Genomic DNA, 71805 nt, shown 5'->3' on the forward strand with positions numbered 1-71805 from the left:
GGCCAAGAAGAAGAAGAAGAAGAACAGGACATGCCCCAATTCCTCCATCTTATTTCTTTAGACCCCCCTGCACAGAAATCCTAAACCCTGTGTTCTACACCCTAATTAACTTATCCCTTCACCATTCACCCCAGTCAAATCCTCCCAGTCCTCATACAGGTGTCATCTCCTGTGTAGGATCAAAGTCCTGCCACCAGACACTTCTGGCAACATTCCAGGACTCCCGAGCCCCCCAAGGGTGGTCTCGGCCACTCTGCACCTCCATCCTGAGGTGCTGAGATCCCACATCTAGGGCTAGACAAGTCTGGCACTGGGATGAGAATAAATACAGAACTGTGAGTGTGTCTAAACATCGAGTGAGATTGAGACCAGGATCAGGGTCAGGTTTGGGACTGAGCTCACCCAGGGCAGGACAGGGGGTATGTCACTCCAGGATGTCCCTGGCATCATCCCAGCCCTCCTCAGGCACCTCCAAACATGGGGGGCAGCTGGGTGCCCCAAGATCCAGGTGCTCCCATGCTGCCCCTCAATACCAGGCGAGCATTCCCTGAGTGCAGCCCTGACTGTGACCCTTGGGGCTCTGGGATCAGCCCTCACATCCCTGTGGAGCAGCAGCAGACAGGATGAGAGATTTCCCCGCCCAGTTTTTCCTGTGGAAGGGTGAAGTCCAGCTGCCCTTTTCTTCTCGTGTCTCCTCCTCTCCTCAGCTGAGGATGTCAAACTCCCCAGGAGCAGGAAAATCCCCATTCCCTCTTTCCTTGTGGCTGCAGCCTGGAACATCCAGAATGAAGGACTTTCTGACAGCCCTGGTGAATGACATTGGCAAGAGGTTTGTGAGAAGGGGAAGAAATTGTATTTTGATAGTAAAAAAAAGGTGCAAAATTATTCCTTTCTGTTATATTCCTTTTCAGTCAGTTCTGGTCTGTTTTCAGAGTGCCACCTTCTCAACTGACTGTGTTTGTGCCCTCTTTTCTCTCCTGCCTCTCTTTCCCTGCTCTGTTTCTCTCTCAGTGTCTCCCTTGACCCAGAGCAGCCCACACCAAAGACCGTGCCGGGATTTAATTCCCAATTCAGGAGCTACAACAACCATGGGGGAAGTTATGAATGCTCGCAGTGAAATGCCACTGTAAGATCCTGCTCCACTTTTGGCTCCTTCTTGACAGCTTTGCCCTCAAGGGCAGGAACATCTTTTCCTGGCTGGGAACTGGAATTCCAGACCCTGGCAGTGTGTGCCGTGGATCCCAGAGGGGCATTCCCGAGGCTCCCAGGGTGCTGCTCCTGCCGTGCCTCCCAAGGAGCTTCTCTCCCAAGGGGAGTAGATCCAGCAGCTCTGTGGGCTCCCAGAGCACACAGCAAAGGTGGCTTTGATGGACATTTTCCAGCACCTTCCCCTCTGGAAGCAGAGGGAGGGAGGAAATAGAAGCGAGTCCTGGAAGGACTGGGGTGGGAAGGGACCCTGTCCATGGATTACGACCCCGCGAGGGAGAGACGCCTCTACCCCAGTGAAGGAGCGAATGAGAGCGTGGGAAAGCAACCGGCGATTATTGAGCGTGGACTGAACGGAACAAGAAATGGGGAGGAGAAAGGGAGAGAAAGAAAGCGGGAAGAGGTCTCAAAGAGAGAAAGAAAAAGGAAAGAGGTCTCAGAGAACAGAAAGAAATGGGAAAAGGCTCCCGCCAGGAATCCGCAGCTCCCAGGAACACCCGCAGGGCGTAGCGTCTTTTACATATCCAGCCAATCAGAGGACGCAATAAACAATTTCCAGCCAACCAGAGCTTTTCTCTCCGATGACTCATCGGTTGCCAGGCGGGCCCGCAGAGCCCGGCGGCCCCGGAGCGGAATTTGGGGCTCGGGCCGGGGGACGGATCCGCCCCGGGGGGGTCCCCGAGCCCCTGCCCAGCCCTGGGACCGATCGGGGGCTCCCCCACCCAGCAGCCGGTGCTGCGGGGCCGCGGGGCACAGCGGTGGGAAAGGGGGGTCCGGGCTGGCAGCGGAGGAAATGCGGGAGGAAGAGGAGGGAGAGGAGGAGCGGGAGCGGGAGAATCGCGGCGCTCGCAGCACCCGCACGCCGAGCCTGCAACACCCTCTGCCCCGGGAGCATCGCCCCCAGCCCCGAGCCGCAGGGGAGGGCGGAGGCCGAGCTCGCCCCGGCTCCAGCCAGGGGTCTCCGGGAGGATTTTTTGGAGAGTGTTCGGAGCCGGCAGATCCCGGACTCGAGTCCCGGATATCCCCGGGCTCCCCAAGAGGAGCTTTTTCGCGGGGAGAGGAGCCGCGATCGCCCCTCGGGAGGGTCCCAGGGGTCCACGTGGGGATGGCCCGGTACCGACAGGGCGGGACATTGGTTTTGGGGATCCCCGTGAGAGCCGGGGCTGTGGAACGGGGGACCCCCGGGGCGGGGAGAGGGGAAGGGGCGATACCGGAGCTGGGGGACCCCCGGCAGCCCGGAGATGAGGCGGGGACGGGACCCCCTGACCCTGACAGGGGCGTGTCCTGGGGCGACTTCGTGATGCTCGTACCCCCATCGGTCTGTTTAGCCCAGAAATGAGTTCTGCACCTTTAAGGCTGGTTCTGAGAGCGAAGGGGAGGAGGAAGAAGCTGCAGTTTGTTTTCATACACTGCACTCACTCCTCCACATTCCAGCTGCTGGATGGACAGACAGCAGGACAGAGTTCTCCTTTGCTTTTAGTTAGTTTTAGCTCGCTGAGGCAGAGAAGTTCCCTGGACTGTGGTTTTTCTTTTTCTTTGGAGCTGTTTAAATCTGCTCTGCACTGAACAGCCAGAACACCACGGGCAGCTTGCACCTGTGGCCCACCTGGCTGAGCCTGGGCCACAGCATTTCCAGTGCTGGAGGGACTGAAAAGAGACTGATAAGAGACTGATAAGACACTTGAGTGCACAGAGCTAAAACCCAAGGAGGGACTTTCGGAGTTTATCATCTATTTTGGAGCAGCAGGAGGTTTTATTGCTTACTATTGTTCAATTTTAGTGCTGGTGAATGCTTTGCCTGTAGAATAAAGTTTTTTTTCACTTTTCTCCCCGGAAATATTTTCCCGGACTGGCTGAGGGTGGGGCTGCTGAATCTGCATTCTAGAGGAAACTCCTTTTGGAGGGTTTCAACCGATTTTGCCCTAAACCAGGACAGGGTGGCAGAAGGAAGGGGAACCCCAAGTGGCTGGATTGAGAGGAGGCTGGAGAGGGGGACCTTGGGACCCCAGAACCTCCCAAAATCCAAAAGCAGGAGGGGGGGGGATCCCCAGGCCCCATGGGAACCCCACCAGCCCTGAGATGGGGGACCAACCATAACCCAAGAGGGATGAGACTGGAAATGGGAAACTCCTGGTGGGTTTTTTGATTCACTCTTGATTTTTGGACATCAGGTGACTTCTAGAAATGGACATGGGTGGGAAGAATCCCCAACCCAAGGCATTCACAGCTTGTTTTTCCCCAAACAAGGATTTTCCCCAAACCTTCCCACCGTAACATTCTCCCTGTCCCACTCTGGGTGAGCTCAGTCCCAAACCTGACCCTGATCCTGGTCTCAATCTCACTCCATGTTTAGACACACTCATAGTTCTGTATTTAATCTCATCCCAGTGCCAGTCTCTCTAGCCCCAGACCCAATCCCAACCCTAGCCCAAAGCCAATCCCATGTCTAGCCTTAACCCCAATCCCAGCTCTAATCCAAATCTCAGCCCCAACTCCAATCCCAGCCCTAATTCCAGCCCCTTCCTAAACCCTCAGCCCCAAACCAAATCCCAGGTTCAGCCCTTCTGGGGGTTTGGGGGTGTCTCTGTCCCTCTGAGCCCGATGATGTTTGGGTGGGGTCACAGCAGGGCTGAGAGGGACAGAGACCCCCCCGGCCTCCCCAGGTGTGAGAAGGTCGGAGAGCCCCCCCAGCCCTGAGCACCCTCAGCGGTGAGAGGGACACAGAGCCCCTGGTCCCCAGCCCTGCACAGGCATTGCCTGAGGCCAGAGGGATGGAGACCCCCCGAGCATCCCCCAGGGTGAGGGGACAGAGACCCCCGAGCATCCCCTGGGCTGAGAGGGACAGAGACTGCCCCGAGCACCCCCTGGAACAGGGTATGAGAGGGAGTTAGACCCCCAAGACATTCCCTGGGGTGAGAATGATGGAGATCCCCTGGGGACTGGCCTTGGGCTACAGGGACAGGGACAATCCCCTGGTGAATGGCCTTGGGTGACAGAGACAGGGACAACCCCCCCAAACCCCTCCCAAGAATCCCCCAGGGCAAGAGGCACAGAGACCCTTTGAGCATCCTCTGGGCACTGGACAAAATAACTTGGCAGAAATCAAACTTGACTCTGCATAAATCACTTGAATGAATATTTGATTTTCCCACAAAACGCAAACAAATCCCAAACATTACTAAACTGACTGTACAAGCAATTTTGTGGCAATTCCAAGTTCCACTGGTTCCCGCACAGCTCCAGTGCAGCTGCTAGCACATTCCGATAAAAGAAAAGTGTATATTTTGCCCAATACGGATATTATTAAAAGGAAAGGAAACTCTTTGTAGCTGTGACAAAGGCAACAGTGATGAAGAGAATAATGATTCTTACGTTTCGCAAAGAACCCAAGCCTGGGAATTCACGAGTTATTTGGGAATTTTGCTACTTCAGCTGGGCTTCTTGTAGGACTTTCAGCAGCCTTGTGTTCCTCACTGTGGGGTGAATGAACCTTGTCAGTCTCGCTTGTAACATTTGCTCTCTTTCCTCCAGTGAATTTAAAAAACATTTCAAGGAAGGGCAAAAAAATATTTTCTTACACTCCGGACCCACAATGGCCATTTTCTTCCTCAATTCTCCCATAAGTCACTCAGAGGAAGCTGCAGCCCAGTTTCCAAGAGTTCTTCCAGAGAGAACCACAACAGCCTTGATAGTGGAACCCTGGAAAAAGTTAAAGATAGAATCTAAAATGTTAGGCTTTGTGCTTTCCCAGATCAACTACACCTGTGTAAGCAGTATGATAAATTATATAATTGTTAGATGTGATGATTGTTTAGTAATTAAATGTAATTATTATATAACCATAAGAAGAATAGTGAGAAACTATGTTGGAAATTCAGAGAGGGGCTAAATTTATGTATACAATAGAACAAAATAAGTTTAATAATTAACATGAAAGTTATGTAACGATAGAATATAAAACATGATCATTTCGGATGCATGGTCGGAGTCAGATTTGGGTTGAATATACCCCAATTCCCAGAGCTCTTTAATAAAAAGCACCGCATATAATCCCCTGTGATTATGTGTTTTTAAATGCTAACATTTTGGCGACCTGAAGATGGAACCCTTGTGAGTGCTGCTGAGCGAGTTCGCGACTCGATCACGCTCCAGCCGGCACTGAGGGATTCTTGGGGAGCCCATCGGCCACGACTGCTTCCGCCGCTCACAAACGTCCCTGGGAGAAAGGTAAGGTGCTTTTTACTTTGGTTTGGGTGCCTGCCAATAAGACGCAGCGAAAGCTACGCTTGGTTGGGCTAAAGGAATTCCTGTTGGTGTAAGCCTAGGCGCCGTTCCGTAAGACAATCGCAAAAGTGTTGCAGGTTCGGCATTTGTGGTATTTTTGAAATGGAGAAACTTAAAGGGATTTTGGGCAGTAACACCCCTATCCCGCAAAATTCTCCTTTGGGGTGCTTTTTAGCACATTGGAAACAAGGTAACTTTGGGGAACGATTACATAAAACTAAGTTGATTGATTATTGTAATTCATGGTGGCCAGAATATGCCTTGGAGAACGGTGAAAAATGGCCAAAATACGGTACTCTGCAATATAACACTATTTCGCAGCTAATGTTGTTTTGTAAACAAGAAGGAAAATGGGATTAAGTCCCATATGTTGATCTGTTTTTCTACTTATGGGGAAAGCCAGAATGGCAGGATGAATGTGGATTATTAATGGTTAAAACATCTGCAAAATGTGGGGTTTGTGAGGAACGTTGTTTAGAACACTTGGCGTTAAGAGAAAGCTTGAGTGGGGAAAATTATACAGATATTGATTTACAAGTAGCTCCAATAGGAACAAGAGAACCTAACCCTATCCCACCTGTTTCATCTGTCCCTATCCCACTACCTGCTCCTCACCCACCTACCCCTGAACCTGTCTCATCTAGTACACATTTCCCTCTTTATCCTCTTCTCCCATCATCACCCGATCCCTCTGCCTCGGAAGATGAACAAAACCTAACTGTGATAGAAAGGGGAAAGAGGTATGCGAGTGAAAAAGATAGCAATGGTAATGAATCAGTGACCCCAATAGCCCATAGAATCCGGAGTCGGTCAAATCTTGCTCCAGTTGTGCATAGAAAAGGCATAAGGAAACAAAAACGGACTGTGATTGCCCCCTTCCAGAGTGGAAGGGCCAGTATTTGTAAAAGTGCCTTTTTCCCTGGCAGACTTAGTTATTTTGAAACAGTCAGCCGGAAGTTATAGAGAAAATCCTGATAAAGTGGCACGCGTAGTAAAAATGGTTATGAAAACTCAAAATCCTGACTGGGATGACATACAAGTAATATTAGATACTCTGATGGATTCTACTGAAAAAGAAATGGTACTTAAGGCAGCCAAAGAGAGGGCAAGAGAAGATATTAGAAATGGGCTGGTAACAGGGAATTTAGATGTGAATTTCCCAATTGAGGATCCAAATTGGGACCCTAATTTATTGTGCGATATGAGGAGATTACAGAAATATCAAGAGTGGATCCAAATAGGAGTTCAGAATGCTTTGCCCAAAACTATAAATTGGTCCAAACTATATGAGGTTCAACAGGAAAAGAAGTAATCTCCCACTGCGTTTTTGGAGAGGCTTAAGGGGGTAGCAAGGAAATTTACAGACCTCCAAATGGATACAGAGCAAGCAAAGGTTCAGCTCGCTCTCATATTCTTGGGTCAATCACAGGATGACATTCGTGGAAAATTGCAAAAATTAGAAGGGGAAGAATTAAGGAATTTGGATAAGTTACTCGAGGTCACCTGGACGGTATATAACAATCGGGAAAAAGAAGCTAGTAAAAGGCAGCAGCAGAATCTTTTGGCAGTAACACAGGGGAGAGGGAACCCAAATTTCAGGGGGCGTAACAGGAATGGTCGGGGTAGGAGACCAGTTACCCAGGGGTTGAGCCTGAATCAATGTGCATATTGCAAGGGGGTGGGACATTGGAAGCGAAATTGCCCAAGTTTGAATAACCAGTTTGACCAGGGCAATCAGTTCCAGCAGGCTACCAAGGAGATGGTCCTGGGGGAGTATACCAGCTGACTAGACGTAGAACCGGTAGAACGAGTCAAGGAACCTGTTGTAAATATACAGTTAGGGCATAAAGAGGTCAGATTTCTAATAGATACGGGAGCTACTTTTTCTGTATTGAATGATTTGCAAGGACAAATTGGGGACAAGGAAACGACAATAGTCGGCACTACAGGGAAAGAGGAAAATCGGCCTTTCCTGCAACCCCTAGATTTGTGTTTTGGAAACAAGGTTATAACACATGAATTTTTATATGTACCTGAGTGTCCAATTCTGCTTTTAGGGAGAGATTTGCTAGCTAAACTTGATGCAGTAATAACCTTTGAAAATGGAGAGCTTATAATGAAAATACCTGAATCAACGACGGGACAGATATTAATGATCAAAGAAAAACCTGTCCCCTCTATCCCTGGGGAGGTAGAAGATGCAGTGATTCCCTCTGTATGGGAGACAGATATACCAGGGAAATCTAAATTGGCACAACCAGTGCATGTAGAGTTAAAAGAAGGGCAAGGGCTGTACAAGTCAAACAATATCCCATAAAACCAGAAGCACGGCAAGGAATAGTAAAGATTATTGAGAAATTCTTGAAATACTGAATTTTAGAAGAATGTGAATCAGAATTTAATACACCAATATTTCCAGTAAAGAAGCCAAATGGTGAATATAGATTAGTGCAGGATTTGAGAGCAATAAATAAAATAACAAAGGACATTTATCCAGTGGTAACAAATCCTTATACATTGCTAACATCCGTAAAGGAGATATATATACGGCTTACAGTAATTGATTTAAAAGATGCCTTTTTCTGCATCCCCCTGGACAAAGAAAGTAGGAAACTGTTTGCCTTTGAGTGGGAAAACCCAGGGAATGAAAGAAAGACCCAGCTCACCTGGACACGATTACCACAAGGCTACAAGAACGGTCCCACCCTATTCAGAAACCAACTGGCAAAGGAACTGGAAATTTGGACTGAAAATGGACAAGTACCAAGAGACCAATACTTATTGTTGCAGTAGATTGATGATATACTAATAGCTACAGAAGAAAGAGGAACCTGTATAAAGATAACCATTGAGATTTTAAATTCACTGGGAATGGGAGGCTACAAAATATCCAGAGGAAAGGCACAAATCGCACAACAGACTGTGATTTACCTGGGATGTGAAATTTCACAAGGGCAACGAAAACTAGGTACTAACCACATCCAAGCTATTTGTGCTATTCCAGAGCCCCAGAATTTACATGAGCTGCGAGTCTTCCTTGGGATGGCAGGATGGTGTCGCTTGTGGATCATGGACTATGGACTGATTGCGAAAACCCCTGTATGAAGCTCAGAATAGGCAGCCATTCACCTGGGGCAAACCACAGAAAGAAGCCTTCCTAAAATTAAAGGAAGCACTGACAACTGCTCCAGCACTAGGGTTACCTGATCTGTCTAAAGATTTTCAGCTGTTTGTACATGAAAGGCTGCGCCTAGCACTGGGAGTCCTGACACAACGTCTGGGAAGCTGGAAAAGGCCGGTGCGCTACTTTTCCAAACAACTCGACAACATAAGTGCCGGGTGGCCCCCATGTCTGCAGGCAGTCGCAGCTACTGTGATCCTGATACAAGAAGCCAGGAAACTTACTATGGGAAGGCACAGAGATGTCTATGTACCACACATGGTAACCACTGTCTTAGAACAAAAGGGGGGCCATTGGCTATCTCTCAGCAGGATGATGAAATTCCAGGTAGTCCTGACTGAGCAGGATGATGTCACATTAAAAACAACTAACCTTTTGAATCCAGCTTTGTTCCTAGGTACCCCAACTGAAGAAGGCCCATTAGAACACAACTGTGCAGAAGTAATAGAGTACACCTATTCAGCAAGAGAAGACCTGAAAGACGTCCCACTAGAGCAGCCGGAGTGGGAGCTGTTTACAGATGGGAGCAGCTTCGTGGAAAATGGAATCAGATACGCTGGATATGCGGTAACAACAGTCAATACAGTAGTGGAGTCAAAGGCATTAACACCAAACACATCTGCCCAGAAGGCAGAGCTGGTTGCTTTAACCAGGGCACTAGAATTAGGTGAAGGGAAAAAGGTAAATATCTGGACTGACTCAAAATATGCTTTTGGAGTGGTGCATGTACACGGAGCACTATGGAAAGAAAGAGGACTGTTTTCTTCTCGGGGTACGCACATTAAACATCAGGATGCAGTCCTGCAATTGATAAAGGCAGTACAAAAACCTGAACAAGTGGCAATCATACACTGCAAAGCACACCAATCAGGAAACTCCAAAATCTGCGAGGGAAATCGAAAGGCAGACTGGGCAGCCCGACAGGTTGCTCGAGAGGTACAAACAACAATGGCATTGATACCTTTGAAGCTTAATGTATCCCAATTCAATTTGCCTCCAAAACCAAAATATTCAGTAGAAGATGAGAGACTGGCACGTTTGCTAAATGCACAAAAGAATTCAGAAGGATGGTATGTAACCGCACAAGGACAAATAGTGGTACCCCCCTTGATAATGAGAGAAGTTCTACAAATTAAACATAATGAATGTCACTGGGGAGCAGAGGCATTGATAAAATTACTAAAGCAGAGTTTAATTTCAGTACGGATGTTAACAATGGCAAAATCAGTAATGTCAAAATGTGATATCTGCTTGAAAACAACCGAGTGGCCTGGCAACAGGCACAGCTGGGAAGAATTCGGATAGGAATAGAGCCAGGAGACTATTGGCAGGTAGATTTTGTAGAGCTACAAAGAACTCAAGGATACAAATACCTGTTAGTGGGGGTTGACACATTCTCTGGGTGGCCAGAAGCCCTTCCCTGTCACACGAACCAAACAAAGGAAACAGTTAAGTGGTTACTACAGGAGATTATTCCCAGGTTTGGGGTACCCCTAGTGGTATCATCAGATAGGGGACCCCATTTCATAGCTACAGTAGTAAGAGAGGTAAGTAGCCTGCTGGGGATAAATTGGGACCTCCACACACCGTGGAGACCCCAGTCAAGTGGACAGGTAGAGAGGATGAATCAGACACTAAAAAGGCAAATCAGTAAAATATGCCAAGAAGCCAAATTGCAGTGGCCCCAGGCTTTGCCAATAGCACTGTTGAGGATTCACATAAAGCCTAGGAGTGGGATGTCAGTCAGTCCTTATGAGATATTGTATGGGAAACCATATGAATCTCCTGAGCCTAACCCTAATGTACATGTCACAGGAAAGCAGGAAGTATATAATTATGTTCTGTCTCTTGGGAAAACTTTAGCTCGGCTCCGGAGTATCCTCGTGTGGAATAAACCATTGAGAACCCAGTTCATAACATACATCCAAGAGACAAGGTGTACATCAAGAACTGGAACAAGGAACCACTGAAAGAAAAGTGGAGTGGACCCCATCAGGTACTACTGACCACCTTTACAGCAGTCAAAGTAGCCGGTGTGGAACCCTGGATCCACTATACCCGAGTGAAAAAAGTCCATCCTGGATCACAGACTGTATAAACTCTGGAATGAACAAAGGCTGCAGATAAGACGTGTTTAATTGCTTTCAGAATGCTATCAGTAATTGTGCTAACGTTATGGTTATTAATATCTTTGGGATGTGGAATGCAAAATGATCAACTAACCACTCTTCATTCTAGAATGAAGAGAGAGGTACAAACAGAAACACAGGTGATAAAGGTTTCTAATGCAGTTTGGGCTGAGAATGTAATGATTGGATTAGTCAAAGATTTTGCCAAAATGCAAAACACCAGCTGAATAACTGCCTGTCTGCCAACACCAAAGGCAGCGGGAGACACAGTAAATTGGGGAATCATAACATCAAAACTACCTGAAATACAAAAGAACAAAATAATTACATGTAAACTGGTACCCGAATCGAGACAAGTTACAGAAACAACTCTGGTATGGGAATGTGAGGCCAAGGATAAGAAAGATCAGATAGAACCTTGGGACAGTGCGTGGTCTGTGAGTATTCTTCAAAGATTCCAATATATGGCAAACACCCCTTGGTGTATTAAGTGGGAAGGCCCCGAGAATGAAACAGATCCAGCAATAACAAACACTGACACTAGTAGCAGAACGAGGGCAGACAAAGTAAGTTGGTGGGCATGTAATAAAACTTACGACTGCACTTCAGATGATGAAGAGATAAAACAGATGCCACCCCTCGCAATAGCCCTACAAATTGGTTGTGCTTGCAGAGGGATCAAACATAAACAAGGCAGAGTGAATTATAAAGTAATTATACGGTGTACCAGGATTACAATCCGAGGTCCAGGACAATTTGTATGGGCAGCAAGTGATGGTACCTGGACAACACATCTGCCTGTAGACAGGAAAGTAAAGGAGATTACTTTAGGCCTTCCAACCTTATGTCCAATTTGGAAATTTGGAAAAGGTCCCCATTTAATGGAAAACATGAACTTCTGCAGATAAGAGCAAGACGAGAAGTTCTAGATGATAACAATCCAGATGACACTTGTCGAGAACCCTCTAGTGGAGTGAAATTTGGATGGGCCCTAGAGTCATTGCTTGGTCCTATAGCAAACTATAAGAGCAGAGAGATGCTGTACAAACTTACAGGTCAGGTAGGTAGACTGGCAAGAGTTACCCGGGAAGGATTTAAAGAATTAAATATACAATTACAAGCCACCACAAAAATGACTTTACAAAATTGATTTGCCCTAGATATGTTACTCCTGAAAGAGCATGGAGTATGTGGATTTTTAAAGGGACAAGTTGATCATTGCTGCGTTCATATCCCAAATGTAACTGCAGATGTAGAATATGACATCAATCAGTTGAAACAAATAGATCATGAAGCACAAGAAGAGCAAAAGGATTTGGCTACAAGCTGGTTAGGAAAAATCTTAAAGGATTAGGGTGGAATGTGAGTTCATGGATTAAATGTATCATTGAGAATGTGATAATCTTACCAATTGTATTCTTAGCAATTTGGTTAGTTTACAGCATCTAAAAGGGAGAGATACAGAAGAAAACATCCTGGAACCAGAGGATAATAAAGGCACTAACACAAGATCCATGCCCACCATCTTCTGGTTCTCCAGTTCGTAACAGCATCCACGAAAACATTTACATCAACCCTGGATTTGAAGAACCAAGTACAAACTGAGGAATAAAGGACTGTATCAAGTGAAAACATTTACACCTATAGTGAAGTAATAATGCTTTGAAAGGGGGGAGAATGATAGTGGAACCCTGGAAAAAGTTAGAGATAGAATCTAAAATGTTAGGCTTTGTGCTTTCCCAGATCAACTACACCTGCGTACGCAGTATGATAAATTATATAATTGTTAGATGTGATGATTGTTTAGTAATTAAATGTAATTATTATATAACCATAAGAAGAACAGTGAGAAACTATGTTGGAAATTCAGAGAGGGGCTAAATTTATGTATACAATAGAACAAAATAAGTTTAATAATTAACATGAAAGTTATGTAACGATAGAATATAAAACATGATCATTTCGGATGTATGGTCAGAGTCAGATTTGGGTTGAATATACCCCGATTCCCAGAGCTCTTAATAAAAAGCACCGCATATAATCCCCTGTGATTATGTGTTTTTGAACACTAACAGCCTCAGAGGAGGGAACCATGCTGTTTGTCAAAGGCACTTGGGGTCAGAGAACAGTGCCAAAACGCACTGTGCCAAAATAATTTCACAGTCTGGTTAGTCTGGTTAAGAAAATTGTTAGAGAGATTCCTCTCCCCAGTTAAGGTGATAATGAAATCAAATTCAAAATGAATTTTATTGAACAGTAAATGGGAGAGAAAAGGGGGGACAGGAAGGGAATGACAGGAAAAAGAGCCCTCCCCTGGAGCAGGGTAAGATTGACATTGTCCCCTCTGTGTGTGGCCTTCCCGGAGTGGAGATTTTACACCGGAGCCAGTTTGGGTAAGCGGGGTGGTATTCACCCCCTGAGCAGGGATTACCGCACTGTTTCAGGTTGCAATGCAAGATGTAACCAAATGCATGTTTTTAATCCCCATCTTCATCAACTGTTATAAGCAGGTGGGGCAGTGTTTTTTACCTCTTCCATGACTCAGCCCTGATAACGCCCTCCAGGGGAGATATCTTCTGCTAATGGGCCATTGTGTGACACTGCAAGACTGATAAAATTCCATCATCCTATTGTGGGATACTCCGCCCAAGGGGAGGATCCAAGCATTCCTACCTGGATGTAAGCTGAGCTTGCAACACCAGGAGCAGCTTGCCTACTGGATTCCCAGAGGACAAGAGCTCCATAACCTTCACTGGACCTTCAGAAGAAGACCAGACCCTTCTACAGGATCACTGCTTTGACAGAATCACGTTCATCTCTCCAACAGGCCTGCAGCCACCATTTAATTAGACTGCAGTCACCACCCTCACCAGCAGGTTATATCCCGACCCTGTCAGTTTAAGGCAGTGTTTCTGTATCATTGCCTTGATCTTAATTTTCCTCTTAAATTGTAATTCCGGCTTAGACCCTTCCCCAGGTTTGCCTTCCAGTACAAAACTCAATGTGCTCATCTGTTGTTTTCCTCCAAAAACAGGATTTCCCATTTCCAAACCTTTGCCAGATGGAAGAGGAGGCTGCAAGGAAAAGGAACATGCCCCAGGACACCCAGGCAGGTGAGGAGGAAGTCAGTGCCCCTTTCCCTCTCTCTCCTGCTCCATCTCCCAGCCCAGGTCGGCTCCCAGCTGCAGGACAACCCTGCTGCCAAGGCTGTCCTGCCGGAGATGCGCTGGGGGGATCTCCTTCCCCTTCCCTGTGGCACGGAGGCAAATCCCATCCTTTCCTTGTCCTTCCTCTCCCGAGGAAGGAGCTCAGGATGGAGACCAGAGAGGACAAATCCCCACAACAGAAGCTCATGGAAGCGGCTGTTTTGAGTGGCTCCATGGTACAGGAATCCAACGGGGAGGAAAATCCCCAGAGATCCCACAAGAGGAGGGGCTCCAAAGCCAGCCAAGGGTGCTCTGAGGAGGAAAGACCCACCCTGTGCCAGGAAGGTGGACAGAGGTTGATCCAGAGCTCGGAACTGGTGGTCCATGAGCAGCTTCATGATGGGGAGAAGCCACACAAGTGCTTGGAGTGTGGGAAGAGCTTCAGGCAGAGCAACCACATGATCAGCCACCTGATGATCCACACCGGGGAATGGGCCTATGAGTGTGGGGAGTGTGGGAAGGGCTTCAGCTACAGATCCGCCCTTGCCATCCACCAACACATCCATATTGGGGAGAGGCTCTATGAGAGACCCATGTGTCAGGAGAGGTTCAGATCAGCTCCCATCTCATCCACCACCAGCAGATTCAATGAGGAGAGGCCCTTCTGCTGCCCTGACTGCAGGAAGGGCTTCAAGCACAACTCCACCCTTGTCAACCATTGGCACATCCATACCAGCAAGAGGCCCTATGAGTTTGGGGAATGTGGGATAATCTTCAGCTGCAGCTTCCACTTGATCCACCACCAGAGAATCCACACGGGAAAGTCCATACAGTGGTGGGGAATGTGGGATGACCTTCAGTCGGAGGTCCCAGCTGATCATCCACCAAAATGATCCACAGTGGGAAGAGGCCATACAAGTGCCGTGAGTGTCAGAAGAGGTTTCAGACCAGCTCCAATCTCCTCAAGCACCAGTGGATTCACACAGAGGAGAGGCCCTTCCGCTGCCCCAGCTGTGGGAAGGGCTTCAAGGACAACTCCCACCTCATCACCCACTGGCGCATCCACACTCGGGAGAGGCCCTACAAGAGTCCCCAGTGTGGAGAAAGCATCTCCATGAGCTGTCACTTTACCAGACACCAATGGATGAACTGATAAGGGAAACCCTGCAAATGCCCCAACTGCTGGAAGAGCTTCGTGCACCGCTCCAGCTTCAACACCCTGGGAGGATCCACGTTGGGCAGAGCCCTGGTAACTCACATTCAGTGATCTGTGCTGGGAGGACACCTGGCTTGTTATCCTTTTGGTTTGGTCCCAATTTCCTCTTGATTTTTCTTTATCGCTTAAAAACATCTGAAATGGGATTAAAAAGAAAGAAATTTATCAAAGATGTCGAAAGTTCCATCAGTTAACAGTTACTTGAGAAGGCATTTATAGTTTGGGGACATATTCTGGAAGATTTGTGGGTTCTTGGGGCATTTCAGGAAGTGTTCTCCATATCTTTGCACTCCAAAAGTAAAGAGAAATTGATCTGTCACCTCAAAATGACTCAGTCCCACTGAAAACACCACAATCTGACCCCAAAGGGCTCAATCCAACCTCAAATTGCCTTGTTCCCACCTCAAAAAAAGTCAGTCCTATGCTAAAATTACTGAATTCCACAGCCTCCAGGGTGAGATGGGATTGGCTACAGACTGGGAGAAGTGGGATCCAAATTTGAGGGTGTGGGATCGGGATTGTAGGACCTGGGTGTGTGGGATGCATTTTGATAGTAAATAAAATTTTCAGAACAATTAGTTTCTGTCCCATTAATTTTCCATCATTTCCAGTTTGTTTTTCAGAGTGCCACCTTCTCAGCTGATTGTGTTTGTGCCCTCCTTTCCCTCCTGCCTCTCTTTGCCTGCCCTGTTTCTCTCTCAGTGGCTCCCTTGACCCAGGGCAGCTCCCACCACAGACCCTGCCCTGATTTAATACCCAATCCACGAGCTACAACAACCATGGGTGAAGTTATGAAGGCTGGCAGTGAAATGTCACTGCAGGATCTTGCTGCGCTTGGCTTTTATCTCCTTTTAAAGTCTTTGCATCCCAGGGCAGGAACACCTTTTCCTGGCTGTAAACTGGAATTCCAGCCCCTGGGAGTGTGTTCCATGGATCCCAGAGGGGCATTCCCAGGGTTCCCAGGGTGCTGCTCCTGCCGTGCCTCCCAAGGAGCTGTGCAGGGTCAGGGAACAAGGTCCAGCAGCTCTCTTGGTTCTGCAGTACCACAAGGGCCCCGGGTCCATGAGTTTCCCTACTGCCAGCAGCGGTTCCTTGGTTCCCATGATGCCCTGCTGTGTCACCATGGATATTTGGTTCCATGAGGTTCTTCAGTGTCACAATGGCCTCCCTTACTCCATGAGCTTCCACAGTGTCACAATGGCCTCCTTGGATGGGCAGTGTCACCATGGACTATTGGCTCCATGCAGCCCTGCTGGGTCACCATGGACTCCTTGGTTCCATGAGGTTCTGGGGGTGTCTCCATGGTCTCCTTGGATCCACAGTGTCACAATGGACCACTGGATCCACCTGGCCCTGCTGTGTCACCATGGCCCCTTGGTTCCATGGGACCCCAGGGTCACAATTGACTCCTTGCTTCCACATCAACCCCTTGGTCCCAAAATGGCCCCTTCATTCCATAAGGAAGACAAAACTTTTGTAGAAACATTGAGCAAATCCTGCTTAACACGCCTGGGAACATCTGTTGTAATTCAAGAGAGAGGTTAAAGGTGAGGATGGCACCAGCAGCTTCCATCTCCAACAGAGATCCAGGGAAAAGACAGGGACAGAGAATTCAGCTGGGAGACTCAGAGAATTCTGCTTCCAGAGATCATTTCTCCTCACACTGTCCCTTGGAGAAAGGTGACACCTTTCCAGGGCAGCCTGGCCTGAGCAGGTGGTTCCTGAGTGGGGTTTGTTGTTTCGGAAACCTGCTCAGGCTTTTCCATTTTTTCCTTCCCAGAAGGAAAACTTCTCCTGGGCCTGTGTGCAGGCAGAACCCTGAGGAGAGCAGGTGGGACATGGTGCAATGGGCTGGGATATGGAGCTGCAGAGCTCAGGGGACAAGGTTCTGCTGCAGGGCACAGGGATGTCAGTGCCAGGTGGGTCATGTCAGACATGGTGAGGCTGGGGGTGAGGAGCAGCTTGTCCAAACAGGGTCAGCCCTCAAGGGGCTCATTCTTCTCTGTGCCCAGACCTCCTAAGCATTAAGATCACCTGGGAATGCTTCTATCAGCTCTTTTTGTAACTGGAAAATAAAAAATTACTCACTTGATTAATGAAAATGTCATGAGGTGCACTTTGAAATCTTCCTCCTTAAAGATGCTCTGAACAGACTCCAGTGTGCTGCACAAGGCCTGGAGACATGAACACCACTGAAGGAAGGGAAAGAGCTTCTGAGGGCTTTCTGCATTTTAATCAGCCCTTACATGGGTTGAGGCTGAGTCCAGGACCCTCAGGCACTGAGAGAAGGATGAAGAAGCTGCTGAAGGAGTCAGAAGCAAAACTCCAAGTCCCTTGGAGCATCACTGGGCCCCAACGAGGGTAGGAAGTGCCAAAGGCTCCCCAGGGACTGATGAGGGCAGATCCTTGAGGCCAGGATTGCAGGGAGTCAAAGGCTCTGAGCAGGGAACTGCAATGTTGAGCAAGGCCTGGGCTGGTTGCGGGAAGCAGAAAGGCCAAGCCCTGAGCCCAGCCTGGGCCAGCAGGGCCTGTCCCTCAAGGATGGCTCAGGGTTGTTTGTGGGGCAGGGGGATGTGAGGGCAAGAAAGGACAAATGTCATAAACCTTTGTGACACTGCAGATCCTCACGGAACCAAGGGGCCAGTGGGACACTGTGGGGACTCATGGAAACAAGAGGCCACTGTAAGCCTGCAGGGCTGGAACACCCTATAACACTGAAATGCTGGGAGTAACCAAAGGTTAATTTACTCGAGTTTGGGTGCACAGGAGAAACATCAAACAGATACTCTCAAAATGGACAGATACAAAGAGTATTATTGGTAGGAAGGGGCCACAAGGATCATCAAGTCCGGATCTTAAGTGAATGGCCCACACAGGAATTGAACCCACAGCCTCAGTGATGCCAGCACCATGCTCTAACCAACTGAGGTAAGATGTCAAAATGACACAAAATTTTACTGACAAAATATAGACAGTCGAGGAACTTTGGCAAATGTTTTAATACAACATCCACTTCAACATAAATCTCTCATCATAGCTTTAACTTCATTAAACTTAGCCCATTTAACCTCAAAACCTTTAACCCATATGATATTAAGTTACTCAAAATAATTTCAGGTAAGTAGGATTAGAAGGAGAAAAAATAGAAAATAACAGAAAGACAGAAGATGCTTAGAAAGACACACACATATAGAAAGGCACCAGCTACTCAGGTTCCAGCATCACCAACACAGGAACCCCCAGGAGAAGGCAGGATCCACACCATGAGCTGGCTTCGTGCTCCGGCTTTTAACCCCCTGGGCCTTCATGGGCCTGCCCCTGGGGTGGGACTTCCAGTTGCTTGTCCAATCAGAGTCAGGGCAGGCACCAGCTGCTCCTGGTGTGTGATTGATTGACAGCTCAACCAATCAGAGCTGGGTTAACATCACCCCCCCCCCCCCTCCGCCCCTGCTGTGTGATTGACAGCTCTGCCAGGCCAGAGCTGGGGGCGGGGCTCTGTTCCACCACAAACCAAGGCCTGACCTAGCCCCTGGCCCCACACAGGCCTTCTGAGCATCCCAAGGTGTCTCGGGACATCGATCTCGTCCAGCCTCTGACAACAACCACGGTGACACTACGGAACCTCATGGGGCCAAGGGGCTGTTGTGACACTGTGGTGCCTCATGGGATCAAGGAGACCATTGTGAAACTCGGAGGCCCCAAGAAACCAAGCATCCATGATGACCTTGTGCAGCCCAGAGTGTAACAGACGAGCCACTGTGACATAGCAATGGCGCATGGAGCCGAGGGGCCACGGTGACACATCGGGGCTTTGTGGAACCACGAAGCCATTGTGACATTGCAAGGTCCCATGGAAGCATGGGGCCATTGTGACACTACAGAAGCAAGGGGAACATTGTGACACTGCAGAGCCTCATGGAACCAAGGAGAGACCATTGTGACACTGTGGGGTCCCACCAAACCAAGGGAACATGGAACAGATCTGGCTGGCTGGGCCTCCTGGGGACCACCTGACAGGTCCAGCTGATCTTGGCATGTTGAGGGCTGCTTCTCATCTACCCCTGGAGCACTGGGGCTCTGGGCTTTACTTCCTATGGGAGAGAACTGTCCTTCTCCTCCAGTGGCCCATGGCCAAATTGTGATTCCTTCTCTAAATTTCCTTATATGCACAGATTGTTCCCAGATGAAATCTGCCAGGAGAGACAGATCTGGCTGCCTTGGCCACCCAGGGGCCACCTCTCATCTGCCTTTCAAAAGCTGAGACCAGGGGGTTTTCTTTCTTATGGGAAAAAAAACATCCATCTCAACCAGGCACTCATGGCCAAAATTGGGCAACTGCCTCTGGAATTCCCTATATCCAAGACAAAAGCTGCCAGGACTGAAAAGTCTGGCTGGCGTTGGCTTGCTGAGGGCTGGCCCTCATCTGCCTCTGAAACACTGGGGCTCTGTGCTTTCCTTCCTAATGAAAAGAACTCTTCTTCCTGTCCAGGCTCCCACAGCCAAAACTGAGATTCCACCTCCAAAATGCCCTATCCCCAAGGATAGCCCCTAGACAAAAGGTGCCAGGAGAGACAGGTCTGACTGGCTTGGCCTGAGGGTGGCCACCTCTCACCTGCTTCCAAAACACTTGGACTTTGTGTTTTTAATTGCTGTGGGAAAAAAACGCCTATCTTCACCAGGTGCCCATGGCCAAAACTGGGATTCCACCTCCAAAACTCCTCACATCCAAGGACGGCTCCCAGGTGAAAGCTTCCAGGACAGAAAGGTCTAGCTGCCCTTGGCCTCTTGGAAGCTGCCTCTCACCTACTTTCCAGAAACTGGGGATTGGTGCTTTCCTTCCAATGGAAAAGAACCATCCTTCTTCTTATGTCACTTGGGTGAGAAATTGAGATTCCTCCTCCAAAATTCCATATATCCAAGGATTCTTCCATGAGAAAAGCTGCCAGGGCAAAGAGGTCGGGCTGGCTTGGCATCCAAGGAGCCACCTCTCTCCTCATCTGCCTTTGAAACACTTGGGCTTGGTGCTTTCCTTCCTTTGGAGAAGAACCGTCCTTATCTACACAGAAATGACTAAAAATGGGGCTCCACCACCCAAAATTCTGTATATCCAAGGGTTGCTTTCAGACAAAAGCTACCAGGACAGAAAGTCTGGCTGGCCTAGGCCTCTGATGGCCACTTTTCATCTGCCTCTCAAACACCAGTGTTCCGTGCTTTCCTTCCTATGGAAAAAAAACCATCCTTCTCCTCTGGGTGTCCATGTCTGAAATTGGGATTCCATCTCTAAAATTCTGAATATCCAAGGGTTGCTCCCAGGCAAAATCTGCCAGTACTGTCAAGTCTGGCTGGCCGTGCCCTCTGGTGGTCTGCCCCTGCAACACTGGGGCAGGGTTCTTTCCTCCCCATGGAGATCCGTGGGACACTGTAGGGCCTCATGGAACCAAGGGGATCATGGTGGCACCACTGGAGCCCATGGAACCAAGGGGCCATGGTGACACAGAAAGGCTCCATGGACCCAGAGACCATTATGACTCTTTGGGGCCTGATGGAACTATGGAGACCATTGTGACCCTTCAGGCCCTCGTGTCACCAAGGGGGCATTATGGCACCTCAGGGCCTCATGGAAGCAAGGGACCATTGAGACACTGTGGGGCCTCATGGAACCAAGGGAACATGGAGCAGGTCTGGCTGCAAGTACTGAGCCCAGCTGGGGTCACGGAAAAATCTGCAGGCCCCAGGTGAGATATTAACTCTTTCAGTGCTTCCATCCTCCCTCAAGTGAGAGAAAAGGACAAAGTGCAGTCCTACAGAGGAGCAACATGAAGACACCAAGGTCAGTGAAGGGGAAGTTGAGTCCCAGATGGGAGGGATGAGGAGATGCCTTGATCTTGGGGCTGAAATCCTCTTGTAAAGCAAAAGAGAAGGATGTAACTGATACATCAGACTCTCTTTTTCCCTGTATCGCATTGAAAATTATGGGGAACTGACTTGTTCAGCAAAGACCTCCATGCTAAAGTAAGCAAATGTTGAAGTAGCTGTGATCCCATGAGAAGTTAGAACATTGAAAAATGGAAGAGTGATGAGATCCTGTGCCTTCACTGAGAGAAGAAAAATATCTCTGTTCTCAGAGATGAAGATTATTTTAGAAATAGATGAGGAGAACATTTGCTCTTAAACAGCTCATCTTTAAACTAATACCCCACCAAGTTGACATGGCTCATAAACACAACTGTAAAAGAGCTTTGAAAAACTGGGAGGGATGTCACAATTGCAGATTTTTCTGGGCAGTTGCTATTCATGGAAATTGAGAGCCACAAGAGAAGTGTTTCTTCTGGAGAAGTCTCCGTAGCATTAAAGAGAGACTCCTCTCCCTAAGTGAACTCAAGAAAGACTATTCTAGTTGGGGTAAACTGACTGAAAATTCTAGGTTTGTCTCTTTATATTGTCAGTAAGAAAGAAAAGGTTGTAGGGAGAGTAGAAGTGTTCTGAAAGTTTTGTTCTTATTACTCTTTCTTTTAGTTGCTCTTAATGAACTTTTCCTTATACCCTCTTAAAGTTTTGAGCCTGCTTTGCCGTTCTCCTAATCTTATCACACAGGAGGAAATGAGTAAGTATATTCTGGTGAGTGCACTGGTAATTAGCCAACACTGAACTCACCACAATAATTGCTGCATTCTCCAAGAAATCTCAAATTGGTGAACGAAAACCACTACAGAAATATTTCTGAGGAGCTGCACTACAGCAGAGGGAAATCAAGGCAGAGCCATGGTTTGTCAAGACTTGTTTGATCCTAATGAGCCACGTGGTGCATTTGGAGCTGAGCCGTGGAATCTCACGGCCTGAGAGGAGATTCCACAAACCTTTCCAGGAGTCAAAGTCAGAAGAAAACCCCAAAGTGTCTCAAAGCATGGATGGGTCCCACTGAGGTCCATCCCCTACACAGGCTCCTCATGGACTCCTTGGAGGAGAGAACTGGAGGCCAGGATGGCACAAAAACTTCTAAGAGATTCAGTGTTGAAAGGAAAATCCAAGTACTTTAAAAACTTTGAGTATCTCAAAGTATTAATGAGCACCACTGAGTGTCAGTACAAAGCTCTCAAGGGATTCGTTAAAACAGATAATTGGGGCTATGATTGCACAAACCTCTCAGAGAGTCTGTATCAAAAGGGAAACACCAGTTACCTTAAAATAACTGAAGTACCTTAAAGCATTAATGAGCCCCACTGAGTGTTGTTACTGACAAAGCCTCTCCAGGGACTAATTACAGCAGATAATTGGAGGCCATGATTGCAGAAACTTCTCAGAGACTTCCAGGCACAAGCCAAACTCAAAATCCTTTGAAAAACCTGCAGTCCCTTCAGGGAGCATTCAGGAGCCCCAGGGCCATTGCTGAGTAAGGCTCCCCAGGGACTCCTTCCAGCAGATCCTTGAGGCCACTGGGATGTGGGCTAGGGGGGATGCTGAGGGCATGACAAGGGGCTGACAGTGCCCAGCCTGGCTGGGGCTGTGCCAGGAGGCCCCAGTGCCTCAGCACAAAGTGTCTCCTCACAGCCTTTGGTGGCACAGACCCTGCTGTGCCCCAGGGCACCAAGGCTTGGCTTCTCTTTGTCCTCACCTGTCATCACTGCCTGCAGTTCTCTGCTCTTCCTGGGGCCTGGGGACACTTTCTCAGTTGTGTCCTTCAGTGGGACCCATTAAAACTTCAAGAAACTTTGGAGTTGGATTCTGACTGGAGTTCTGGAGAGGTTTCTTCGGCTCCCTCTCAGGGACTGATGTTCAGGGCCTGAGCAGAAAGCCCCAGAGGCTCATTAAAGTCCTTGTGCTGTGTCTGTGCTGCTGAGCTGGGCTGGGCTCCTGGCACAGAGGCAGCTCCTGGTAACCAAGAAGAGCTTCAAAAGCACATTTCTCTTGATGAGCAGCTCTTCTGCCAGCCCAGCAGGGCTGGGGCACTGCCTGCAGCCACCCCGGGCACAGCACAGAGGCACAGAGAACTTCAATCAGTCAGGGTTGGGAAGGTGCTGAGAAGTGCCTGGGGCAGAATCACTGCCAGTCCTTGGCACAGGAACCTCTTGCTGCAGGACAATGCAGCTGCAGCTCCTGCAGCCATCTCCTAAACCTGGAACATCCCAGTGCCTACAGACCCTGTGAGTACATTCTCCGATTGTCTTTTGTGCAGAGCAGCCAGAGGTGCCCAGAGATGTCCCGCAGAGCAGGGTCCTGCAGCCCAGGGCGCTCTGCTGTGGCAGGGACTCTGCTGCCTGCCAGGGACAGCTCTCAGTCAGCCCTGGCAGCTTCTCCCAGCGCTGGGGAGAAGCTGAGGGGGAAGGAGCCACCCTGAGCAGGGCAGGGGCTACTGCTGAGAGGGGCTGGATGGGGCAGGCTGCTCTCAGCTCCAGACCAGCATGCGTACAGCTGCAGAGCACACTTCCCAAAGAAGGTAAGCCTGGGATTGCTGTAAAGATCAGGAGCTTTCCTGAGAGTGTTTTCAATTTCTTGCTTGGAGAAGGATGGGAATTTTGGGGTGAGGACAAAAAGATTTTTTCATTTTATACATTTTTCATATATTTGTAGCTCTATAAATTACTTTTACATAGTTATAAATCTATAATCCTTATTTAAGTCTATTAATCTCTTAATGAACTTTATTACTATTATATACTTCTATAACTATCATCCTGTATTTTCTATTATTTTCCCTAAGCTTTTTCTATGATTTTAGAAAAATAAGCTGATTGTCTAAATACATTCCTGAAATACATATAGTATACAATACATATAGTATCCTGTATAGTCTTATTATCAGGAAGAGGACCTACAAGAACATTTTGGTTTTTGACCAGAATGAGAGCAGTCATAACAAAAATAGAAGGCAAAGAAGCCCTTGGACTTACTTCAATGGATTGAGCCAGGGGTGTGCAACTGGGGTAAGTGAATCTCCTGTTGGATGTTCCTGAAAATTTTCTTTATTTATCAACCTTAATAAATTGTGTAAATGAGGGCCCGGGTGTTCCCCATCCCCACTGGGACACCTGGAAGCTTCCAATAAGTGTCTGGTTTTTACTTTACTGTTCTAACACTGTTGCAAGGGTTTTTTGATTTTTTTTCTCTTTTGATTATAAAAAACAAGGAGATGAGAGAAAAAGAACAGGAATTGTAATCCCAGAATCCCAGAACATTCTGAGTTGAAAAGGACACACTGGATCATCCAAGGAATGTTTGCACATTTACAGAGACTCCAGAACTGTAACTTTGGATGGTCTGTCTCTCTGCTGGAAGCCTCCCAAAGGGCCCTCAGCCATTCCTTAGTCCTGGGCAGCAGCAGCATCACCTTTGCAGGGCCCATCAGGGCTCTCCTGAGTTGCCCTTGCCCAGCTGCACACAGAGCCTGCCCCAGCCAGGGCCCTGCACACAGGCAGGTTTCTGTAGGGCCCCGGCCAGGGCACACAGGCTGGGATGGGCTCTGTGAGCACGGGCAAGGACAAGGCTCCTGTCAGGAGGGAATGCCCAGGCCCAGGGACATGCTCAGGGAGGGAGAGGGGGCTGAAGAGAGCAGTGCTGGGGGCAGGATGAGGGCACTGTTGGTGTGTGGGAGGTGCCGGGCACAGCTGGGCACGGGAACACTGTCCTGAGTGCCCGGCTGTCTCTGCCCTGCCCTCTCAGGCACAGCACCACAACATCTCTTGGTTCTGCCCTGCCCTGATATTGTCACTATTATCTGCTGCTCCCAGGGAGGCTCTGGCATTTGCAGCAGCTGAGTCAGGCACTGCCATTGGCATTCCTGCCAGGCAGGGCTGTCCATGGGAATGGGGGGTCCAAGCTTCCCTCACACCTGTGGGGCTGTGGGCAAAGCCGTCCATGGGAAAGGGGAATGAGCTGAGCCCCCTCCCTGAGATCCCATCATGGGCACAGCCAGGGATCTCCTTGCTGTGCCCTTCCAAGCTCTGAGCTGCCCTCCTGGGTGCAAATCTGTGCCAGAGCCTCTGGGAGTTCCCTGAATGTCCCATGGGGAAGGACAGAGCTGCCACAGCTGAGGAAATGCTGTTGGGTTTGCCAAGGGAGCCGTGAGTGTCCTTGGCACAAGGAGGTGCTGAGACCTTGCCCAGACACCTTTAGAGAGGGTGAGACATTCAGGGATCCCTCTGCTCTGGGCAGGGTCAGGTTTATCCCAGGGTGATCCGGGAGTGTGATTGTGCTCTGATTTCAGCCAAAGGTGCAAAACCAGGGCAGTTTGGAACAAGCCCATCCAGCCCCGCATCTTCCCTGAGCCACAGGGAATCCTTTGCCTCTCTCATCTCTCAGTGGCAAACTCTGAGTGCAGCAGGAATGCCGGGGATTTCTGACCTCAGAGAGCCAGAAATGATGTGTGGGTAGGAAAACAATTCCTTAAACCAGCTCCTGCCACCCATGTCCTAAAATCTAGGAGTGCAGATGCTACCAAGCCTGTCTTCATTCTGAGTGATTCCCCTGACAAATCCTGAATATCCAGCCTTGTCCCTCTGCCACATGGCCACAAACCTAGGGCAGTAGGGCAGGGATGGCTCCTTGAGGGCCCCCATGCACAGACATGGCTGCTCCTGGCACACTCAGCCAGCACAACTGGAGCTCAGGCAGGGACCTGTGTGAAGGATTTCCCAGAGCAGGAACAAGGGTGGGTGAGTCCCAGTGGGACAGTGTCCTGGGGTGACGTTATGATGCTTGTATCCCCATTCATATGTTCTGTGCCTTTAAGACCATCTCTGAAGAGTGAAAGTTTTGTTTGGGTTTCTCTTATCAGGGACACAGAAATGGGCAGTATATAGGGCTGTTTTCGTTTCTTGCTTTCGGCTTGCTACTTTGCTTGCTCTCGTTTCTGCTCTCGCTTTTGCTCTGCTTTGGCCTCTGCTTATTAGCTAGTTTAGCTAAACAGTCCAAATTCCTTCCTGGACTGTTTCTCCTCTCCTGTTTCTGTGACCATCTCGAACCTGCTCCAGACTGGGACCTGGGAACACCGAGGGTTTGCACCGTTTGGATGCAGCAGCTGCCCCAGCGCTGGAGGGACTGAGAACAGAGCAACCACCCCCGGAAGAGACTTTCTGATTTTGTAATCTTTCTCAGAGCGGTGTCATCTGGTATTGTGCATTTTGTGTGCTGGGGGGTGCTGTGCCAGTCAAATAAACAGGTTCTTTCCACTTCTCTCCGAGGAAATCTTCCTGAACCAGCTGAGGGAGAGGGGCTGTGTGGGTTTGCTTTCTGGAGGGGCCCACCTTTGCAGATTCTCTAACAAATTTACCCTAAACCAGGAAAGACAGTCTGCAGGAAATGGCCCAGATTTGGCTCAAAGCAGCCTCTCCTGACTTGTCACTGTCCTTTATCCATGAACAGGTTCCCATGTGCAGCCCCAGCAAATGTCTAACAACAGCTCCATCAGCCACTACTTCCTGCTGGCACTGGCAGACACGCGGCAGCTGCAGCTCCTGCACTTCTGCCTCTTGCTGGGCATCTCCCTGGCTGCCCTCCTGGGCAACGGCCTCATCATCAGTGCCGTAGCCTGCGGCCACCACCTGCACACGCCCATGTTCTTCTTCCTGCTCAACCTGGCCCTCAGCGACCTGGGATTCATCTGCACCACTGTCCCTAAAGCCATGCACAATTCCCTCTGGAACACCAGGACCATCTCTTACACAGGATGTGCTGCACAGGTCTTTTTTTTTGGATGTTTCATCTCGGCAGAGTTTTCTCTCCTGACCATCATGTGCTACAACCGCTATGTGTCCATCTGCAAACCCCTGCACTACGGGACCCTCCTGGGCAGCAGAACTTGTGCCCAAATGGCAGCAGCTGCCTGGGCCACTGCCTTTCTCTATTCACTGCTGCACACGGCCAATACATTTTCCCTGCCCCTGTGCAATGGCAATGCCTTGGATCAGTTCTTCTGTGAAATCCCTCAGATCCTCAAGCTGTCCTGCTCTAAATCCTATCTCAGGGAACTCGGGGTCATTGCAGTTAGTGTTTGTTTGGTATTTGGCTGTTTTGTGTTCATTGTTTTTTCCTATGTGCAGATCTTCAGGGCTGTGCTGAGGATCCCCTCTGAGCAGGGACGGCACAAAGCCTTTTCCACCTGCCTCCCTCACCTGGCTGTGGTCTCTCTGTTGGTCAGCACTGTAGCAGTTGCCTACCTGAAGCCCCCCTCCATGTCCTCCGCATCCCTGGATCTGGCCCTGTCAGTTCTGTACTCAGTGGTGCCTCCAGCCCTGAACCCCCTCATCTACAGCCTGAGGAACCAGGAGCTCAAGGCTGAAGTGTGGAGACTGATGACTGGATGCTTTCAGGAGCATTAAACTGATGGCCAATTTCTGCAAATCACTTATAATGAAATCATCTTTGATACTTCTTATTGGCTTCAGTGTGGAAGTTTGTTTTCTTTCTTTTATTTTTTTCATAATATCCACAAAGACGTGTCATTCTTTCTGCCATATCTCATTTTGTTTCTCTCCACCTTCCCTGTGGCCACAGACTGTGTCAATGAGGGGCTATGCTCTTGGTGCCTTTAAATGAACTAAAGGATCTCCCAGGAGAGTTTTCTGCAGAGATGCCCTTTTGTTGCCTTCTCTGGAGCTGCAGCAGCAATGTCTGTGTGCAGAGCTGGGGGCAGAGCAGTGCTGGCCTAGCAGCTGTGCCCAGCAGCTGTGCCCAGCAGCAGCAGCATTTGGTGTTGCCAGAGCTGCTGCTGTGGCCCTGCCCCGCTGCCCTGGTGGCCCTGGTGTTGCTGTAGGGCCTGAGTGCTCTCGGGGCTGGGCACAGCCCTGGGGGTGGCAGTGCTGGGGCTGCAGCAGGGACAGGCCATGGGCACTGCTGGGAGAGCACTGCTGACGCCTCAGGCCAGAGCCTGGGGGCTCCAGGCTCCTTGCCCAGGCTCTCTCAAGAACACGCCCAGGCCAATGCCCAGCACAGAAAACTCCCGTGATCAGCCCCAGGCTGGCCGTGGGCAGGCTGGGGGCAAACAGCAAGGCTGGGGCTCTGCAAGGGCCCTGGGGGAGACGGGAAGGAGCAGCAGAGCAGGGGCTGATGCATCCCCAGTGTGCTGCACAGCCCAAGGCAGTGTCCCAGAGTGTCCTCATGGAGCTGCCAATAAGGTCCCCCCTCTGCAGCCCTGGCCATTCCCCCAGCTCACACAGGTGCCCATCCTTGCAGGCACAGACACGGCAGCCCTGGCTCAGCAGCCCCTGTTTGCATTGCACACAGCAGGTGGGAGCACCCCCAAGCTGTTGCTGGGGGGACATGAACCTGAGGGAGCACAAATGCCATCAGCCCCTGAGGCCAGCAAAGGCTGGGGACACCAGGGAAAGCACTCAGCTTTGTCCTGGCGTCTGCAGTGAGCCAGAAAGTTTGTTCCCATCAGCTGGGAGTTTCCTGTCCCACTGCAGACGCTGTTGCTCAGAGCCAGGGCTGTCTGGCAGCCACCCCCAAACTGCCCTGAGCATTTCCTTGGCTTCACCTTTGCTTTCTTTACTCTTCCTGTTACAAATTTCTTCCTATTACCCATGACTGCTTCCTCTCCTGCAAACAGCCCATCCCTGTTTGCCCTTTCCTCTCTGGCCCCACTCCCCATTGCAGTTCCTGACTTGGCCCCATGGGAACGTCCATTGGGGAGCAGGATCATCCTACAGGTGCTGCAGGAATTGTCTGCAGGCTCCTGCAATGGCTGGTGCTGCTCCCTTGCCAGAGGCACCCCAGTCCAGGGGGGCACATCTGGGCTGCTGTGTCTGGCTCTGGGGCTCCCTGTTCTGAGCAGTGAGGAGGAGCTGCAAAGGCTCTGCAGGACTGACAGGATGGGCTTTGGGGCTGGCAGGAGAAGCTGAGGGACCTGGGCTGCTGGAGGTTCTGAATAGGAGGCCCAGGGCTCATCCTGCAACTGTTCCAAGGGTGCTTTCAGAGAATCCCAGAATCAGCAAGATTGGAAAAGTCCTTGGAGATCATCCAGTCCAACCTGTGCCCTGACACCGCCTTGTCTCCCCTGAGCCTCCTTTTCTCCAGGATAAAAAACCCCAGCTCCCTCAGCCTCTCCTCCCAGGACTTGTGCTCCAGACCCCTTCCCCAGCCTTATTGTCCTGCTCTGGACACGCTCCAGCCCCTCGATGTCCTTCCTAAATTGGGGGCCCCAGAACTGCAAAGAGCACTCGAGGTGCTGCCCAACCAGTGCCAAGCACAGAGGAAAATTGGGTGCTCTGCTCCTGCTGGCCACACCATTTCTCATCCATAGGTGTCCCAGGGCTTTCATGAGGGAAATGGTGGGGAGGAGGTAGGAACAAAGTAGGATTGGTTGTCAGCAGCCATGAAGGATCTTCGTTTTCATCTCTGTCCAGACTGCATTAGAAGGTGCTGGGGGTCAATATCAATTGTAAATTGTAGATATGAACCTATAAAGAGGAAAAGGAAAGAGGAAAAAACATTTCTCTCTGATTTTTTTTTTTAAAGACAGCAGATAAACTTTGAATATATTTTAGAAATGTGTGCACCACAGAAAAATTGAAAATCTAAATTATTCCCAAGAGCTTTCCTTGTTCAGGTCGTTTGAGCAAATACTTAAGAGTTTTTGTCACTGAATTCCTGAACTGAGGAGATCCAGAACAAAGAGGCCTCTGGAGTAGTAAAATACATCAGCAACCTCCAAATGGCTGAGGATCCATCCCCATCAGAGCAGCAATTAATAGAATTGGGCATAGCTTTGTGGCTGCCCCAGCTCTGGAATGGGCCCTGGGCCTGGAGCAGATGCAGCTCTTGAGTGCCCCAAGGCCGTGGCTCTTGTGCTGCCCTGGGCAGATGGGATGGCAGCAGGGGCTGCAGAGCTCTCAGCACCTCAGCCCGAGGGGAGCAGGGCAGCCAGGGAGCCTCCTTTGGCCTTGGCCAAAATCCTTCCCCCATGGTGGGGGCTGAGTCCTGTGGCAGCTGCAGCTGCTGCTGTGCCCTTGCCAGGGGCTGAGGCCATGGGGCAGTGCGCAGAGCAGCCTGGCCAGAGCAGAGCTGTGGGGCCAGAGCCAGCTAGGCTGGCAGGGCTGGGGAGAGGCCCTTGGTGCTGCCCAGAGCTCAGGGCAGCTGGCAGAGCTTGCAGGGAGCTGGGCTTGGCTCAGAGAGCCTGGCCCAGAAACCATCAGTGTCCATGTAAGTCTGGCTGAGTGTGCAGGGGCAGGACTCAGGCCAGGCCTTGTGGGGCAGGGCCAGTGTCTGTGCAAGGCATTGCAAACAGGCAAGTGGCCCAGAGAGGAGGCTGCTCAGTGCCCTTGGTGGCATGGACAGAGCAGGGAGGGGGCCCAGGACATTTGTCAGCGCCAGCCTCTGTGCCCAGCCCTTGGCAGCCCTGGCTGCTGAGCCCAGCTTTGGCCTGGGCTGAGTTTGGCTGTGGCCCAGCTCCATCCTCCTGCAGGGCTCAGGGCCTGTTCCTGGCCATGGCCAGCCCTGGCTGCCTCTCTGCTGGCCCAGAGGCCGGCAGAGCCCGGGGCAGGGCTGTCTGTGCAGCCCCACAGGTGCCAGGGGCTCTGCAGGAGCTGGCAGAGGCTGCCCAGCAGGGAGGCCATGGGGCACAGAGCCCCACGGCTGATGTGGGCACCACAGCACAGGGGCCGTTCCCAGCTGCAATGCTCCTGGCCTGGGCTGGGCCTGCACAGGGGCTGGGCCACCAGGGCTGGGCCAGCACAGGGCCACAAAGGGGCCACGCAACTGCTGCCGGGGCTGACAGCAAGGCCAGGCACATAGAAGCAATTGCTGAGCATGGCCTGCGCTGGCCAGGCCTGACTGTGCCAAAGGCAGAGCTCAGCTGCCCTTGGGGGCTGCAGCAACAGTCCAGAGCCCAAAGAGCCTCCATGGCTGTGCTGGAGACCAAGGCTGCAGGAGGGAAATGCAGGGCTGCTGCGAGATGGGGAGAGCATTCAATTCCAGCACACACCTCTGCTCTCTGGGATCCCAGCACCATGCTGGGCCCTGTTTCATACTGGAGCAGAGCAGATGTTGATGGGACAGGAGCCCTGGGGGGCTGTCAGGGACCTGCAGCTTGCAAGGTGCTCTGCTCTCCCTCAGGTGCTCTTGGAGAGATCCATTCGAAGTTGGGCACCTCAGGTCACAAGTGGCACTGCCTGTTCATGGGCGCACAACTGATGTCGGCCTGGAAAGGGGCTCTGGTTTTAATACCTGTTAGTTTCATCATATACAAACAATACTTTATTATCTGGGTCATTTGAGTACTTTTAAGAAATGGCACAATTTTCCCACCAGGAACAGGAATTTCCTGGAAGCGTACTGATGGCAGGAGGAGAAATACTGATCTTCCCTTCTACTGGTGTCACCAATATTCTGTTTATTACTTCCTCTCCCTTTTCCTTCAGATGTTTCCAGCTCCTCTGTTGAAATGGCAATGTCTAAGGACATCTCTTCTATTACAGCAGGTGGATCTATGTACTTCTACTGCTCTCTGATTTCCTCCTCTAGATGCTCTCTGGTCATTCAAGTGCATCTCAACTGGCTGGCTTCATGTTTTGAGCTGGAAAAAATTGCCCAATATTTCTGAAGTTCAAATAAATATATAATAAATATCCTTTTAGTTGTGTTTTTATCTATCACAGAATTACCTTATGTCTTTGTCTAAAGCTGTTCATGTACAGAAATCCCTGGGGGATGGGGCACATGTCAGATGCTGCTGGGACAACACAGAGAGCTAAGGGAAGAGCTGTGATGATTATTAAACTGTTCAAATGTTCAAATTGTGTTTGTTGGCAAGAAACCTTTCTGTGCCTCTGAGTGTCACCAGTCCCTGAGCCCAAAGGACACAACCTGATGAGTTGCGGTTCCCACTGCAGGGGCTGCACATGGACCTTGGCTCTGCACAGGAGAGCTCTTCATTCCCTTTCTCTCTTTTCCTCCCTCTGGGCATGGAGGGAGCTCCTGACTTCAGTGTGTGACTTGTGTGTGCAAAGAGCAAATCTGGGCAGAATTGGGGCAGGGAAGGTTTGGGGAAATATTGGGATCTGTGCTGGGCACAGAAGGTGTTTTCCATTGCTCTAAGACTGTCAGCTGTGGAAAGTAGATTTAATATCCAGCAGAGAAATGACGTTTGCCTTTGATGGAGCTGTACCTTCCCCTAACTTTGTTGGCTGACAAGAAATGAACATCCCTCTGTGTCTTGGACAGCTCCTTCTCCAAGGAAAGCAGGTGGGAGTTGGAGCCAAGGAGCTGAAAGCTGCAGGTGCAGCCTGGGCTGGAGGGAGTTAAGATTTGCACAAGGCTGCTCTGAGTGCCAAGGCTTGGATGGGGAAATGGTGGGGTGGGGGCAGGGACAGAGTCTGATTGATTGTCAGCCATGGAGGGTCTTGATTTCCATATCCATTCAAACTGCATAAGGAGGTACTTGGATTCAGTGACAATTGGAGATTGCACATATCATTTTATGAACAGGAAAAAATCCTATGCAGGATGTAAAAAATATTTTCTTAGCGTATTTTTAAATATAATGTATTCACTTTGAACACACTACTGAAATCTGTCAAATTAACCGCAAATGATTTGAACATTAAATTGAATTATCTCCTGAGGCTTGGCTTGTTAAGGTGTTCTGAATGTTAATGGGCCCTGGGACACTGAATTCCTGCACTGAAGAGCTGAAGGCTGAACAAGTCTCTGGAGCAGTAAAATTCAGCAGCAGCCTCCAAGGTGCTGAGGATGTCAGCAGCCCCCACTCTCCTTGTCTGCCCATTCCCCCATCCCTGCCCAGAGACCGTGGGGGAATGGGCAGACAAGGAGAGCGTCCCTGGGGCTGGGGCAGCACAACTCAGAGGCACCAGCGGCTCCAGCTGGGCAATGGAGTGTGGAATGTGGCTGGGAAAGCCCTGCCTGGGCTGTGCCAAGCAGGACAGACAAGCCCTTACTGCCATTCCCCAAAAAACTCCCTCAATGAGACATTTAAAAGGAATTACAGTTGTTTCTGTACTCTTAGTTGGATGTACCAGAGAAATACCAACAAGAAATTCTTAGGAGCTCCAAACAACTAAACAGTCTTCATTGCGAACTTTATAAAAGGAGAAAAACTTTGGCAAAGGTTTATTACAACATCCAATCAACAAAAAACACTTCTGAAAGCATTACCTTGGCCCATTCAAATTCACAAACTACAAGACTGTTCAATGTAATGTTAATCAAAATTTGCAAGAGGGAATTAGAAAGAGAGAAAGACAAAAAAGATACAGAGGAGTACACACAAAGCTACAAACCCCTGGATTCCAACACTGTTCAGATGGAAATTCCAGGAGGAGGTAGGGTCAAGATGTGTGCTTGCCTTGTGGTCAGCCTTAAATATACTTTTGTCTTCCTGGGCCCTTCCCCCAGGTGGGACTTGGGGTCATTTGGTCCCTCAGGAGCTGGGCTGGGGGCTGCAGAGGTGGCTGTGGAGCATTGTCTGTGCTTTGCCAGGGACTGACAGAAACTCCTGGGCTGGGATAGAGGCTCTGGAGGGACTGGGGTTCCAGGGCAGGGAGGGGCTGGGGTTCCAGGGCAGGGCAGTGCTGGGCTTACAGAGCAGGGCAAGGCTGGACCTCGTCCTTCCTCCTCTGTGACCCCCCTCCCAACTAATGTTTTGAGCCAGCAATCTCCTCCAGTCTCTCACAACAGGGAATGTTGTAGGTGATATCCCAATCTTGGCCATGGGCACCTGGACTAGAAGGACAGTTCTTTCCCATAGGAAGGAAAGCACAGAGCCTTCGCCAGTTTTTTGGGGACAGATGAAAGGTGACCCTTGTGAAACCACTGCCAGCCAGACTTGTCCTGGCAATCTTCCTATTGGAACAATCCCTGGATATATGGAATTTTTGGAGATGAAATCCCAATTCTGGCCATGGAGGCCTGGAGGACAAGTCCAGTTATTTTCCATGGGAAGAAAAGCATGGAGCCCCAGTGTTTCAATAGCAGATGAGGAGACTCTCAATGTGCCAAGGAAAGCTGGACCAGTCAGCCAGACTTGTGGTGAAGCCAGACCTGTTCTATGTTCTCCTAGTTTTGTGGGACCCCACAGTGTCACAATGGCCTGTTGAATTCAAGAAGACCTGCAGTGTCGCAACGGACCCTTGGTTCAATGGGTCCAACAGTGTCACAATGATGCCAATGATTCCATGAAACCTTGATGTGTCACAATGGTCTCCGTGGTTCCCCAGGCCCCACAATGTCATGTAACTCCGCTGTTCCATGATCCTGCAGTGTCACAATGGACCTTGCACCCTGGGGCTTTGCATTGTCACAATGGTCTCCATTGGCTCCACAGTGTCACAATGGACCATTGTGACAGAGGGGCCCCTGTGTCACCCTGGAGCTTTGGTTCCATGCAGCCTTGCAGTGTCACATTGAACTCTTGGTTTCACAAGGCCCCAGAGTATCACAATGGTCCTCTTGGTTCTGTAGGGAGCCCCAGGGTCACAATGAGGCCTTATGAGGCCTCACAGTGTCACAATGCTTTGCTTATTCCCTAAGGCCTCATAGTGTCACAATGGTGTCCGTGATTCCATGAGTCTTCTCAGTATCACAATGGTCTCCTTGGTGCCATGGTGCCCTACAGTGTAACAATGGCCCCTTGGTTCCATGAGGCTGTGAAGTGTCCTAATGGTCTCTCCTTTAGGTTCCATGAGGCTTCTCAGTGTCACAATGGTCCTTGGTTTGATGGGGCCCCTCAGTGTCACAATGTTCCCTAACTTGCATGGAAGCACACAGTGTTAGTACAGTCCCCTTGGTTCCATGAAACCCCACAATGTCACAGTGCTCTCCATGATTCCATGATGGGTCACAGGGTCACAATGGCCCCTTGGTGTCACTGGGCCCCACAGTGTTACAATGGTCCCTTGGTGTCACAGGGCCCCTTGGTGTCACAATGGTCCCTTGGTGTCACAGGGCCCCACAGTGTCACAATGGTCCCTTGGTCTCACAGGGCCCCACAGTGTCACAATGGTCCCTTGGTTCCATGGGCCCTGTGCTGCTGCATTCCGTCTTCCCCTTCTCAGGCTGCCCCGCCAGCTGAGAAATGTTCCTTGGGCCTCGGCCTTGGCCAACAGCCCCTGGGCTCAGCTCCTCTGCAGCTCATCACAAACACTGTCTGCTCCAGCCACTGCTGCTGCTCAACCAGCTCCTGGCTTCTCTAGGAACAGCCCTGGGAACTGTTTTTGTTCCCTCAGTGGCACAACATCCCTGTTCTCAAACTGCCAAAGAAAGCTGTTGATGCCAAGTGTGACCGGGATGAACCATTGCTGGGACTGCAGCCCCTCTCTTGGGGCCCTACAAACAGCGCTCCAAAAGGAGCCCTTGGAGCTCTCCTGGGCCAGCGACTCCCTCTGAGTGGGGCCTCTCCCAGCCGGGAACTCTCTCATTTGCTGCACTTGGGGATCCCCAACAACCACAGAGCGTGGGCCGATCCCTCCACTCCTTCAGGCTCAACCCTTTGCTGTTTGCTGGGGAGATGCCAAAACATCCACAGGGAGCATTGCCTGCCCTCAGGGGAATTGCTCACAGGTGCCTTGCACTGACTCTTTGTGTCTGTGTGCACACAGGAGTGCCTGTGCTGGGGAAATGTGGCAGAAATGCTGCTCTCTGAGGGGCTGGAGTGCCTTGGATAGCTGAGTCAATCAGGTCTGTAGGGAAGGTTAAATCACAAGGTCTAAGTGAAGTTAATTGCTGATTAGAGTTGTTCTTTTGCAAAGTTGTTACCTTTAATATAAGTTATAAGCTAAGTTCAATATTGTTAAGTGTTATTCCTCTGTTAACTTGCAAACTTATAGGTTTAAGTTAGGTTAAATGCTGTTATGCTCTGCTCTTTTGCTAAATTGTGAAGTTGAAAGTATCAGTTAAGGTATAAGTTAAGTCCTGTTAACTTTGAGCTCAGGGAAGCTTTTAGGCCATATTCCATTTATCCCTGCCCTCACTGTCCTTGTGTCACACACACACACACATATACAGGGACAGTTCTCAGGTAATTTCTGGTTTGATTGTATGGATTCTGTTTGGTTTTGTTGTTGCTTTGTTTCCCTGGTGTGCCTGAAGTGTCCAGTCAGGAGCAGAGTGACTCTTGCCAAGAAAATTTGTGCTGCTGTCCCTTAATATTAAATCTGGTTTTTGCTGCTCCCTTGCTGGGGATTTTTTCAGCGCTCTCAAGGCCTCGTTGCAGGGTGAAGGAGCCCTGGCCCAGGCTCTGGCCCTGGGGGACACGGGGACGCTGCCGGGGGGTCCCTGTCCCCCTGTGCCACCCCAGGGTCCCGTCCCCCTGTCCCCGTGTCAGGCTCTGGGGTCGATCTCGTGGAACATCCTCTGGGGGAGGCTGCGGGGCTGGGGATGGGGGGACTCCGGGGGACAGGGGACCCTGCTGTGATGAGCAGGGTTGGACTGCTCTGGGGGGAGCTGTGAGGGGGGCCGGGGCAGAGTAACCTCCCCAGTGACCTCACACAGCCCCTGTGATGTCACACAGATCCCTCTGATGTCACAGTGCCCCCGTGATGTCACACTGCCCCTGTGATGTGACACAGCCATCTCTGTGATGTCACGCAGCCCCTGTGATGTCACAGAGCCAACTCTATGTCACCTTGTGATGTCATACAGCAGTACTGTGAGGTCACAAAAGACTGATGTCACAAAGTCACCCTGTGATGTCACAATCTGTTCTGTGAGGTCACAGCCTGCTCTATGATCTTACACTGCCACCAGGTGATGTCACAACCCACTCGCTGATGCCACAGAGCCACCCTCTATGATGGCAGACTCTACTCTATGACCTCAGACCCTACTCTGGGATGTCACAGCCCTCTCAGTGATGTCACAATACCGTCAAGAACTCAGTTCTATTAAAACGTTGAAGTTTCTTGCAATTTAAAGAGATCCCTGTCAGGGACAAAACTGAGAAAGTGTCCCCAGGTTCCAGTTAGAGCAGAACACTGGAGGCAGTGATCACAGCTGGGGACAAGCAAGGCAAAGGTGTCTCTGGTGCTGAGCACCACGGGATGTGTTTCAGGAATGAAAAGGGCCAAGGCCTGAGCCCCAGCCCCTGGCCCGGCAGATCCTGTCCCTCCCTCCTTGCTCAGGGCTCTTCCCGGAATGGGCACTGGCATGTGGGGATGTACAATGCCAAGGGCAGGAGCATGGGGCAACCCCTGCCAGGCTGCTGAGCAGGGACAAGGAGGCAATGAGGCCCCAGCCCTGCAAGGGTCACTTGTCCCCTCATGGCCTCAGGCCCAGGCCCAGCAGCCATGGCCAAAGTGCTGCCCAAGTTGGCTCTGGCAGGGCTGTCTTGCAGATGCTGCCCATCCCTGTGCCCTGTGCAGCCCAGGCTGTCCCACGGTGTCCCTGCCCTGCGCCTCTGTCCCTGCAGGCTGTCGGCATCCCCCGGCTGCCCCACCTGGCTGGGCCCTTCCTTTGCTGACAGCTCTGCCTCCTGCCTGCCCCTGCCTGTCCACACAAAGCCTTGGGCTTGATACCAAAAGGGGTAATTCAATTTTTTACTGTGCCTATGAACTTTGAGCAGAGAAACAAGGCATTCAGGGGCTCCCTTCCCAGCAGGAATGGTTGGAAGAGTAGATGAAGACATCTGGCTCAAGAATGCAGTGATAGAAAAAGCAAGGGCTGAATCTGGGAACTTGGGGTGGGTTTTATGGAAATGGGTAAATTTTAATACACACATAGTGACTGTATATAGGCGATACACTGGTAGAGTCACTTGTCCACGTAAGGAGTCATCACCTGCTGCACCTCAGGCCTGAATAATGATGCTGTCTTTAGTATCAGATTAGTATTAAGGAGTCTTATTCTGATATTTTGGCTATTTGGTGACAGCAGAGGCTCACAGAACCAAGGATCCAGCTGTGATACTTGGAACCCCATGGAATAAAGGGTCCATTGTGATGCAGTGGAGCCCCATGCAACCAAGAGTCCATTGTATCAGAGCAAGGCCTCATGGAACACAGGAGATCATTCCTGACAGTTTGGAAGCTCATGGAACCATGGGGTCATTGTGAGAGTTTGGGGCTGCATTGAACCAAGGGTCCATTGTGACACTGCAGAACCTTTTGGAATCAAGGTGGTCATGTTATTCTATAGAACCTCATGGAACAAAGGATCAATGGTGACACTGTGGAACTCAGACCATTGCTGACAGTGTGAAAGCTCATGGAACCAAGGGTCCATTGTGACACAGCAGGGCCTCATGGAACAAAGGGTCCACTGTGGCTCTGTAGGGTTTCACAGAATGAAGAAGAACATTTTGACCCTATGGGGCCTCATGGAGCCACCTGGCACTATGACGCAGCAGGGCCGCATGGAGCCAAGGGGCCATTTAGACACTGAAGAACCTCACAGAACCAAAATCTATTGTGATGCCGTGGAACCTCATGGAACCAAAGGTCCATTGTTACACTGTGGGGCACTGTGGAGCCAATGGGACCATGGTGACACTGTGGTGCTCCATGGAATCAATGGGACCATGGTGACACTGTGGTACTCCATGGAACCAAGGGGCCATTCAGATTCTGCTTTCCCTCATGGAACCAAGGGGCCACTAAAGCACTGCAGGGCCTTGTCAAACTAAGGCAGCCTTGTGACACTGCAGGCCCCCTTGGAACTAATGGTCCATTGGGATATTGCAGGGCCTCATGGAAACACGGAGACCATTATGAGCCTTTGGAACCCATTGTAACCAAGGGGCCATTGTAGCACGGCAGGGCCTCATGGAATCAAGGGACCACAGTGACACTCTGGGGCTCTATGAACAAAGGGGCCATACTGACACTGTGGAACCAAGGAGGCCATTGCTGAGCTATGGGGCATCATGGAGTTGAGGGTCCACTGTGACACAGCACGGCCTCATGAAACCATGGAGGCCATTTTTACACTTTGAGGCCTTGTGAAACCAAAGGGCCAGTGTGGCACTTTGCATCCCCATGGAACCATGGAACCAAGGTGTCCATTGGGACAGTATGAGGCCCTGTTTGGCCAAAGGGCATGTGTGGCACAGTGTGGCACCATGGAACCAAGGAGACAATTGTGACACTAAAGGGCCCCATGGAACAAAGGATTCATGGAAGAATGTGGGACTCAAGGAACCAAGGTTCACTGTGACATTGCTGGGTCTCATGGAATACTGGAGAGCATTGTGACCCTTCAAGGCCTCACTGAACCAAGGAGACCATTTTGAGACTGCAAAAAACTCTATTGAAAACAATGCAGCGAGAATTAATTTGTCGTGGTTACTTTTCCTGTTTATAGGTTGATATCAGCAATGTCCAATTGATATTGACCCCAAGCAACTTCTAATGCAGTCAGAACAGATATGAAAGTCAAGACCCTTATTGGCTGACAATCAATAACACTTTGTCCCCACCCTCTCCCCACAATTTCACTCATCCAACCTGTGGCACTCCTATGGATCACGAAGGATGTGCCCAGCAGGAGCAGGGCAGTGATTCTTCCCCTGTGCTTAGCACTGGTTGGGAAGCACCTAAAGTGCTAGGAGCCCTGGAGTGGGCAATAGGAAGAAATTTGTACCAGGAAAGAGTAAAGAAAGCAAAGGTGAAGCCAAGGAAATGCTCAGGGCAGTTTCGGGGGTGGCTGCCAGGCAGCCCTGGCTCTGAGCAACAGCGTCTGCAGTGGCACAGGAAACTCCCAGCTGATGGGAACAAACTTTCTGGCTGACTGCAGAGGCCAGGACAAACCTGGGTGGTTTCCCTGCCATCCCCCAGCCCTTGCTGGCCCCAGGGGCTGATGGCATTTGTGCTCCCTCAGGTTCATGTCCCCACACAAACAGCATGGGGGTGCTCCCACCTGCTGTGTGCTACGCAAACAGGGGCTGCTGAGCCAGTGCTGCCGTGTCTGTGCCTGCAAGGATGGGGCACCTGTGTGAGCTGGGGGAGACGCCAGGGCTGCAGAGGGGGATGTTGTTGGCAGCTCCATGAGGACGCTCTGGGACACTGCCCTGGGCTGTGCAGCGCACTGGAGATGGATCAGGCCCTGCTCTGCTGCTCCTTTCCATCTGTCCCAGGCCCCAGCCATGCTGTTTGTCCCCAGCCTGCCCACAGCCAGCCTGTGGCTTTTCACGGGGCTTTTCTCTGCTGAGCATTGGCATGGCCGTGTTCTTGAGAGAGTCTGGGCAAGGAGCCTGTAGCCCCCAGGCTCTGGCCTGAGGTGTCAGCGCTGCCCCAGCAGTGCCCATGGTCTGTCCCTGCTGCAGCCCCGGCACTGCGCCCCCAGGACTGTGCCCAGCCCCAAGAGCACTCAGGCCCTGCAGCAGCACCAGGGCCACCAGGGCAGCAGGGCAGGGCCACGGCAGCAGCACTGGCCACACCAAGTGCTGCAGCTGCTGGGCACAGCTGCTGGGCCAGCACTGATCTGCCCCCAGCTCTGCACACAGACATTGCTGCTGCAGTTCCAGAGAAGGCAACAAAAGGGCATCTCTGCAGAAAACTTTGCTGGGACATCCTTTACTTCCTTTAAATACACCAAGAGTGCAGTCCTCCATTGATACAGTCTGTGGCCAAAGGGAAGGTGGAGAGAAACACAATGAATAATGGTAAAAACAATGACATTTATTTGTGGAAAATATTAAAAACTAAAGCAAGGAAAAAAATACTCCACAAGCAAACCAACAGAAAGTATCAAATATGACTTTGTTAGAAGTGATTTGCTGAAATTCGCAAGCAGTTTATTGTTTCTGAAATCATCCAGTCATCAGTGTACACACTGCAGCTTTGAACTCCTGGTTCCTCAGGCTGTAGACGAGGGGGTTCAGGGCTGGAGGTACCACTGAGTACAGAACTGACAGGGCCAGATCCAGGGATGGGGAGGAGATGGAGGGGGGCTTCAGGCAGGCAAATGCTGCAGTGCTGATGAACAGGGAGACCACAGCCAGGTGAGGGAGGCAGATGGAAAAGGCGTTGTGCCGTCCCTGCTCAGAGGGCATCCTCACCACAACCCTGAAGATCTGCACATAGGAGAAAGTAATGAACACAAAACAACCAAATGATAAACTGCTAGTAACCACAAGAAGTCCAAGTTCCCTGAGATAGGATTTGGAACAGGAGAGTTTGAGGATCTGGGGGATTTCACAGAAGAACTGGCCCAGGACATTGCCCTGGCACAGGGGCAGGGAAAATGTATTGGCTGTGTGCACAAGAGCATTGAGAAAGCCACTGGCCCAGGCAGCTGCTGCCACGTGGGCACAAGCTCTGCTGCCCAGGAGGGTCCCGTAGTGCAGGGGTTTGCAGATGGACACGTAGCGGTCGTAACACATGACGGTCAGGAGGGAAAACTCTGTTGCAAGAAAGAAGTTTAGTAAAAATAGCTGTGCAGCACACCCTGTGTAGGAGATGTTCCTGGTGTCCCAGAGGGAATTGTGCATGGCTTTGGGGACAGTGGTGCAGATGGAGCCCAGGTCAGTGAGGGCCAGGTTGAGCAGAAGAAGAACATGGGCGTGTGCAGGTGGTGGCCGCAGGCTACAGCGCTGATGATGAGGCCGTTGCCCAGGAGGGCAGCCAGGGAGATGCCCAGCAAGAGGCAGAAGTGCAGGAGCTGCAGCTGCCGCGTGTCTGCCAATGCCAGCAGGAGGAAGTGCCTGATGGAGCTGCTGTTGGACATTTGTGCTGTCTTTACATGGTGATCTGTAAAAAAAGAAATTATGGGATATCTGGGCTTGGAGAGGACTTTAAATATCCCAGCACAGCTTGGGGGCACTTTCCCCCCACTACCTGCTAAGGGCTCTCCCTGCCAACAGCTGCTTCCCTGTGCACAGGGCTGGGCCCTGCCAGTTCTGCCAAAACCCAGCCCAGCCCTGGGGGCTCAACTTTGCCCTGCAGACCACTCCCAGCTCAGGCACTGCCCAGGGGCAGCTCTGGCTCTGCAGGCTCTGATGGCAACGTCAGAGTAACCCCGAGGAGACTGGAAAAATGACATGGATGCAGCCTCTAAGGGGTCCTGTGGTGATTGCTGTTGCTGCCTGCTTTATTCAGATCTGAGAGAATTTTTTTAATTTTTCTCAACCTGAACTGAGAGATTAATATCTACATGCAATTTCCAACCCAGAGTAGTGGATTAAAAAATCAGGATATCCCCTTTTATGCAGCCCCTGCCTTGCTATGCTCCCTGTATAATCTACTTGGAAATGTGCTGCAGTTAAATGCCATGCTAAGAGCAGTCCTGAACAATGCAGCATCCTCCCCACACAAGGAGAACACTTCCAATCCATACCAGCTGTCTCTTCCCACCCAGATTTTGTCCCCCAGTGTTGGGAGCAGCTGCCAGGGCTGGCTGAGAGCTGTCCCTGGCAGGCAGCAGAGTCCCTGCCCAAGCACAGCGCCCTGGGCTGCAGGACCCTGCTCTGCAGGACAGCCCTGGGCACCCCTGGCTCCTCTGCACAAGACACAATCAGAGAACGTACTCACAGGGTCTGTAGGCTTTGGGATGTTCCAGCTTGAGGAGATCACTGCAGGAGCTGCAGCTGCATTGTCCTACAGCCAGAGGTTCCTATGCCAAGGGCTGGCAGAGATTCTGCCCCAGGCACTTCTCAGCACCTTCCCAGCCCTGACTGATTGAAGCTCTCTGTGCCTCTGTGCTGTGGCCAGAGTGGCTGCAGGCAGTGCCCCAGCCGTGCTGGGCTGGTAGAAGATCTGCTCATCAAGAGAAATGTGCTTTTAAAGTTCTTCTATTTTACCAGGAGCTGCCTCTGGGCCAGGAGCCAAGCCCAGCTCAGCAGCACAGACACAGCACAAGAACTTTAATGAGCCTCTGGGGCTTTGTGCTGAGGCCCTGAACATCAGTCGCTGAGAGGGAGCTGAAGAAATCTCACCAGGACTCCAAGTCAGAATCTAACTCCAAATTTTCTTGGAATTTTAATGGGTCCCAATGAGGGACAAAACTGAGAAAGTGTCCCCAGGCCCCAGGCTGAGCAGAGAACTGGAGGCACTGATGGCAGGTGGGGACAAAGAGAAGCCAAGCCTTGGTGCCCTGGGGCACAGCAAGGTCTGTGCCACCAAGGGCTGTCAGGAAACACCTTGTTGTGAGGCCCTGGGGCCTCCTGGCAAAGCCCCAGCCAGGCTGGGCACAGTCAGCCCATTGTCCTGACCTCAGCATCCCCCCCTAGCCCACATCCCAGTGGCCTCAAGGTTCTGCTGGAAGGAGTCCCTGGGGAGCCTTGCTCAGCAATGGCCCTGGGGGCTCCTGAATGCTCCCTGCAGGGACTGCAGGTTTTTCAAAGGACTTTGGGTTTTGCTTTGGCCTTGGAGTCTCTGAGAGTTTTGTGCAATCATGACCTCCAATTATCTGCTGTAATTAGTCCCTGGAGAGGCTTTGTCAGTAACAACCCTCAGTGGGGCTCATTAATGCTTCAAGGTACTTCAGTTATTTTAAGGTACTTGGTGTTTCCCTTTTGATGCACACTCTGTGAGAGATTTGTGCAATCATGGCCTCAATTATCTACTTTAACAAGTCCCTTGAGAGCTTTGTATTGACACTCAGTGGAACTCATTAATACTTTGAGATAACAATTTCTTTCAGTGCTTTAAGGTTTTTAAGGTGCTTTGGAATTTCCTTACCTCAGTGAGGCTTCTGAGAGGTTTTTGTGCCATCTGGCCTCCAATTCTCGCCTACAAGGAGTCACGAGGAGCATGTTTTGGGGATGGACCTCAGTGGGACCCATTCATGCTTTGAGACACTTTGGGGTTTTCTTCTGTCTTTGACTCCTGGAAAGGTTTGTGCAATCTCCTCTCAGGCCTTGAGGTTCCAGGGCTCAGCTCCAAATGCACCATGGGGCTCATTAGAATCAAGCAAGTCCTGACACACCATGGTTTTGCCTTGATTTCCCTCTACTGTAGTGCAGTTCACTAGGAAGTTTTTATTCTATTGTTATGGAGAAATATTTCAAAGAGTTTCTAATAAATCCACATTCCTGTTTTAAGGGTGTATGGTTCTATTTAGAGAAGAAATGATAGCAGCATTCTGTGACTGATATTGACCTAGGGACTTTGCTAAGGAGCTCTGGCCTGCTCTGAAAAGCTGTCTCTTGAGATCTGACATAGTGTGGAGAGCCTTGCTCCACATTTCCAAACTCCATCCTGTCTCTCCTCACTCACGTGGCATCAGTTTAGCTTGGAGAACTGACTGCTCTCAGGCAAAGAGGGTTTTTTTTCTTTTCTTTTAGCACTGTAAAACTCCTCAGCTCCCTGTTGAAAACAGACCCCCTCCTCAAGTGTGTGCCAAGCCCAAGCTGCCACCAAGAGCACTCCAGACTTGCCCTGGGCCAGCTGTGAGGATGTGTGGAGGCCCAGAGGCCTACCATCAGAGTCTCAATCCCCCAGACATGGAGGACTGGTTCCAGATAAGAGGAATAGGCTTTCAGGTTAGGGTGAGATGCTTTCTTCTCATATCGATCTTTGCAGACACATGCTGATTTATGTTACGTTAGGTTACCCCATTGGCCCATTGGCCTAATAACCTAGTTCAACTCCTATTGCTCACGTTTGTTTGGCCCTAGAATGTTCTCTCTCTCTCCCTCCATCGGCCCTAGTTTGCTGTATTCCGCCACCCTTGTTTCCTATTGGCTGACCTGAGCTCTGACCCCTCCTCTGCACCATCTTCCCCCATATCCATTGGACCCTGACCCTCAGCTCCACCCTCACTACCCAATATAAGACCCTGTTCCCTCAGTCTACACCCTGCCTTCGTCCCTGGACCCTGTTCAGCTGTGTAGCCTGTTCCTGTACCAATAAACCCAGTTTGCTGGAGATCATATGAAGACCCATCCTGCTCATTCTGTCAGCTTTGTAAGGCAGCAGTGAGGTTTGGGCTCATGAGTGCTGGATGCTACAAGGGCCTCAGTAGGGCCATGATGCTACACATGGCGCCCAAAGAGGAACCAGATTCCTTGAGGTCCTGTGATCATCTCCAGCAGTGATCCTGCCAGCCAGATGTCACTGGAAGCTGTACCCCTTCAGGTTAACCACAACACTGAAGTGAGACTCCAGTTTTATCGAATCTCACTGAAGAAGAAGTTGACAATCCCCTCAACATCCGTGGGACCAGCTTCTCTGACATCCCCACAAGCCCCACTTTGGCTGGAGATTGTGCCTGTGGGACTGAGAGTGAGTGACTGAGGGGCAGAGAGCTCCCAGGGCTTCTGATTTTCTGTTCCTGTGGGTGTGCATTCCCTCTTCCACTGGGGGCAGCTACGGGAAATACTCATTCCCAAGCTGAAAAGGATGTTTTTGTAACGTTTTGAAGAGCTTTACATTTAGAGGGGAGTTAATTTTCTGAAGGGAGTTTAAACAGTATTGTTCATGGTTATTTGAGGATCTTCCCGATATCTCTGTTGATTCTATCTATAAGTTATCGTTTTGGGATGCTCTCGGGGAAAAGCTTTATATTTTACAAACACAAGGGGTTTTAAAAGTTTGGAAATTTTATCTGTTGTTTCATTCAATTTATAGGATCATTTAATGAGTTCATGGTTCCAACAATTTGCCCTGGTTGATTCAACCCGCCCTCCATGTTCCCAAACCCAGGTTCCCTGAGAACAGGACGGGAGATGGAGCCCGCCCTTTGGCACAGACAAGCCATCTGCTACCTGTCATCTCCCCTCCTTTTCTGTCCTCTCCTCAGGGTGGTGGTGGCCATGCTGCCCTGAGATATTCCCTCACCCACATTCCTTCATTTCCTGATCTTAATCCCCCTTCCTATAAATCACAAGATGGCAATGCTCCTGTTAGAGAGACCACCATTTTAGATTCCCTTCGGCCTTCATCCCCATTTCCTGCCTTTGCTCCACGTACCTCCCCTGTGACAGGCCCCACCTTGATGTTGAGTTCCGACCCTGGAACTGGACATGGGGCCAACTGGAAGGAAGCCATTTTGGCTACCAAAGGCCTTCAACACGGTGTGTTGCCAGTTGGCTGAATGCCCTACGCCCCTCCCAGCAGACCTGCTTCCTCTGCAGAGGAAGAGAGTGATAGCTTATCTGAGAGTGAGGATGAGCCCAAGGATTCTTGGCAGAGGATGCAGAGCAAAGCTGCAAAGGAGGGGGACTGGGAGGTGGTTTCCAAGATTCAGGTGGCACCTGGGAAGTATAAGCGGGGGCCAAAAACTAAATCTATTCCCTATGGATTCCCATTTAGGTTTTGGCCCCTGCTTATACTGCACAGGTGCCATCTGAATCTTGGATTCTCTACCTCCATAGGGAAATTAAGGACTTAGTTAATGCTGCAAAGGACTATGGGAGGAGTTCTCCCTATTTTAAGAATTTGCTGGATGCACCATTTACTGCCCACACGATGGTACCATAAAATTTAATAGAGTGTATAAAAATTATATTGTCACCTGCTGAGTTTATTTTGTGGAAACAACTTTGGATAAATAAATTTAATGAATTGCCAAAAGGTTATGTTGAGGAAGAACGGTGACAACACCTCACAACGGACTGTGTTACCAGAGAAGGAGACTATACTAGACTGCAATATCAGGCTGAAGTCCTCCCCCGGTCAATACTGGAAGATCTCAAAGGTGCTGCAAGGTCTACCCTCCTCCACCTGACACTTCTACATCCCACATTGACTTCACTGACATTTGCCAGGGCCTGGATGAGAGCTACATCAAATTTGTTAATCACCTTAATAAAGTGCTGGAAAAACAGGTCAAAAAGATCAAAAGGTCTGGGATTATCTTATTAGAAAATTAGCTTTCTGTAATGCCATTATTGAGTGCAGAAAGGTTCTGGACACCCTCCGCCTTGTCCATGAGCCGACCATCACTCAGATGGTTGATGCTTGCATTTGCCAAGTGGTCTCAGACCGTGACTCCAGCCTAGCCAAGGCCACAGGCCAGGGTGCAATGGAAGTGCTGGTTGCATTAAATGTGCTTCCCCACAATACAGAATGTAATAAAGGCAGTGGAAACTGTTATAACTGCGAGAAAACTGGTCATATAGCAAAAGACTGTAAATACAAGACTAACAACTGTTCTCATTTTTCACCCAGCCCTCAGTCCCAGAGCCATTGCCCAAAGTGTTCCTGAAGCCAACAGCACTACCAGACCTCGGGAAACCCCCAGCAGAGCTCAAAATGACCTCAAATATGAAGTTATTCCATCCCACCCTTCCATCAGTGATAGATGTCCTAGGTTACAATGTAAAGATGTATTCTATTCCAATCCTCAAGAGCTGTTGAAAGCAGGAAGGGCATTGCTTTTTCTTTATCTCCTGTAAATGGGCCAATCAATGCCTTGCCATGTAACTCAGAGATAACTCCCTCTGGGAGCCATTTCTTGACCCACCCAATGACTTATAGAATGATTTTAGCTCATTGTGAGATGCTCCACCTGGTGGGGAGGAGTTAAGCATCCCCACCAGGATATAATCTGGGGTTTGGGACCGAACAAGCTGCCTTTCCACTGGATTTCCCAGGGAACAGCTGCCATTTCCATTGGATCTTCAGAGGAAGACTACACCCTACTACAGGATCACTGCTCCAACATAACCACATCTGCCACTCCAGGAGGACTGCAGCCACCATTCCAACTGGACTGCTAACAACACCCTGACCAACAGGGTGTCAAGTTGTATTCTGACTTTGTCAATGTTTTTTCTTTTGTATTATTGAATGCATTTTGGTTTTTATTTTTTTTCTTTTCCTAATAAATTGTAATTCTGACTTGGAGTCTCTCACTGGTTTTGCTTTCAAACCAGAAAAAATGGAAAAGACTGAGCAGATTTCCTGAACAACAAACCCAACTCAGGAGCCACCTGCTCAGTCCAGGCTGCCTGGAATGGTGTCACCTTTCTCCATGGGACAGTGTGAGCAGAAATGATCTCTGGGAGCAGAATTCTCTGAGTCTTGCAGCTGAATTCTCTGTCCCTGTCCTTTCCCTGGATCTCTGTTGCAGATGGAGGCTGCTGGTGCCACCGTCACCATTAACATCTCTCTTGAATGCAAACAGATGTTCCCAGTTTTATTAAGAAGGATTTGCTCAATGTTTCTACAAAACTTCTGTATTCCTCATGGAATGAAGGGACCATTTTGACCCTAAGAGGGTGACATGGAAGCAAGGAGTCAATTGTGACCCCTGGGGTCCCATGGAACCAAGGAGCCATGGTGACACAGCAGGGCCATGTGGATCCAGTGGACCCTTGTGACGCTGTGGATCCAAGAAGACCATGGAGACACTCCCGGAACCTCATGGAACCAAGGAGTCCATGGTGTCCTAGTGGGGCTGCATGGAGCCAATGGTCCATGGTGACACTGCCCATCCAAGGAAGCCATTGTGGCACTGTGGAAGCTCATGGAGAGAGGGAGGCCATTGTGACACTGAAGAACTTCATGGCACTAAATATCCATGGTGACACAGCAGGGCATCATGGGAACCAAGGAACCTCTGTTTGCAGTATGGACACTCATGGAACCAGGGCCCTTGTGGTACTGCAGAACCAAGAGAGCTGCTGGACCTTGTCCCCTGGCCCTGCACAGCTCCTTGGGAGGCATGGCAGGAGCAGCACCCTGGGAGACTCGGGAATGCCCCTCTGGGATCCATGGCACACACTCCCAGGGGCTGGAATTCCAGTTCCCAGCCAGGAAAAGATGTTCCTGCCCTCAAAGGCAAAGCTCTTAAGAAGGAGCCAAAAGCTTGGTGCAGTAAGATCCTACAATGACATTTCACTGCCAGCCTTCACAACTTCACCCATGGTTGTTGTAGCTCATGGATTGGGAAGTAAATCAGGGCAGGATCTTTGATGGGAGCTGCCCTGGGTTAAGGGAGACACTGAGAGAGAAACAGAGCAGGGAAAGAAAGGCAGGAGAGAAAGGAGGCCACAAACACAATCAGCTGAGAAGGTGGCACTCTGAAAAACAAAACTGAACTGATGGAAAATAAATCAGACAGAAATCAATAATTCTTAAAGGTTTATTTAATATTAAAATACATCCCACACACCCAGCCCCACACAATCCCAATCCCACACCCTCAAATTTCGATCTCACTTCTCCCAATCTCCTTCCAACACCATCTCACCCTGGAGATTGTGGAATCAACTAGATATGGCATAGGACTGAGTTTTTCTGAGGTGGGAACAGGGCAATTTGACATGAATTGAGCCATTTTGGGGTAAAATTGAGGTGTTTTCAGTGGGATTGAATAATTTTGAGGTGACAGACCAATTTATCTTGAATTCTGGAGTGCAAGGATATGGAGAATACTTCCTGAAATCCCCCAAGAACACACAAATCTTCCAGAATATGTTACCAAACCATAAATTCCACCTCAAACACCTGTTAAATAGTAGGATTTTAGATATCCTTGATCAATTACTTTCTTTTTTGTCATATTTCAGGTGTTTTTAAGTGATAAAGAAAAATCAGAAGAAAATTAGGGCCAAACCAAAAGGATAACCAGCCAGGTGTCCTCCCAACATGGATCACAGGAAATGTGGGTCACCAGGGCTCTGACCAATGTGGATCCTCCCACGGGGGATGAAGCTAGAGTGGTGCACAAAGCTCTTCAGCAGTTGGAGCACTTGCAGGACTTCCCTTACCGGTGCCTCCATTGGTGTCTGGTCAAGTCAGAGCTGCCAAAGAAACTCTTCCCACACTGGGGACACTCGTAGGGCCTCTCCCCAGTCTGGATGCGCCGGTGGGTGATGGGGATGGAGTTGTCCTTGAAGCCCTTCCCACAGTCAGGGCAGCAGAAGGGCCTCTCCTCAGTGTGAATCCACTGGTGGCCAAGGAGATTGGAGCTGGTCTGAAACCTCTTCTGACACTTGGGACACTCATAGGGCCTCTCCCCAGTGTGGATTATTTGGTTGATGATCAGCTGGGACCTACGACTGAAGCTCTTCTCACATTCCCCATACTTGTAGGGCATTCCCTGGTGTGGATCCTGTTGCCTTCTGATGCAAGGCAAGGCGACCTGGTTCTGAGGAAACGGCACGGCGACCCAAACTCTCCAGGGTCACTCGGGCCAAGAACTCACGCAGACACCAGTATGGTGGACGGTTCAAGACCTTTATTGTCCCGCCTCATCGGGTTTTATACTGGGAAAGTTTTTTCTCTACTTCAGGGGGTCTTACCTTACTGTAAATAGTTAGTAAGGAGTCGAAAGATACTAATGTTAGGGGGGACAACATTCTTGGGTGATCCTTTATCACTAGGCATTAGGGGGAGAGGAATCCTGCTGCTTTCCGTGACATCTCGAGATTTTCTGAGCGCCTGACCCTATCTACTACATCTCCCCCCACCTTTATCACAAATGAACGAAGTAGTCATATACATAGGTACTGAGATGAGGCATGGGGTTGTTCACAAAGAAAGGGGTTGGGTAAACCTGGGTAGAAAATCTTGTGACTGGCAGTGTTCCCTGGTCGAATTCACAGCAGTTGTTGCCGGCCTATGAACAGGATGTTAGCCCGTTCTAGGCAGGTCTGAATGAATGAGACCAGCTTGTTCAGCAGGCATAGTCCGAAGGTGACAGCTAAAAGTAGCATTTCCAATGGACATATTAGGGTAGAAATTAGGGTGGTTAGCCATGGTGATCGATTGAACCAGGACTCGAACCAACCCTGTTGGGCTTCCCTGTCTTTCTGTCTCTGAGCCAGTCTGTTTCGGAGTTCTGCCATGGAGTCTCTCACGACTCCCATGTGGTCTGCATAGAAGCAGCGCTCCTCCTTCAATGCGGCACACAGGCCTCCTTGCTGCATGAACAGGAGGTCCAGGCCTCGCCTGTTCTGCAAGACCACTTCTGAGAGTGAGAAGACTGACTTCTCTAGAAAGGAGATGGATTTCTCGATCCTCTGCAGGTCCTCGTCAATTGTTGCCTGCAGCTGTGACAGTCCTTGGTGCTGGGTCGCCAAGGCTGAGACTCCTGTGGCCGTTCCGGCTGCTCCGAGGCCCAGCAGCATTGCAATAGTTACACCTGTTACTATTTCTCTTTTGTGGAGCTGGCTGGGTTCCTCAAAATGGTGATACACTTCTTCATCTGCGTGGTACAGGACCCTAGGAACAATAAGAACCTGGACACAAAAGTCGTTAGAGTCATCGAATTTGGCAAGGAACACACAGGGACTCACTCCAGATCACTGGCAAACTCACAACCCAGATGCGGATGGGACTACCCACCCATTGTTTTTCCCGTTGTGTTTGACAACTTCGGTGCAGACGTTGCCTTTCCGCCTAGCTAGGGTTGCATTGCCAAAGCATCTGCCCTGGCCTGTGACCTGACTCAGGGTGATTCCTTTGCAGGGGGTATCCCATCTACATTGGTTGGTTGCATCTGCTGTGGAGTAACTGAAGGGAGTGTTTAGAGCGACTCCTTCGTAAAAGGGAGGTTCGACATCGTAACAGAGCCAGCAGGATTCGGTTAGGTTAGGGTTAGATTCGTTCAGGGATAGGAAGGTAGCTTCTAACATACGAAGGATTGGATCTAAATCTGACTTGGCTAAATGGTCTACCTGAAAGGCTTCTACATGGCCGGTCGGGATATCAGCGACCCTTGTGGGCAAGGCTTTGGGGTGGGTGGCGTTTCTCCCTTTCGGCACGCTTTTAATCACTTTGTTGGGTCCGACCGCTCGGGGTGCCGATGGTTGGAGCCTAATAATTCGCACATTCACTCTCTTTTTTGACCCTTGAAGGACTACTGTCCACGTTCTGCCTGTTGCCCAGCTAGGGTGATGTGGCTGCAAAACTATGATGTTGTAGTCTGTACATTTCCGAAATTTGGGGATTTTATGGCGGTTTCGATAAAAGTTTCCATGGAGGAAGAGGGGTGTTTTGCAACCGGTGGGTGCCCAGGTGAACTGTAAGAATTTGTCGGGCTCTTGTGGATCCCACCCAGGCCCCGACGGTCTGGCATCTGTAACTATGGTTTCTCAGCCCCAGTGCCCACAATGTCCCCACTCTGGGTGACTGCAGTAGCTTTTCCCAGGGTTTGAAGCTGGGCACCAGTAGGATAGGTACATGTGTGTGGCGTGTGGGGAATGGGGGTCTACCTTTGGTCGTCCTGGAAACAGGTCGGTGATGCGGAGCACGAAGGATGGGGCGTTCGGTGTGGTGATTTCTTTGAGCACCTTGTCACTACTAAGGTGTTGCATGACCCACCTGAATGGCCGATGCGGGTAGTGGTCTGGGCTGGCTTGCCCTCTGGCAACAAGCCCCAACAGCAAAATCACACAGAAACACCATTGATGCTTGGGTCTCACCCGTGCGGGTCTCTCAGGCGCTGCCTGGCGGCTTGGTGGTCTGTCACTTTCCTCTGGAACGGGGATGTACGCGTCACAAGGACGTCCCACAAGCATGTCCTGTAAACAGAAACTCGCAATTCTCATCAGTCTCATTCTGCTCGCTATGGAGGTCTGGCTTAATTGACTTAAGTGGACACCACCTAATTTGCCGTTCTTTTTGACAGCTGCGTACCCTCTCCTCGTGAGCATCAACCTCCAGCCCTGTTCCCATTCGCCTAGCTAATTTCTAATTACCACCTATGGGCCCTCCGCTCCTGTTTCTGCTCCCAGGCCTTCTGATCCTCCCTTTTTCATCTGCTCCAGTCGCTCCAGCTGCCTCTGGCCCTCCTGGTACAGTTCCTCAGCCCTCAATGCCCACTCCTCTACATTCTGCTTCATCTGTTTCACAATGCCCTGCCAGCCTCTCATCAGCTCCTGCTTCCTCTGGAGCTCCTGCTCCTCCTGGACCTCCATGCCCTTCTCCTGCCCCATTTCCATCATCTTGTTCAGGCGCTTCTCTTCCTCCGCCAGTTCCTCGAGGATCATCTGCTTCTCCAGGACTTGCTTGTCCCAGATCATGTTGTACTTGGCACTGAGGAACAGCGCGTTCCCTTCCCGCACATCTTCCTCCTCCTTCAGCTTCATCCTTGTCGCTCGCTGCAGCAGCTTCTGCTTCCCCTGCTGCAGCTCCTCATCCACGTCTCTCCCGCGGTCCCTCTCGTCCTCCAGCTCTGCCTTTCTCTGCTCCTCGATCTGGGCCTTTTTCAGGGCTTCCTGCAATGTCCAGACACCTTTCGCTGCGGCGTCCGCTTTGTCGTTGCCAATCTGGAAGTAGCCTTTGACTGGGTCGTGGCTGTTGATGTGAATGACTGACACGGTGCCCTGTCGTGAGGAGGGTGCTTCTTCCAGCATTAGAGCTGCTGCTGATGTTGACACTCCTGGTCTCTTTTTTGTGTGAAGTGTTAAAGCCACCAGCTGGGTGCTTTTCCACACTCGGGACTGCCCTCCCACTCTGTTCACTGGAGGGACTTCTGTAAATTGCCAATGCCCGGGCCAATGTGCTTGGGGAAAAATCGTGCAGTCTGATCCCATGTCCGCCCAGAACTGAAGCCCTATGATGTGGGGATCCTGACTGCAGTAAAGGTGGCATGTTCCGCACACCATCAGGGGCTCCTTCCCTATTCTCATGGCCAAAGCCACCCAGGGATCCCGCTCTGGGGCGCCTCCTGCTGGCCTTGTACCACCGGCGCGGCTTGTGGCGGTGGGGGGTGCGAGTGATCTGAGGGTGCTGCATAACTCTGCCATTGTGCTGCTGGCGGGGATGCGAAATTGACTGCTCCCTGTGGGGGCATGGGGTATAAGGGTCCCCTGCCCCACTGGGGGTTGGCATAGATGGGTTGTCTCGCATTTGCAGTGGGAGGAGGCTGAGTGTGGCCCACGCACCCCCTCCCTCTCCCGTTTCCCCGGGGCCGGGATCTAAAGTCCCTGGCAAGGCGTCTTCCCGCAGCTCCAACAGGTCCCTCTCGGGCGTGCTTGGAGTGAGGGTGCTGCCAGGGAAAGCTGTGCCGACTGGGGACAGCTCGCTGAGTTGCTGCCCTTCCCCAGAAGCCTGGGCTAACGCAGTCGTCCTGCCACTCCTGCCTAAATACAATCCGCCCCGCCCCATCAAAAAGCATGCGGCTTATTTGCGTAATATCAAAAGTGAGTAGATTGTTATTGCTAGAAAGGTCGTCCTCAAGAGTGGGTACTACAGCTGAGTTGATCCCTATTTCTGAAATCGCTTTGGCTTCTTTTGGGTTAACTGGGGTATATGCCCTTTGTTGGTTCCCCCGTGCTCCGGCAACCCCCCCCGGGAAAGCGTGCATGGAGGCTGCCGGTGCCCAGTCCCCACAGGCTGCTTTTATTTTTCCCCAATCGGTGAGTTTGTGTTGCGATTGTTTCCCGATATTGTTTGAAGCTTTATTCGGTTTCGCTCGAAACTGCATTAATTCTGCTCTCTCGGTTTCCGAGTCCCAGCCGGACTTGGTCGGCTCTTCCGAGCTGTCTGACCAGCTGTTACTTGACTCTGAGCCGGAAGCTGACTGTCGGTACACTTCCGGTGCTCTGTGCCGTTTTGTTCGGCTTCGACCTCGCTCCTCCCTTCGCGAGTGGTGCCGCTCCCTCCCCCTGGGCTCCCCCCGCCTCCTGCTGGGGGAGATCCTTACCCTATAAGGACCTAATTTGAATAGAGCGCTCTGGTTGGTTTTGCACTCTACCACGGGGGCCGCCCCTTCTCCCCACTCGCCCGCGCATGCGTTGTTAAGCAGGCTGACTGCATTTCTGCCCCCCGCCTCCTCCCTTCCGCCCTCGCCATCTGGTTCGGCGCCATTTTTAAACACACATGGCGGGGGCGAGTTTTTACCGATCCTGGCAGGGTCCGACAATCCGGCCTCGTCCCGCGCCTCCTCCGTGAGTCCCTGCCAGAAGCATCGTGCGCGCTGCTCTGCCTCCTGATCGGCGACCACTGGGGAAGAGACGGATAGAGAAACCACAGTTTTTCTGGACGGTTCCACGGGGGGGCTAGGACCTGGCGGGCTCTGTGGGAAGGTTGGGGGGTCCCCTGGGGGTTCCGGGGGGTCTCCTGGGGGCTCCAGGGGGTCTGGGCTCGGGCTCGGGAAGGGGTGGAACGCGCCCGGCCCCCGCGTATTCCCGCCTTCAATCCAATCGCTCTCAGAGGCGGTCTGCGTCGCGGCCCCCACCCCCAGCTTTGGTGTAGCTAATAAATGTATACGCGCGGCTTCCCGCGTCTCCTGTTCTTCTAACGTCTTGTGTAGGGCCTCTTCTACTTTCCCCCACGCTTTGAGGTTTTTACCACTGCCTGCGGACTTAGAGTCCTCTGCTGAGGCGGCAGTGCACTTCTCCCGCGCTTCCCAATATAATATATTTACCGGACGTTCAATTGTCCCCAGCTCTAGGAGCCTTGCAATAGCAAGATTAGAGTTCCTGAGCTCACCTTTAATTCCCCATTGCTCATGAGCCTGACTTACGACCTTCGCTGTGGATTCCATTGTCCGCGCTGGTCCGGAGGCGTCCCTCCCGCTGTGGTCAGACCTGCTGCCACATCCGCTGTCCTCTGTCCAGGAGAATCCCCGTTCCCCTGGCGCAGATCGCTTTCCGGGTTCCCGGCACCAAATGTTGCCTTCTGGAGCAAGGCAGGCAGCCTGGTTCTGAGGATCAGCACAGCGGCCCACTCTCCAGGGCCTCTCAGACCAATGACACACGCAGACATCAATATGATGGACGGTCTAAAGGCGTTTATTACTTCTTCTTGTGGGGTCTTATAGTCTAAGGGGTCCTCTACGTCAAAATGGGGGTTTGTCCTTCTTATCTATGGTTAGTAGGGAATGGAAAAGTACTGGGTAAGGAATGGAAAGCTACTAGCACTACTGTTAGTGGGGCCACATTCCTACTGTTAGTGGGGCCACATTCCTAGGGTAATCTTTATCTTAGAGGAACAAAGGGTCCTGGCTTTCCGTGACATCGCGTGATCTTCTGCAGCGCCTTTTCCCTATCTACCACACACTGGAGGTGCCAGTGTGAGCCCATCCCCAAGAAGGGCTGGAAGGAGGATCTGGGGAACTCCAGGCCTGTCAGCCTGACCTGGGTGCCCGGCAAGGTTATGGTACAGATTACCTTGAGTGCCATCCCAGGGCACCCACAGGATGGCCGAGGGATCAGAGCCAGCCAGCGTGGATTTCAATATCTGCATTGATGAACTGGATGAGGGGACTGAGTCCAGCATCAGCAAATTTGCAGATGACACCAAGCTGGGTGTGAGTGTGGATGTCCTGGAGGGTAGGAGGGCTCTGTAGAGGGACCTGGACAGGCTGGATCCAGGGCCCAAACCCAACAAGGTCAGGTTTAACAAGTCCAAGTTCCGGGTCCTGCACTTTGGCCACAACAACTCCTGCAGTGCTACAGGCTGGGGACAGAGTGGCTGAATGGCAGCCAGGCAAGAAAGGGACTTGCAGAGACTGACTGACAGCAGGCTGGACATGGGCCAATAGTGTGCCCAGGGGGCCTAGAAGGCCAATGGCTCCTGGCCTGGATCAGGAATGGTGTGGCCAGCAGGAGCAGGGCAGGGATTGTTCCTATGTGCTTAGCATTGCTTGGGCAGCACCTCGAGTGCTGTGTCCAGTCGTGGGCCCCCCAATTGAGGAAGGCCATGGAGGGGCTGGAGCGTGTCCAGAGAAGGGCAACAAGGCTCGGAAGGGGTCTGGAACACAAGCTACCAATTCCTGTGAGGAGCAGCTGAGGGACCTGCAGTTGTTTATCCTGGAGAAGAGGAGGCTCAGGGGAGACAAGGCGGTGTCAGGGCACAGGTTGGACTTGATGATCTCCAAGGTCTTATCCAACATTTCTGATTCTGTGACTCTCTGGAACCACCCTTGGAGCAGTTGCAGGAGGAGCCCTGGGCCTCCTCTTCAGAAGCTCCAGCAGCCCAGGTCCCTCAGCTTCTCCTGCCAGCCCCAAAGCCCATCCTGTCAGTCCTGCAGAGCCTCTGCAGCTCCTCCTCACTGCCCAGAACAGGGACCCCAGAGGCAGACACAGCAGCCCAGATGTGCCCCCCTGGACTGGGGTGCCTCTGGCAAGGGAGCAGCACCAGGCCCTGCAGGAGCCTGCAGACAATTCCTGCAGCACTTGTAGGATGATCCTGCTGCCCAAGGGACGTTCCCATGGGGCCAAGTCAGGAACTGCAATGGGGAGTGGGGCCAGAGTGGGACGGGAAAAAGGGATGGTCTGTTTGCAGGGCAGGGAACAAGGGTGGCAAATAAGAAGAAATGTGTAGCAGGAAGGATAAAGAAAGCAAAGAAATTTACAGCAGGAAGAGTAAAGAAAGCAAAGAGTAAAGAAAGTAAAGGAAAGTGAAGCCAAGGAAATGCTCAGGGCAGTTTTGGGGTGGCTGCCAGGCAGCCCTGGCTCTGAGCAACAGCGTCTGCAGTGGCACAGGAAACTCCCAGATGATGGGAACAAACTTTCTGGCTGACTGCAGAGGCCAGGACAAAGCTGAGTGGTTTCCCTGGTGTCCCCCAGCCCTTGCTGGCCCCAGGGGCTGATGGCATTTGTGCTCCCTCAGCTTCATGTCCCCACACCAACAGCATGGGGATGCTCCCCCTGCTGTGTGCAATGCAAACAGGGGCTGCTGAGCCAGTGCTGCCATGTCTGTGCCTGCAAGGATGGGGCACCTGTGTGAGCTGGGGGAGAGGCCAGGGCTGCAGAGGGGGGATGTTGTTGGCAGCTCCATCAGGACGCTCTGGGACGCTGCCCTGGGCTGTGCAGCGCACTGGAGATGGATCAGCCCCTGCTCTGCTGCTCCTTCCCGTCTGCCCCAGGGCCCTTGCAGAGCCCCAGCCATGCTGTTTGTCCCCAGCCTGCCAATGGCAAGCCTGGGGCTGCTCACGGGGGTTTTCAGTGCTGAGCATTGGCCTGGACGTGTTCTTGAGAGAGCCTAGGCAAGGAGCCTGGAGTCCCCATGGCCAGGGCTGAGGCATCAGCGCTGCCCCAGCAGTGCCCATGGCCTGTCCCTGCTGCAGCCCTGGCACTGCCACCCCCAGGACTGTGCCCGGCTCCGAGAGCACTCAGGCCCTGCAGCAACACCAGGGCCACCAGGGCAGCGGGGCAGGGCTACAGCAGCAGCACTGGCAACACCAAATGCTGCTGCTGCTGGGCACAGCTGCTGTGCCAGCACTGATCCGCCCCCAGCTCTGAACACAGACATTGCTGCTGCAGCTCCAGAGAAGGCAACAAAAGGGCATCTCTGCAGAAAACTCTGCTCGCAGATCCTTTACTTCATTTAAAGGCACTGAGAGCACAGCCCCTCATTGACAGAGTCTGTGGTCACAGGGAGGGTGCAAAGAAACAAAAGGAGAAATGGCACAAACAATGACGTTTATTTGTGGACAATACTTAAAAAATAAAACAAAAAAATATAACCCTCAAAATTATACCAAGAAGAACTATCAAAAATAAATTGTATTAGAAATGGTTTGCAAAAATTTGTTAGCAGTTTAACGTTCCTCAAACCATCTAGTTATCAGTCTCCACATTGAAGCCTTGAGCTCCTGGTTCCTCAAGCTGTAGATGAGGGGGTTCAGGACTGGAGGCACCACCGAGTACAGAAATGACAGGGCCACATCCAGGGATGGCGACGAGATGGATGAGGACTTTAGGTTGGCAAATATGCCAGTGCTGATGAACAGGGAGACCACGGCAAGGTGAGGGAGGCAGGTGGAAAAGGCTTTGTGTCGTCCCTGCTCAGAGGGGATTCTCAGTACAGCCCTGAAGATCTGCACATAGGAGAAAACAATGAACACAAAACAGCCAAATACCAAACAGGCATTTACAGCAATGAGCCCAAGTTCCCTGAGATAGGATTTGGAGCAGGAGAGTTTGAGGATCTGCGGGATTTCACAGAAGAACTGGCCCAGGACATTCCCATGGCACAGGGGCAGGGAAAATGTATTGGCTGTGTGCAGCAGCGAATAGAGAAAGGCACTGGCCCAGGCAGCTGCTGCCATGTGGGCACAAGCTCTGCTGCCCAGGAGGGTCCCGTAGTGCAGGGGTTTGCAGATGGACACGTAGCGGTCATAGCACATGACAGTCAGCAGATAAAACTCTGCTCCAATGAAGAATACAAAGAAAAAGAGCTGAGCCGCACATCCAGTGTAGGAGATGTTCCTGGTGTTCCAGAGGGAATTGTGCATGGCTTTGGGGACAGTGGTGCAGATGGAGCCCAGGTCGCTGAGGGCCAGGTTGAGCAGGAAGAAGAACATGGGCGTGTGCAGGTGGTGGCCACAGGCTATGGCGCTGATGATGAGGCCATTGCCCAGGAGGGCAGCCAGGGAGATGCCCAGCAAGAGGCAGAAGTGCAGGAGCTGCAGCTGCCGCGTGTCTGCCAATGCCAGCAGGAGGAAGTGGCTGATGGAGCTGCTGTTGAACATTTTCTGTGTCTTGGCATGGGGATCTGTAAAAAAAGGAACCATGGAATAGTTGGGTTTGGAGAGGACTTTAAATATCCCAGCACAGCGTGGGGGCACTTTCCCCCCACTGCCTGCCCAGGGCTCTGCTGCCTGGAGCTGTCCCTGCCAGCAGCTGCTTCTCTATGCCCAGGGCTGGGCCCTGCCAGTGCTATCAGACCCCAGCCCAGCCCTGGGGGCTCATCCCTGCCCTGCAGACCCCTCCCAACTCAGGCAATTCCTAGGGACAGCTCTGCTCTGCAGGCTCTGATGGCAACATCACAGCAACCCTGAGGAGGCTGGAAAAGCGACACTGATGCTGTCTCTAAGGGCTCCTGTGATTATTTCTGCATTGCCTGGTTTATTAAGATCTGAGAGAAAATATTTTGATTTTTCTCCGCATGAAATGAGAGATGAATACCTATGGGCAATTTCCTATAATGGCCACCCAGAGTAGTAGAATATAAAAGCAGGATTTTCGCTTTTATGCAGCCCCTGCCTTGCTGTGCTCCCTGTAAATTCTACTTGGAAATGTTATGGAGTTAAATGTAAGGCTAGGAGCAGTCCTGAACAATGCATCATCCTCACCACACAAGGAGAACACTTCCAAGCTGCACCAGCTGTCTCCTCCCACCCAGATCTTGTCCCCCTGTGCTGGGAGCAGCTGCCAGGGCTGGCTGCGAGCTGTCCCTGGCAGGCAGCAGAGTCCCTGCCCCAGCACAGTGCCCTGGGCTGCAGGACCCTGCTCTGCAGGACAGCCCTGGGCACCCCTGCCTGCTCTGCACAAGAGACAATCAGAGAAGGTACTCACAGAGTCTGTAGGCATTGGGATGTTCCAGCTTTAGGAGATGGCTCCAGGAGCTGCAGCTGCATTGTCCTGCAGCCAGAGGTTCCTGTGCCAAGGGCTGGCAGTGATTCTGCCCCAGGCACTTCTCAGCACCTTCCCAGCCCTGACTGATTGAAGCTCTCTTTGCCTCTGTGCTGGGCCCAGGGTGGCTGCAGGCAGTGTCCCAGCCCTGCTGGGCTGGCAGGAGAGCTGTTCATCAAGAGAAATGTGCTTTTGAAGCTCCTCTTGGTTACCAGGAGCTGCCTCTGTGCCAGCAGCCCAGCCCAGCTCATCAGCACAGACACAGCACAAGGACTTTAATGAGCCTCTGGGGCTTTGTGCTGAGGCCCTGAACATCAGTCCCTGAGAGGGAGCTGAAGAAACTTCTCTAGATCTCCAAGTCAGAATCTAACTCCAAAGTTTCTTGGACTTTTAATGGGTCCCACTGAGGAGCACAAATGAGAAAGTGTCCCCAGGCAGAGCAGAGAACTGCAGGCAGTGATGGCAGGGGGGGACAACGAGAAGCCAAGTCTTGGTTCCCTGGGGCACAGCAGGGTCTGTTCCACCAAGTGCTGTGAGGAGACACCTTGTCCTGAGGCCCTGGGGCCTCCTGGCACAGCCCCAGCCAGGCTGGGCACAGTCAGCCCATTGTCCTGACCTCAGCATATCCCCCTAGCCCACATCCCAGTGGCCTCAAGGATCTGCTGGAAGGAGTCCCTGGGGAGCCTTGCTCAGCAATGGCCCTGGGGGCTCCTGAATGCTCCCTGCAGGGACTGCAGGTTTTTCAAAAACTTTGGGTTTGGCTTTTGCCTTGGAGTCTCTGAGAGCTTTGTGCAATCATGGCCTCCAATTATCTGTGGTAATTATTCCCTGGAGAGGCTTTCTAAGTAACAACACTCAGTGGGGCTCATTAATACTAGAGGGTACTTCAGTTATTTTAAGGTATTTGGTTTTTCCCTTTTGATACACACTGTGTGAGAGGTTTTGCAATCATGGCCCCAGTTATCTGCTTTAATGAGTCCCTGGAGAGCTTTGTACTGACACTCAGTGGGGCTCATTAATGTCTTGAGATACTCAAGATTTTTAGGGTACTTTTTGGATTTTAGTATACTTTTAGGTTTTAGGTACTTTTAAGGAATTTCCTTCCAGTATTGAGTGTCTGAGAGGTTTTTGTGCCATCCTGGCCTCCAATTCTGTTGTCCGAGTTGTCCATGAGGAGTCTGTGTTGGGTATCTTCCCCCTTTCTGTTTTACAACCAAGATGGAACTGAAAGAATTTTTTAAGACTTTCTAAAAGCATCCAAACAAACATGGGACAATTAACAATACAGCAACAACCACTAAGAGAATGAACAGTCCTGTTTTAGCTAGACATCATCCAACCCTTTAGTCCCTTGGATTGGAAGAGTTTATTGAACAAGTTGTTGTTTTCCACTTGAAGCTTCTTGAACCCTTCATTCAGTACTTGAATGCTCTTGTGGATTGACTTGCTTTGGCTGGAAAGTTTCTTACAACACAGCTCTCGGAGTCTACATAGCCATACCCATGTGCGCAGAGTAAAAACTCTATCACTGTTCTGCGAGATGGCATGTCTGATGGTTTCTATGTCTGACAGCAGGCCACTTAATGTGAGGAAGGTAGCATTGGTTTGCTTACTTAACAGGCACCCAAGATGGTCTCATTGTCCTAAAGCTTTAGCTGCAGCCACCCAAGGTAGTCCAAATTGGGGGTGCTACCATCCGATATCTGGATTAAAGCTTTCAAAGCCATCTCTTTGATATCATCCAATACTTCTCTCAGGATACCTGCTGCTTGATCATCTGGTAGGCTGTGTTGTCCTTCTCCAGCTGGATGGTTGATTGTCAATTCTGCCCTTGCCTCATTATTAGCATAGTCTGCTATTAATTGATTTAGTAAACACTTCCATCCCCCTTTGCACAGGGTGTATTCTGTAGGTGACAACAACATGGTCATAATATATTTTAAATCATAGGGGGTTAAGACATGCTGTAAACATGGCCCTCATTAGGTCATTAAAACAAGGTAAGTCCTTCCTATGCTCTTTAGCTGCCCTGCACAGATCCTTGATTTCCCCGTAAATCAATGGCTGATACCTGGGATTCTGCCCCCTTCTTTCATAACATATGGGCGCAAAGGGAGTTTTGAGACTATTGGCCAGTCTCCTTCCTTAACTGCTTCTTGCTGGATTCTTTCCTAGGGGTCTTCTGGGGTTGAGGGGAAAGGTGGCTCTGGGAATCCAAACTGTCTTCTGGAGGGGAAGAATAACTTGGAGCAGAAACTTTTAGATTAGAAATAGTGTGACAGTTGGGCTTAGTATCTTTGACCATGGGTGTTATATTGTTGCTGGACGGTGAGGCAAAGGGCACTGCTATTTTGTCAGGTATTCCAGGCCTTGATTTAGGATGGCAGACTTCTGGGGTGGAGTTCTGGAGGCATGTCCCAGGGTGAAGATGGAATGATTGACAGTGGGGACATGACCTGCCGTTGTGGGGGTGGAGTCTGGAGATTTGTTGAGGGCGGAAGAGAAGGTTGTGGTAGCAGGAAGTGGAGAAGCCAAGATGGAGGGAGAATGGTCGGGCTCCCAAGTCACATTCAGGCTCCTTCCATCTTGACTCTCCAGGGCATGATGCTCCAAGACTGCGTGGCCATTGCCATCTTGGACCATCATAAAAGGTCTGAGAAAGGCATGTTTGAGGGGAGGTCCCACTTTAGGAGTGACCAATGGATTGAGTTTTCAACATGTTTCTTGCTGGTAAAGGGTCTCAAATTTGGTGTGGAAAATGGGGAGCATGCGGCGTGCAATGGGGTCCTTCTTGATTGAAAGATTGTACAGTTTAACTCCCACTGAGTCCCAAAATTCAGTGGTATGGATTTCGTCAGCAGAGTCCTCTGGAAAACTTTTAAACATCCACCTCATGACTGATTTTAATTCCTTCTTTGAAAATATGATGTCATGATCAGTGAGAAGGAAAGGATCCATATATGCTCCTTTCTACTTTGGACATCTGGCTTCCCATTTTTCCTTTTCTTTCCCCTATGGGGAAGAGCCACCAGAACACCCCAAATCAATAATGGGATGTGGGCGCATCTTGTAAAAACAAAGTGGCAAAATGGGCAATAAATGTCTTGCATTTCCCCAAACCCACCTGCAATCCTATGCAGGTGAAACCATCATTGTCCCTGCTGATCCTGGCCAAGGTCCCTTGAAGAAATGATGAATCCACCGGGCCCGGCACAATCCAAAATCCCGGGAAGCACTGGCCTATCCATCAGCTAACCCCAGCTGACATGACTGACACAGGGAGCCCTGAATGTCATGGTCCCTGTTCGGATGCCAATTCTCACAATGAAGGTGGCTGCAACAAATCTCTCTGGTTCTCCTGACTTCAGGGCAAGGATGGCAAAAAGGAAAAGGAGCAGGATCAATGGAGTTGTTTAAAAGGAACTTTATTAACAGGGTGAAAAACTATAAAAATGGAGAAGTTGAGAACAGTATGAGGGGCAGGATCCAAAGATCCAAGACTAAGAGGAAGCAAAAACATGTACGCTTGGAGGTAGAACACTCTAGAACAATAACTATATAAGGGAAACAAGTAACCAATAGGGGAATAGAATTTGGACAACTTAGCATAACAACACTAAAGGCTTATGGGGGAACTCTCAAGCTCACCTTGACCTGACAGAGCCCTGCTGGGATGTCACACAGCCCCTCTGTGATATCACAGCCTGCTCTGTGAGGTCACAGCCCATTCTCTAATGTCACACAGATGGTATCTGATGTCCCAGCCAGCTCTGTGACATCACAGTCTTCTCTGTGACATCAGAACTCTGCCCTATGATGTCACAGCTGGCTCTGTGATGTCACAGAGGCTGTATCTCATGTCATAGATGCTCAATGACCTCACATAATCCACTCTGTGATGTCATAGACCACTCTGTGACCTCATGTTACCAGATGATAAATTGTCTCCACCAGGTGAGCTGACACCTGGAGCTTGTTCTCCACAACCCCAGGCCTCTGAAAACCACACAATGTCCATTGTGTGAGAAGGGGAACTGGAAGCTCACCACCCTCAGTGTCCTGCCAGTTCAGCCAGGCCCACTGGAACACTGGGGTCCACGAGCACCAGGGACCACCAGAGAGACCCCAGGACAGAACAACACATGGGTAATGGGGAGAGGAAATGTGGTAATGATTTTGGGGAAATGATTATCATATGTATTTTTAGTCCAAGCAATCAGTGAATATGTGATCAAAATACAGAAAATAAACAGAAACTTTCCTGCTCTCAGCCTGCATGGCTTTGAGAGGAGCTCTCCCCTGTGCATCCAGCTGAGGATGCTGCTTCTTAATGCTATATTGGGATTAAGGAGTTTTGTGTTTTACCAAATTTTTGGTAACACTCCCACTGCCAAGAAAAGCTCTGTCTCCTGCTGTTCACAAACAGAGAAGGGCTGGTGGCAAGTGTGGGGCTCGGAGGCTGCCTGGGGCACAGTGACCATGGAATAATCAAGTTTTCAATGTTCTGTGAAAGAAGCAGAGGCAGCAACAAAACTTCTGCACTGGAATTAGGAAGGGAAGACTTTGGCCTGTTCAGGATGCTGATTTGGGGAGTACCAAATTGGCATCCTAATTTTTTGTAGGACACAGCCCTAAAAACAAAGTGGTCTGGAAAGGATGGACACATTTCAAGAAAGTAATCGTAAGGGGGAAGGAGCAGCCTGTCCCAGCGTGGCAAAAGATGAGCTGGTGAGGAAAATAACTGGCCTGGCTGGCCATGAAGCTTTTGTGGGAACTCAGGGGAAAAAGAGTGAGCATCACCTTTAGAGTAGGTCAGGCAACTTAGGAAGTGTTCAAGGATGCTATTAGGTCATGCAGAAAGAAAAGTTGAGATGTGAAAGCTAAATTAGAGTTTAACCAGGACACTTCCATGAAAAATAATAGAAAATGTTTCTCTAAGTAAATTAATAGCAAACAATGGGATAAGGAGAACTACTCTTTATTGAATGCAGTGGAGAATATAGAAACTGAAGATGAGGAAAAAGCTGAGCTACTTAACACCTTGTTTATCTCAACTTTCAATATTAGGACAGGTTGTCTGCAGGACAAGTGTTCTCCTGAGCTGGTAGATGGGCACAGGGAGCAGAACAGCCCCTGGAATCCAGGAGGAAGCAGTTGGTGACCTGCTGAGCCACTCAGATGCTCACAGGTGTATCGGATCAGATGGGATCCATCCCAGGGGGATGAGGGAGCTGGTCGATGAGCTCCCCAAGCTGCTCTCCATCATTTACCATCAGTGCTGGCTCAGCAGGGAGGGCCCAGAGCACTGGAGGTGCCAGTGTGAGTCCATCCCCAAGAAGGGCTGGAAGGAGGATCTGGGGAACTCCAGGCCTGTCAGCCTGACCTGGGTGCCCAGCAAGGTTATGGAACAGATCACCTTGAGTGCCATCACAGGGCACCCACAGGATGGCCGAGGGGTCAGAGCCAGCCAGCGTGGATTTAGGGTAGGCTGGTCCTGCCTGGCCAACCTGGTCTCCTTTTATGACCAGGTGACCCACCTATGGATGCAGGAAATGCTGTGGATGTTGTGTGCCTGGACTTCAAAGCCTTTAAAACCATGAGCCACAGAATTCCCTGGAAAAGCTGCAGCCCATGGCTTGGACATGTTCACCCTTCCCAGGGTAAAGAGCTGACTGGAGGCTGGGCCCAGAGAGTGGTGGGGATGGTGCTGCACCCAGCTGGTGTCCAGGCACTGGTGGTGTCCCCCAGGGATCTGTGTTGGGCCCAGTCCTGTTTAATATCTTCACTGATGATCTAGGTCGGGGGATCAAGTCCACCATTCACAAATTGCAGATGGCACCAAGCTGGGGGTGAGTGTGGATCTGCTGGAGGGCAGGACAAGAAGACACAGCCTTCAGCTGCACCAAGGGAGGCTCAGGCTGGACAGTAGCAAGAAGTTCTTCACAGAAAGGGTGAGTGGGAACTGGAATGGGCTGGCCAGGGGGGAAGTGACAGAGTCACTGTCTCTCTCCAGTGGCACTTAGTGGCATGGTCTGGCAGTATTAGGGCATTGGTTGGGCTTGATGATCCCAAAGGTCTTTTCCAGCCTATTTGATTCTGTTATTCTGTGATGATTGGGCCACTCTGGGGCCATTGGGGCATTTCAGGGCCTCGTGGAACTAAGAGGACCATGGTGACACCGTGCAGGCCCACAGAACCAGGGGTCCATTGTTGTACTCTGGGGCCAAATGGAATCAGGGAGTGCACTTTGACACTCTGTGTACTCGTCCTTTGGGAACCACAGAGGCCATTGTGACACTGCAGGGCCTTGTGTAACCAAGGGTATACTGTGATATGAGGGGGCTTCAAGGAATCAGGAAAAATTTGACACTGTGTGTTCTCGTGGAAGCAAAGAGTCCATTGTGACACTGAGGGGACTTGTGGAACCACAGAGACCATGGTGACAGTGTGGGACCTCATGTAACCATGGGGCCATTGTGACACCCTGGGGACTCATGGAACCAAGTGGCCACTGTGAAACGGCAGCACTAACGAGAACACTGACACTGTGAAGCCCCATGGAAACAATGGGTCCACTGTCACATTCTGGGACCCCATGGAACCAAGGAGATTAGTGTAACAGTGCAGGGCCTGGTGTAACCAAAGGGACATTGTGACACTGAGGGGGACCATGGAACTAAGGACACTTTGCAGATGTCACCAAGCTGGGTGTGAGTGTGGATCTGCTGGAGGGTAGGAGGGCTCTGCACAGGGCCCTGGACAGGCTGGATCCAGGGCCCAAATCCAACAAGGTGAGGTTTAACAAATCCAAGTGCTGGGTCCTATACTTTGGCCACAACAACCCCTGCAGTGCTACAGGCTGGGGACAGAGTGGCTGGACAGCAGCCAGGCAGAAAGGGACCTGCAGGGACAGATGGACAGCAGGCTGGACATGAGCCAACAGTGTGACCAGCGGGCCAAGAAGGCCAATGGCTCCTGGACTGGATCAGGAATGGTGTGGCTAGCAGGAGCAGAGCTGATAGGCCAGCAGTGACCTGCCCCCAGTTCTGTACACAGACATTGCTGCTGCAGCTCCAGAGAAGGCAATCAAGGGCATATCTGCAGAAAACATTGCTGGGACATCCCTTAGCTCCTTTAAAACTTCCAAGAGCGCAGCCTCTCATTGACACAGTCTGCGGCCACAGGGAAGTTGGAGAGAAACAAAATGAGAAATGGTACAAACAATGACATTTCTTTGTGGACAATATGAGAAAAGTACAACAAAGGAAAAGAACCTCCAAAATGAAACCAACAAGAAGTATCAATACTAACTTTTATTACAAATGATTTGCAGAAATTACGCAGCCAGTTTAATGTTCCTGAAAGCATCCAGTCATCAGTCTCCTCACTGCAGCCTTGAGCTCCTGGTTCCTCAGGCTGTAGATGAGGGGGTTCAGGGCTGGGGGCACGACCGAGTACAGAACTGACAGGGCCAGATCCAGGGATGGGGAGGACATGGAGGGGGGCTTCAGGTAGGCAAAAAAGCCAGTGCTGAGCAACAGGGAGAGAACAGCCAGGTGAGGGAGGCAGGTGGAAAAACCTTTGTGGCGTCCCTGCTCAGAGGGGATCCTCAGCACAGCCCTGAAGATCTGCACATAGGAGAAAACAATGAACACAAAACAGCCAAGTCCTAAATAGGCACTAACAGCACGAAGCCCAAATTTCCTGAAGTGAGATTTGGAGCAGGAGAGCTTGAGGATCTGGGGGATTTCACAGAAGAACTGGCCCAGGACATTCCCATGGCACAGGGGCAGGGAAAATGTATTGGCTGTGTGCAGCAGTGAATAGAGAAAGGCACGGGCCCAGGCAGCTGCTGCCATGTGGGCACAAGCTCTGCTGCCCAGGAGGGTCCCGTAGTGCAGATGGACACGTAGCGGTCGTAGCACATGATGGTCAGGAGATAAAAATCTGCTGAGATGAAGAACATAAAGAAAAAGAGCTGTGCAGCACATCCTGAGTAGGAGATGTGCCTGGTGTCCCAGAGGGAATTGTGCATGGCTTTGGGGACAGTGGTGCAGATGGAGCCCAGGTCACTGAGGGCCAGGTTGAGCAGGAAGAAGAACATGGGCGTGTGCAGGTGGTGGCCGCAGGCTACGGCGCTGATGATGAGGCCGTTGCCCAGGAGGGCAGCCAGGGAGATGCCCAGCAAGAGGCAGAAGTGCAGGAGCTGCAGCTGCCGCGTGTCTGCCAATGCCAGCAGGAGGAAGTGCCTGATGGAGCTGCTGTTGGACATTGGCTGGGGCTGCACATGGGGACTCGTTCATGGAGAAAAGGACAGTGAAGAGATAGAGGAGATACCTGTAACCAAAATCAAAGACACTTCCCATATACCCTCCCCTGAAATACACACAGAAAATCTTCTGTATTTAAGAGTTCTTTGGTTTTCTTTTCAAGCTTCCCCCATGTCTCTCCAGGTATTCTTGGATACCAAACCCTCAGTATTTCTGCTGCCCTCTGGTAGAACAGAGTGAGTTCCCTGAGGCAAGATGATGAGTGGAGTGTGAGTGGAGATGGTCTGTCATGTCATTCTCTTTGGAGTTTCTCTGGGCTTTAACCATCCTCAGGTGAAGGATAATCACTTTCTTATGCTGCCCATAAAATGTCACCAGGTACTGCTGAGAGCAGATGGATCCACCACAGCCCAGCTCCACATTTGTAGCCAAGGACTCACATTGCTCATTTCACAAACCCAGCAGCATTTTCACTGTTACAACACCTCTACCTTTCCCCATTAATCTTATAACTCAGAGATGCTCTAGGACAGGTTTGCATCCGGGATTGAAGGTCGCAGTTTGGACTGAAATCTCAGGGCGACTTTCAAGTGTCCTTATGATGGGATTGGATTCAGGGAGATGCAGCTCCTTCCCTGGCTGCACTGACAGCATTGCCCAGAGACGGGCACTGGGGACAGCATCACGCTGAGCCAGCTGTGCCCCCTGCCAGAGCCCCCAGGGCCTGGCAGCTGCTTCCAGCCCTGTGCTCTGCAGAGGGAACTGGACCCTGTGCTGCAGAGTTGCCCCACGGCTATGGTGCAGCTCTGCCTGCACAGGAGGGGCTGCACGCCTTGGAGCCCTGGCCCTGAGAGCAGAGGCTTGACTGGGGGCACAGGAGGGAGGGGGCTTGTTCAGAGGGAGGAGCTGCACTGGAGGGGACCCTGTGGGCATCTCTAAACTCTCCCTGCAACAGCATTGCTGGGCTTTGTTTTCTCTCATTGCCTGATCTCTCTGCTTCCAGGAGATTTTCCCTCCCAAAGGTGTTTCCCTGTGCCTGATCTCTCCCTGCCACCACTCACAGACCCCAAATCTCTGGGCACTCTCCTTGAACTGACAGAACCCTTCCTGTTTGCAGGGCGCTGGCTGGGGGCAGGTTCTGTTTGCAGCTTGGTGAAAGGACAGCTCATACTGAACCTGATGTTAAAGAGCAAAAGTGATGCTGGTGCTGTCCATGGGCAGAGTGGCTGCAAGCATATTAGGGATCTCCTGTGAACCTACTGATCACTAATATGAACAGTTCGAATGTCTCAGACACTAGTCAAAAGTCGTAATCAGCCTTTAATCTTTATACCCCTTCCCTGCCATTGTCCAGTAGTATGAAATTGAATACAAAATCTTTGGAAATTTCCACGTTCTTATCAAAATTCTTGTCTTGGAAATAGTCCATGACTGATCAGAACCCCTAAGCATGTCAGAGCTTCATGAGCATTTCATCTCCCCTGCACCAGAAATACTCAGAGTTGTACTCACAGGGTCTGAAGGCACTGGGATGTTCCAGCTTTAGGAGATGGCTCCAGGAGCTGCAGCTGCATTGTCCTGCAGCCAGAGGTTCCTGTGCCAAGGGCTGGCAGTGATTGTGCCCCAGGCACTTCTCAGCACCTTCCCAGCCCTGACTGATTGAAGCTCTCTGTGCCTCTGTGCTGTGCCCGGGGTGGCTGCAGGCAGTGCCCCAGCCCTGCTGGGCTGGCAGAACAGCTTCTCATCAAGAGAAATGTGCTTTTGAAGCTCCTCTTGGTTACCAGGGGCTGCCTCTGTGCCAGGAGCCCAGCCCAGCTCATCAGCACAGACACAGCAGCAGGACTTTAATGAGCCTCTGGGGCTTTGTGCTCAGGCCTTGAATATCAGTCCCTGAGTGGGAGCAGAAGAAACCTCTCCAGAATTCTGGCTCCAAGTCAGAATCCAACTCCAAAGTTTCTTGAAGTTTTAATGGGTCCCACTGAGTGAGATGACAGAGAAAGTGTCCCCAGGCCCCAGGCAGAGCAGAGAACTGGAGGCAGTGATGACAGGTGAGGACAAAGAGAAGCCAAGTCTTGGTGCCCTGGGGCACAGCAGGGTCTGTGCCACAAAGGGCTGGGAGGAGACACCTTGTCCTGAGGTCCTGGGGCCTTCTGGCACAGCCCCAGCCAGGCTGGGCACTGTCAGCCCCTTGTTCTGCCTTCAGCATCCCCCCCCAGCCCACATTCTTGAAAAGGTTCAAACTTCTCATGGGATCACAGATACTTCAACATTTGCTTACTTTACATGGAGGCCTGTCACGTTAAGGGCTCCCTGACGGGTAATATTAGACATTGACTCAATGATTTACAGAAGGCTGATCAATAATCTTTATCAAGAAACCCATACTTTTATACTCGAGTTTTCTACAGGTGGACCTAAATGGCTCCAATCCAAACACCATCACCATTAGCTAATTAAAAACCCACTCTTTGGTAAACAAATCTCCATAACACATTCAACTTGTTTAAAATACCAAGTGCAGCAAGTTAAGCTAAGAATATTTTCTTTTTTCTGATCTTCTCCAAAGACTTTTCCAAAACAATGCCTGGGAAAGTTGTGTTTCTCTCTGTGGCCAGAGAGCTGCTGCCATAGAAGGCTTTGCTGAACAAGTCATTTCCTCATACATTTTAGTGTGTTATATGGAAAAAAGAGGGTCTGATGTATCAATTACATCCTTCCCCATGGCTTTACAAGAGGATTTCATCCCCAAGATCAGGACATCTCCTCATCCCTCCCATCTGGGACTCGACTTCCTCTTCACTGACCTCAGTGTCTTCATGTTGCTCCTCTGTGTGCCTGCACTTTGTCCTTTTCTCTCCCTCGAGGGAGGATGGAAGCACTGAAGGAGTTCATATCTCACCTGGGGCCTGCACATGGTTCCGTGACCCCGGCCAGGCTCGGTGCTTTGGCCGGAGCTGTTTTACGATGGAGGTTTCTGCAGCGGCTGCGCTGGGACTGTGTCAGGATGGGCCGCGCTGGGGCAGGGCCAGGATCTCAGCAGCCAGGCCAGAACACAGCAGCAGCACGGCTGGGGGCTTCTCTTCCCCCTGCCCAGGGGTTGCAGGCAAACCCCAGCGGTTTTTTGATCTTTAACATGTGTCTTCACAGAGGTGTGTACAGTTTCCTTAGTGGTTTAGCAGATTGTCTATTCTCAAAGCTAATTACTGATTGGTTATTTTGTCAGACACAGAGGAAACTGCTAGCAGTCTCTCTTAGAACATCACTTCAGTGATGCAAAACCACCACAACAGCACA

The sequence above is a fragment of the Melospiza melodia genome, unplaced genomic scaffold (genome assembly GCF_035770615.1).
Source record: "Melospiza melodia melodia isolate bMelMel2 unplaced genomic scaffold, bMelMel2.pri scaffold_37, whole genome shotgun sequence".
NCBI classification, from domain to species: Eukaryota; Metazoa; Chordata; class Aves; order Passeriformes; family Passerellidae; genus Melospiza; species Melospiza melodia.